This window comes from Quercus lobata, chromosome 5 (genome assembly GCF_001633185.2).
Source record: "Quercus lobata isolate SW786 chromosome 5, ValleyOak3.0 Primary Assembly, whole genome shotgun sequence".
NCBI classification, from domain to species: Eukaryota; Viridiplantae; Streptophyta; class Magnoliopsida; order Fagales; family Fagaceae; genus Quercus; species Quercus lobata.
This window is the reverse complement of record NC_044908.1, coordinates 52,983,136-53,054,672: the sequence shown is the minus strand read 5'-3', so window position 1 is coordinate 53,054,672 and position 71,537 is coordinate 52,983,136. Positions and strand designations below refer to the sequence as shown.

Sequence of the window (71,537 nt, the reverse complement as noted above, 5' to 3'; positions counted from 1 at the left end):
CACTGTTATCAAAATCATACACAGATCCAAACAAGAAGCATCTTTTTTTTTTTTTTTTTTTCCTGTCATATATATAGAAGAAGGCCAAAATGGCACAATAGTATTGTTTACCAAATCTACCACTATTTCTAAAATATGTAGGGATCTACCACTTTTTGGGTACTTGAGTTTGGAGAACTCGAGTTTTCCATGGTACTTGAGTTCCATAGAAAAATTTTGAAAATTTTTTATGGTACTCAAGTTCCATGAACTCGAGTTCCATCAAAAATTTTCCAACAAATTTGAATGCTATTTTTTCAAAGAACTCAAGTTCATGGAACTTGAGTATCCAAAAAATGGTAAATCCTTACATATTTCCGAAACAGTGGTAAATTAATATATATTTCGGTAAACAGTGATATTTGGCCATTTTGGCCGTAGATAAAGTATTCAAAACACAAGAAACTGGCTTATAGTCTTATTAGATAAGACTATAAGCCAGTTTTTGAAAAATTAGGATGGTAGAAAAAAAAAATTAGTTTCAGATGAAAACTCTAAAAAATCCTATACATTATTGTAACCAAAGAACAAAAAATTTAGAACATCCTTGTAAATATTACTCACAAAACAATCTCAAATCAAAACACATAAAAAATCTCAAATGCCTAAAATTTACTCATACCTTCTCTTTCTGTCTCTTTTGCTCTCCACCTCTCTCTCTCAGCTCCTGCTCTCTGCCTCTCTCTCTCAGCTCCTGCTTTCTGCCTCTCTCATTCTTTCTCTACACTGGTTCTACTTTTAAATCTTTTGTTGGTGGCTTATGCTTCCTTCGATCTGATCAGTGATCCGTCTCAACTCTGTGCTCTTTAGGTATAGACTATATGACTTTTCCTCTGCTCTGCACTCTAAAAATCCAGAATCCAAATGGTGCCGTGGTTTACTGGTTTTGTAGAGGGAGGCTTATAGTCTTATCTAATAAGACGTGGTTGTGGGTGGACTAGAGTCTTATGACTCTTATGTCTTTCTCAGAAAAAACAAAAATCTTCGGCTGGGGCCGTGGGCCTTAGAGTTTTGTCTATCACATATTCCTTTTTAGGTAATAGGATCGGTTTTGGCTGGGGTTTCCCTTTTCGGCTGGGTTGTAGGTGGAGTTGTACATCTGTCTGGGCTTTCAAATCTTTTATTTTTATTTTTTTTAATCATGCGTTTTTATATTTTTTGGCTGGTTGAGAAATTGAGATTGATAGATTCTTGTTATTGTTTAGTGAAGCTAGAGCTACAATAGTACTTTTCTATATACATCAGGTTCTATTGCTTTATATTTTGAAGTTATTTTTTATTTCAGTCATTATAAATATATTATAGATAGTGTTTATTTTATTTTTAAATATTGTTTTATTAGAAATTTTTACTAGAAAATATGTATCTGGGTATAAAAAATTTTAAAAAAGAAGAGAAGAAACATTAATTGAGTTTCAAAAGGGATCAATGAATAAATTTGTAATTAGTAATAAACAAAATACAACACCAAATTTAGATGAAAATATCACAAATGAACAAGAAATTCACCAAAAAGATTTAGAAGATAATGAAAAGGAGATGCTAGAAGAACTTGAATACAAAATTTTAATTAGTCAATTTGCATCTCAAAAGGTAAGAAAAATAGATTTTAAATAAAATATATTATAATTTAAAAATATTAAATAAATATTAATTTAATTAATACATAAATATAAAAAAAAGACCCAATTTTAATTCTTGCCTAAGGCCCAAAAATGTGTAGGAAATACTAGGATAATTTAGCCTTTGGACTTTGCAGTAACTTTAACTGGATACGTTTGATTTTCTGAAAAAAGTTTATAGGGACAAAATGTTAGGATCCTACCTATTTTGAATAAATTTATTTTATAATTTAGATTAAATATTATAAATCTAAAAATATATCTAGTAACATATTAATTTTAATTGTGAAATGAATTCTCTTAATTTTAAGTAAAATTAAAAGGATTCAGTTATTTGGACCAAGCATTGAGAATAAGAACAAAGATAATTAGGTAAATTAATTATAACAATTCTAATACTTCTCTTGAAGAACGTAATTGTTTCTGCCTTTATGTTAGTTACATTTATTACCTTTTAAGGAAATAATATTTTTTCATTATTTCTAATTTTATTGTTAAAGATAGGATAATTTGAACAATGAACATTTCCAATGGAAACACTAGTTAGAAGGTGGCAATTAAATCTTGACAATAAACTATAAACCATGTGTTAAATCTTACAATTCACTCGACGACAATTAGCTAAACTAGCCACCGTAGGGTATGTGGACTCGATCAAATGTTAGGTGTTGCTGGACACTTGCTATTTATGTTGTACCAAGAAAGAAAGAAAAAATGAGTCTAAAGTGCATAATGAAAAAGTGGAGTTTTCAAAAAGTGCATAATGAAAAAGTGCATTTTCAAAAAGCTGAGTGTTAGGTAAAAGTTGAAAAGTGCTTTTTGAAAAAGCTGAGTGTTTGGCTACCACTTATAAAAGTGGCAGTTTGAGGGATAAATTACCAAAAAGGACAATGTATATATAAGAGCATCTCCAACAGATTAGACAAATTTTTGTACTGTTTGGACAATCAACAGTGACATTTATCTTTTGCCTACCCACTTTTTTAATCTTTATTTTTTAATCAAATTTATTCTTTTTTAATATTTCTTTTTTCTTTTTCTATTCATTCTCAACAATTATATTTTTCAACAAAAAGTGTTACATCCACAATATTTTTTGCAATACTTTCACAAGAATCATAACAAAATCTTATATGGAAAGTTGTTACTAGTTCTAATTTGAACCCACCACTGAAATTATATTTTTACTAACCAATATTAGCTAATTATTTAAAATTTATTGTGAAAATATTGTGGTAGTATTTTTAAATTGTGATTTCTAATTCTTTGCCTTTTTTTCATCCATATGTTTCCTTTTTCTTTTTTTCTTTTTTTTTTTCTCTTGCATTTTGTCCACCACACACATATACCATTAGTACATCCTCTCCTTTTTCTTTTTCTTTACTTCCACTTTATTCCAGAAGCTCCTCACTCTTTTTTTTTTTTTTTTTTTTTTACTTCCACTTGATTCCAGAAGCTCTCCGCTCTCTCAATTTTTCTTCTCTCTCTCTTTTTTTTTTTTTTTCTACTTGATTCCATAAATTCTCTAGCTCTCTCTGTGATATTTGATTCCATAATCTTGCTTGCCTTTTGGTGTCATTGTCTTCAAAGTTCAAACACACACAGACACGCATGGAGAGAGGTGAAATCGTCTTTGCTCCACCACACCGCCACCACTGCTCCTCCTCCTCACTGCGGAGTGCATGCAACTAGGGGTCATATCGGCTTCTCTTTTTTTTTTTCTTGATCATTTATTGTTGTTCTAATTTTTTTTTCCTGTTCTTGATTTGCTGTTGTTGTTGTTTTGATTTTAGATTTGTTGTTTAAATTATATCAGTTTTATGAAAGCAAGAATTTTTTTGCTTTTATTGTCGTGGTTTGATTAATTTTAAGATTATGTTTTTGAGTTTGTATTTTGATTATGCTTGAGATGAGAGGCGTGAGAGTGAGCTTCATGCAAAGGGAGAGCAGAGAGATGAGATGAGAGGCATGAGAGTGAGCTTCAGGCGTGAGAATTGATGAATTTTTATCAGGGTATTTTTGTAATTGACCATCCAGCCCAACGGTATTGTTCAAATGCGGACCTCCTCAGCTCCATAAGGTTTGCGAGTTCTGAAAGCGTTTTTTGCCTTGGCCCAAAACGCATAAAATCCTTTAGCTTTTATAAATATGTGTGTTTCAGCTCGTAAAAGCTGAAACAAACGCACACAAAGAAAGAAAACTAGAGTATATGAAAGGAAAGGTGTACAAAAGCGTGAGGAATGAAACCTTATCCAGGCCCAGTTTAGTTAGAGACTTATTAAGCTGAAAAAGGTCAGTTGGCACACCTTTTTTTTTTTTTTTTTTTTTTTTTGTAAAAATAATAGCTTTATTTCAAACTTAGTGAGCCTACTGATTTACAATTTTACATTGTGCGTGTGTAATTAAATCAATAGCAATTTCTACTTCACACACTCACTTAAATATATAGTATATGTACTCACCACTTTTACACAAAAATTGACTTCAAATCATGATTTTAGTTCACAAAACTTGAGTACTAAAGTGAGTGTGTGCAATAAAATTTTTCCTTATTATTATTATTATTTTTGGTGTGAATTGAGGATTTTATTGAAAAGGAAAACAAAGATTCAAAGACAAGATAATGCTAGGATAGTGATACAAATGACCAAAACACTACAACAGAACTTAGAACATGACTAGGGATAGAGCTATAGCTAGGCTTGGGGCCCCTAGCCACTCCAAAATTTTAAAAAACTCTTTTATTTTATGTATAGTTATTAAAAAATTTAAATATTTAGTTACAAAAAAATAGAAGTTGGCCTCCCAAATATTGAAGTTAGTCCAATGATGCTCTTAAAAAAATAATAGAATTTGTCAATTGGTCTAATAGTTATATATAGAGACAAAGTAGTTTTTGCTTTCTTAAATTCCCTTTTTTTTTTTTATAATATCAAACTAGACAACTTTTTTAATCTCATAAGGTTTAAAAGATGATAAGTTCCCTCAAAAAAATTTTAGTAAGAATATACATATGTCATAGTTGATCGTTTTGTAAATAATATATTTATAAATTATGACCTAGCTACTCTAGTATCAAAATGATGATGTCAAAAATCGTCAGTGAGCTACACAGTCCTCACGTGCTCTAGACAGAACTTGCGAAATAAAGACAAGAAGACCTTGCAGAGAGTACTGGTGTGGTATCAGGCAAATATCTTCTGAAGGTTAAGTTAGAGAGAATTTCTACAACTCTAGAGTGCCAAAGCTAGAAGAATTACACGTACTTTGATTTGTGAGGGCTTTGGGGTTTTATAGTAGTATGGAGCTGACATTTGCTTCTTAGCGGAGAAGGTATTTCCTTGTAGAGAAGATTCTCATTAATGATTGTATTTTATGGGATTCTTTCCTTGTAGAGATTCCTCTGATTAGGGTACAAGACATTTCCATGTATAGGCATTCATGGAGGTCAAGCTAAGCCAAGTTGGACCCGTCGACTTCTTCACACCCGTCGACCTCTTCTCCCTCGTCAGCCACTTGCCTCATCTGAAAGTTCCCCGTCAGCTTATGGAGCCGCCCGTAGGGTACCATGGTGGGGTCGTCGGCCTTATGATGTTTGCTGCTTTTTAGTCCTCCCATCTACTCACAGGAAGTCAGACAGGTACGGAGGAACCATTGGGTTCCTTGTGTCACTTTAAATCCCTTGCAAGAACATCCTTATCAGTTGCCCCCTACTTCGGGTTTCCCTCAGCCTTGGCTAACGGGCCGCGAAGTATATGAGCATTTATGACCATTAATAGATTTTATTGGAGCCCATGCCATTAAATGGCATAGATATCTCTTGGTGAACACGTGAGGTGACATGTGGCGCTTGTTGGTTGGTCTCGTTTCCAATCATGAGTGTTGCTTCATATACCATGCCTCCTTTCTCTATAAATAGTTCTCTCCCCTTTCACTATTTCTTTTACTTTATGCTATTCTTCATCCTATAAGACCAGAGCATACACGTTGAACCGTCTCTTATAAGCATCTATCACCTGTACTTCCGTCACCTTTGCAGATCCCGTCACCTTTGAAGTGCCATTTGCTTATCTTGTAAGTCATCTTCTTCCTTTTTCTTTTCCTTTTATTTTCTAGCCAGTCGTCGCCTCTATAGAGACCCATCAAATAGGTTCTTATAATACCTTCGTCACTTATAGGTGAATAGATGTCAGGTGGTAGTGAAGTGATGAGTGAAGAATCGTCGTCAGTCCATGAGGGTGCAGGCTACGATGATGTCTATCCGTCAGGTCGTGGACCCAAGGAGGGCTTAACCTGGTCCCTAGAAAGGGAACCGTTTGCTCATTCTCCTGATGATGAAAAGGAGGAAGATTATGAAGCAGATGGGGGAGAGGACAGAGAGGAAGTAGAGGAAGAAGAGGAGAAGGAAGATGATGAGAAAGAGAGTGATGAAGGGGGTCATGAAGAAAGTGACGAGTCAATTGACTAGACAAATGGAATGGGCAGTAGGCTCTTTATTCTTCCAAAAATATGGACGGTGAATGACTTTTATCCAACCATGTCCCAAAGGGTCTTCAACACCCTTCGTGACCGTCATCAAATCCTTGACAACATCCACATTTGTCTGCCAGGTAAATTTGAGAGATGTTATTCGGATAAAACGGCGGATGTAGGGATGTATGACATGATGTTTACAGTGGGGTTGAAATTACCTTTGACGGAACTACACCGTCAACTTGCCAACTACCTAGGTTTATCCGTCAACCAGATTGCCCCAAATGCATAAAGGATTTTTATTGACGCTGAAGTGATATGGAGTCAATTGAGTGGAGGGAACCATTGACTTAAGCTTGACAAGTTCTTTTACTACTACAAGCCCCAACAAATATCCTTGTCAAAGGGTATCTATCACTTTCTGGCTTAGAAACCATCGCTTAGGCTTGTGTTTGACATGCTAGATTCTAGCAAGAACTGGAAAAATAGGTACTTTTTCGTCCAAGGGACGGAGTGGATATGCAGACCTGACGAATGGGCAAGTATTCCCAATGGGTTTGATAATACTTGGGGAATCATCAAGGAGTCTGGTGAGTCGTCAGCTTTTGTACCCTAGATAGCCTTGGCTCTGTGTCTAACACTTATTTTTCTTGCTTTTTAGCCTCCATCCTTCTCGATATAACTGAAGAGTAGGAAAATTTCCTTAGGAGGGTCTGGGCCATTCCCTTTGAAGAAAGGAAGTGGAAGGAGTTGGTGACATTTAACACCTTCCACGCCTTTTGTGGTGGTCGAGAGCCAACGCTTGTAGCTCAACGTTTGCGTGCTTCTTCCCATCATCATAAGTTTCTTAGCTTGTCACTTTATTAAATCTCTTTTTACATCTTGCCCATCTATTTTTAATTTGCCTCATCTTTTTCAGAAATGAAGGTAGGTAGGCAGAAGGCGTCGGTGAGGTAATCTACTATGGCCCCCTAGCAGCAACAGCAAAAGGAAGGGTCTTTAGTGTCAGCCTCCAAGGCTGCCGCTAAAGGGATGTTGAAACGTAAGAATGAAGGCAAAGAAGACCGTCTGCTGAAGAAAGGGATGGGCACACCCATAGGTGAAAAGCAACTAAAGCAGTTGTTGCCTTCCAAACCCAACCATGGGTTGGCAAAGGGCTGATAATGGGGAAGGGTCCCGTCGCTCAAGGAGCCGTCTGTCGTCTGCTTACGCATAAGGATCATGCCATTGAGATGGTTGACTCAGTCATCAAGGAGACGGATCTGGACCCTTATGCTAATCAAACGACTGAGGACTTAAGGGCGTCGGGTCTCTTTGATCTACTTAGGGTATGTTCTTTTTCTCAGACTATCTTACATTTTATTTGTGGCGTAAATGCACTTTTAGTCCTTATATTTTGACTTTTTTCCATTTTAGTCCCTACATTTTATTTTTTCCACTTTTAGTCCCTAAAACCAATTAACGCGTTTCATTTTGGTCCTTTCCATCAGTCAACCGACGGAAATAGCTAAGGTGGCAGCTGGAGGAATAAAATATTATTAAAAATGCCACATCACCCATAACACATCAGCATATAAATTTAAAAAATTAATTTATTAATTTTAACAAAATTTAAAACATAAAAATCAAATGCCTATGAACACAAGAACATAAACCCAAAAAATCAAACCCAAGAACACGAATTCAAAATTAAACCCATTGAAAGACCCATGCTGAAAGACCAATGCTGAAAGCCCATAAGTTTTTCTTGTTCTTCCCCAAAGATTCATAGCCAAAATCATAAAATCAAAGAAAAGCCAGAAATCTCAAACACTCAAAAACCCAGAAACCCAAAAACTCAAACAAAACCCAGTTTATTTCAAACAATCAACAACAAAATCAACCGACCTAGCCAACTCGGCTCATTGAATCAAACAAACACACAAACCCAGAAAAACCCAGCCAATTCGGCTCACAACAACAGCGAGCCCAACCAATCCATAACAGATCTAAACTCAAATCAGCTATCATAGATCCCACAACTCCAACAGATTCAACATTGTGAGACAAAGAGAGAGAGGTGCTGTTATCTTTAATGCTTGGCTTGTCTGAATCCAGAACCACTGACGACGAAGAAGAAGACGAACAACAAACCCCCGTAATCTGGATTTGATTTTTTTTTGTTTTTCTGGTTTCATTTTTTGGGTTTCGGTATTTGATTTTCGGGTTTGATTTTCTGGGTTTGGGTATTTGTTCTGGGTTTGATTTTTTCGGTAAGCAGATCTGGGTTTGATTTTTTCAGTATTTGATCTGGGTTTGATTTTCTGGGTTTGGGTATTTGTTCTGGCCGTCACTCTTCTCGATCTTGTCAAGTGCAATATGCAGGTTTGATTCTTCTAGATCCCTCGCTCTCTTCCGTTTTCAGCTTTCGTGTTAAAGCTTTTCTCCATGGGTCTTTGGCCATGGATCGGCCATGAGAGGAGAGAGAGCTCGGGTATGAGCCATGAGAGAAGAGAGAGTTTGAGATGGAAGAGAGAGTTTGAGATGAGAGAATAGTGTGTGGCTGTGTAGTTTGAGTTTGAGATGAGAGAATAGAGTTTAAGTTTGAGATGAAAGTGTGTGGCCGGTTTGAGTTTGGTGTGCTCAGGTTTGGATCTTATGTTAATTTTTTGGGTTTTAAAATTTTTGGGTTGGTGTTCTTTGTTTAAGAAATTTTCTGATCTTAATTCATGTATTTTTATGTTTTAAATTTTGTTTTTATGTTTTTAAATTTTGTTAAAATTAATAAATTAATTTTTTAAATTTATATGCTGATGTGTCATGGGTGATGTGGCATTTTTAATAATATTTTATTCCTCCGGCTGCCATCTCAGCTATTTCCGTCGGTTGACTGACGGAAAGGACCAAAATGGAACGCGTTAATTGGTTTTAGGGACTAAAAGTGGAAAAAAAAAATGTAGGGACTAAAATGGAAAAAAGCCAAAATATAGGGACTAAAAGTGCATTTACGCCTTTATTTGTCCATTCTTTTACTGACGGTTGTCTTGATCCTAGGCGTTGTTGCGCATGAAGGCCCTTCAGGATAGGTGCATGGCCAGCGAAGAGGTGATCCGACGGTTTCGCAAGCAACAAGAGATTGAAAATAAGGAGCAAGCTCAATACTCGGAGGCCGTTCGTACCCTTAACCAGGAGCTAATGGCTAAGACCAAAGTGCTTGTAGAAGAGACCCATCGGTTCGAGGAAGCAAAGAAGGCAAAGACCAATTTGGCTGGCAACAGAATTGGCCTATCTTCATGAACAGATGGAAAAGACGAAGGTCGACGCCATGGCGAAGTTCAGGGATTCCCAACCTTTTATTGATGCATGCAGCGTTTATTATGGTGTTAGTTTCGAGGACTACTTAAAGCAAGTCGGATTCATCTACCCAGACCTTAACCTATCCAAGGTCACTCTTGACGATCTTATGTCGATGACTCTAGGGGGTGGCGACACCGTCGACGAAGAGTCCGATGATTTCATTCATATAGAGGAGTAGGATCCGAAAGACGACAGTGTGGTTCTTGCTCAACCCGTTCTTGTTGGTCCCGTCTACTGAAGACCGTTCTACCTAGAACGTTGAGAAACCATCTGCCTTGGATGCTCCTCCTACTTACCTTTTTTTTTTTTTTCAATTTTTAATTTTTTATGTACCCTGTCTTATTTTCAGACAATAGCAAGTGCCCTTTTTTTTAGGGCGTCACTGTAAACACTTTTCCTTTTATGGGTTTTTATTTATTCTCTTTATTGTATCCATTGCTTTGTGTTTAGTTTCACTATTTGAATATGCTTTTGTCATGCGTTGGTTTCTAATTTATCCGTCTGCCCTGGCACCCCTTGGTACATGTGGCTACCCATCCACTTGGGGGCTAGACCTGGTAGAAATCTTGAGACCAAGCACTCGTCGATGTCCTTGGTCATCTACCTCCAGGACTTGGTGTAGATTTTATAGACTAGGGACCTTGTCAGACTCCACTGTCGTTTTCTTTACCTTATAAGTAATACTTAGGCTATTTCTTAAGATCAGATACCTGTCGATATTTTTGGCCATCTATTTTCCTTGTTGGTAAGGATATTTTGGTGACAGCATGGGCCGTCGTCCTGAGGAATTTTCACAACCCAATTATACATAATTTAAGCTATCTCTTGGGGATTTCTAGCATCCGTCCACTTCAAGGACTTATGCCTGTCCTCCTAGGGACTTGTGTACATGTTGAGGTATTCCTTGAAATGCGTTCGTCTACTTAGGGATGTGTCCTTTCACTCTAAGGACTTGTATATTTCTAGGCGTCCCTTGGGATGTGTCTGTCCACTTAAGGAAGTGACGGTCCACTTTTTGGACTTAATAAATTTCAAGGCATCCCCTTGGGAAGCATCCATCCGCTTAAGGACTTGGCAAATTTCAAGGCATCCCTTAGGATGCATCCGTCCACCTAAGGACTTGGCAAATTTCATGGCATCCTTGGGATGCGTCCGTCCACTTAAGGACATAGTAATTTGAAAGGCATCCCTTGGATGCACCCATCAATTAATGGACTTGTATAAATTTTTAAGCCATCCCTTGGGATGTATCCGTCCATTAATGGACTTTAATAAATGTTAATGCATCTGTCCACCTAAAGACTTTAATAAATTGTAGAGAGGTATATATGTGCATGATATGTCTGAATAACTACTCTTATTATGATAAATACCTGTAAAAGCCAAAAAAAAATTTGAAAAAATAAAAAGCTACTCTTTGGGCTAAAAAGTACTGTAGATAATAAAAACAACTAGAATGAAATAAATTGGAAATGAGGAGTGGTTTGCATGCTGTCGTCTAATGGTAGTATTTCTTTAGGTGCTCGATGTTCCTTAGATGGTGTAACTTTTGTCCATCGAGTGTCTCCAGATGATAGGTGTCTTTCCTCTGCCACAAAGTGATTCTGTAGGGTCCTTCCCAATTGGTTCCTAACTTCCCTTGGGAGGGACCTCTTATAGCACCCGTCACCTTCCTCAAGACAAGATCTCCAACTTGAAAGTCCCTGTGTTTGACTATAGAATTGTAGTGCTTGGCCATGAGGTCTTGGTATTGTGCTAACCTTTATTCGACTATTGCTCTGACCTCATCCACTCGGTCTAGCTATAGGTGCATGGTTTCGTCATTCCTACTCTCATCATGGTTCTCCACCCTGTAGCTTGTGAGTCCAACCTTAGTGGGGATAACAGTCTCACTCCCGTATGCTAGTCCAAAGGATGTTTCTCCTGTAGGTGTTCTGGCCCTCATCTTGTATGCCCACAATACACTTGGCAACTCATCCAGCCATATACCCTTTTCCCTCTCGAGCTGAGTCTTGATAATTTTGAGCAAAGATCAGTTCATAACCTCAACTTTTCCGTTGGCCTAAGGGTAGGCAGGTGAGGAGTAGTGATTCTTGATCCCCAATTGTGAGCAAAAATTCTTGAACGACTTATTGTCAAACTACTTTCCGTGACCAAGACTCTAGGGATCTCGTACCTGCAGATGATGTTTCTCCAGATGAAGTTTCGCATGTTTTTCTCCGTGATGGTGGCCAGGGCTTCAACTTCCACCCATTTGGTAAAGTAATCTATGCCAACCACTAGGAACTTTAGTTGCCTTATTACTATTGGGAAAGAGCACATGATGTCCAACTCCCATTGAACAAAAGGCCATGGGGCCATCATCGAAGTGAGATCTTCTGTTGGCTGTCTGATGATGTTGTTGAACCTTTGACACTTGTCGCAAGTTTTGACATATGCTTGAGCATCCTTATGCATGGTAGGACAATAGTATCCTGCCCAAATCAACTTGTGCACTAGCGATTATAACCCTGGATGGTTCTCACAGATTCCTTCATGAACTTCCCTTATGACATAATCCGCTTCTTTAGGGCCTACGCATCTTAGGTACGGTCGGGAGAAGCCTCTCTTGTACAAGACATCTTTTATTTCGACGAATCGTGTCACTTGGACCTTCAGTTTTCTTGCGGCCTCCTTATCATCAGGTAGCGAGGACACTATTGATGTGGTACAGTTTCTTTCTGAGCCTATTTGCTACATACTAATGCCATTTATCAAGGGAGAAAGCTGAACAAAAGAAAGTACCTTACTAGAGACAGGCATGTGTTCTGCTGATGTGATCTTGGCAAGTCAGCCTACATACTCATTCTCCTCCCTTGGTATTTGAACAAACTTAGCCTGAAGGTCATTGCCTACCACTTCCTTACTTACTCCAAGTACTTCTTCATCCTTTCTCCCTTGCATTTGTGGCCACCGTTCACCTGACTTATGACCACTTAAGAGTCGTAATACACAACCATACTTGTGGCCCTTGCTGCTTTGGCGAGATCCAGTCCTACCACTAAAGCCTTACACTCTACTTCATTGTTGGTTGTAGGGAAGTCAAGATGAAAGTGAAGTACTACCTGCTCCGCCAGCCTACCTGTTGGACGACCTGTCTGTGTGGATACCCCACTGAGGATGCTCTTCTGCCCCCTAGCTTTCCATATTGGTGAACTCCGCAATGAAGTCAGCAACTACCTGTCCCTTTATGGCACTACGTGGGCGATACTATACATCGAATTTACTTAAATCAATTACTCATAGTGTCATCCATCCAGCGACTTCAGGATTACTCATTGCTCTCCGTAGAGGTTTGTCTATTAGAACAACCACAGTATGGGCCTGAAAATATGGTTTGAGTTTGCAAGTTGCTGTCACTAAGGCAAAGGTTAACTTCTCTATCGCGGGGTACTTCTCTTCTGCGCCTTAGAGTGCTCGGCTAGTGTAGCACATGGGCTTCTGCACCTTGTCTTCTTCTCTAACTAAGGCTGCACTGACAGGCAGCTAGGGAGACAACCAGATAGAGAAATAACTCCTCCCCAGGTTTGGAAGGACTTAGCAACAACGAGGAAGAGAGGTATGCTTTTAGGTCCTCAAATGCTTGTTGACACTCGGCCGTCCACTCGAAGGACTTCTTCAACATGCGAAAGAAAGGCAGGCATTTGTCCGTTGCCCTTGACACGAACCTGTTCTACGCCGCTACCTTGCCATTGAGGCTTTGCACATCTTTTATGTTCCTAGGTAGTGCCATCTCCATTATAGCTCAGATCTTGTCTGGGTTGACTTCAATGCCTCTCTAAGATATCATGAACTCTAGGAATTTTCTAGTCGTTGCCCTAAATGTGCATTTTCTTGGATTGAGCTTTATGTTATAAGAGCGGAGGGTATCGAAGGTCTCCTTGAGGTGGTCCAAATGGTCATCTTCCCGTTGACTTTTCACTAGCATGTCGTCCACGTAGACTTGGACATTCCTTCCAATCTGATATGCAAACATTTTGTTCATTAGCCTCTCATACGTTGCGCCCTCGTTCTTAAGACCAAACGACATCATTTTTTAACAGAAAAGGCCTTAGCTGGTGATGAATGAAGTTTTCTCCTGATCAGCCTCGTCTAGCTTGATTTGGTTGTAACTAGAAAAAGTATCCATGAAACTCAACAACTGGTGTCTTGTTGTTGAGTATACTAGGACGTCGATTCGTGGGAGTGGGTAGCTATCTTTGGGGCACGCCTTGTTTAAGTCTGTGAAGTCTACACACATCCTCCACTTTCCATTTGCCTTCTTGACCATCACTACATTGGCTAGCCAGTCAGGATAGTATACCTCCTTGATGAATTCTACATCCTGCAATTTGCGAACTTCTTCCACTATAGCCCTGTCTCATTCTTGGGTAAACCCTCGCTTCTTCTGATGGATAGAGGGAAAAGAGGGTGACACATTTAACCTGTGAACCATGATTGAAGGGTCGATCCTGGGCATGTCTTTGTGGCTTCAGGCCAAGACGTCCTGATTCTCCCTTAGGAATGTTGTGAGTACTTGATAGACTAGCGAGCTGGCAAGGGTACCGATCCTGGTCGTTTATTCAGGTCAGGAGTTATCGAGAAGTATCTCCTCCAACAACTTAGTGGGCTCTGCAACCGTCTGTTACTCTTCTATGCATATAGTTTGCAAGTGGTTGTCCATTTCTAACATCGCTATGTAGCACTTGCGTGCTACCACTTGGTCTCCACCTACCTCTCCCATTCTATATTCGATGGGGAACTTGATCATCAAGTGGTAGGTTGAAGTCATGGCCTTCCATGAATTGAGGGTAGGTCGGCCTAGTATGGCATTCTAAGCGGATGAACAATCGACAACAAGGAACGTAACATCCTTAGTAATCTATTGAGGGTAATTACCAACGGTCACAAGCAATGTGACTACACTAAGGGGATATACTCTTATTCCTTTGAACCCAACGAGTAGTGCATTGGTCAATACAAGTCGTTCTCTTTCGATTCTTATCTGCTAGAACTTCAGGTAATAAAGAATATCAACAGAGTTTCCATTATCAACTAGAACTAGATGAGTATTGTATTCCCCTACCTGTATGCTAACAACGAGTGCATCGTCGTAGGGGTGGTGGAGACGTCAAGCATCTTCCTCTAAGAACCCAATTATGAGGTTGTCGACCCATACTATCTTTGGAATGAAACCCGTCAGTTGGATGTTCTAAACCATCCTAAGGTAAGTCTTACATGCCTTTTTGGATGAACCAGAAGCTGTAGTGCCCTCTACAATCACCCTTATATCCCCTAAAGGTGGCCTAGGGTGCTCGTTATCCCTTCTAGCAGCCTGCTCCTGCGATGGGTCTACCATTTCATTGCTGATGAATCATTGTAGTTTCCCTTGTCTGATAAGGGCTTCAATCTACTGCTTCAAGTCATAGCACTCAAATATGTCGTGACCGTGATCCCGATGAAAACAACAATACTTGTCTCTGGATCTCTTGTTAGGATCTCCCTTCAACTTGCCAGGCCAAGTCAAGGTCGTATCATCCTTGATCTACATCAATGCTTGATTAATTAGGATAGTCAACGGGGTGAAGTTGGTGAACCTTCTAGTGGGGGTTTGGAGCACCTATCCTCCCGTCGGTCTCTAGTTCTAGTCATCTTCCGTCTCCTATCAAGTCGTGCATCTTCTTGCCTTTCCCTCTTCTTGGGTTTCTCTTCTTAGGCTAGTAGCGCGTCCTCTGCGTTCATGTACTTAGTAGCTCAATAAAGCACATCTGCCATGGTTTTTAGGTTGTTCTTGTATTAGGAGAACAAAAACTTCCTCTTTCGCAGACCATTGGTGAATGCAGCAACAAGTATCTTGTCATCAGCTTCATTTATTGAAATGTGCTATGTAGGACCTCAGTGACTCGTTTTCTCGTTACTTGATACTCATCAAGCACGCAGTAGATTTCTTATACTTATGCCCCCCCTATGAAATGCAATGCAAACTGCGCACTTAGCTCTTTGAAGGTACCGATGGAGTTAGGTGTCAATCTGCTAAACCATATCCTAGCAAGACCTTTTAATGTGGTTGGGAAGGCTCGACATGTAATCTCGTTCGGGCTTCTATCTACGGCATACGAAACTTTACAAGAAGGGGGAACGAAGTGACGAGTGCTGTAAATGGCGAGTCCATCTAGTGGACCAGCTCATCAAGGTCATTTGACACCCGCCCCTTGAGGACGTTCATCATGAAGTCTATCATTTCCTCTATCATCTACATCTCTATGACCACATGTGGTGGCGCCGTATCTATGACAGATGGCTGGCTGGTATCTTGTCACTATTGTCTACTCAGGGCATTGTTGCCTTCTAGTCCTTCTCGGTCCCTCCTTTCAGCGCTGGTGCCCTCTTGCTCCTCTCCATGACTGTTGGGCCCAGCATCCCTTTGGCGTAGTTGTTCCTCCAGGTCGTGGTTTTGTTTAGTAAGGTGTTCCACAGTCGCGGCTAGGGTCTATACATGTCTTTCAAGGGCAGTAATGCGTGGTTCATCTCTATTATTGTTGTTGGTTGCCATCAAGCAAGTGAGTACCGTACAACTCTTTGTCTGGGAAGTGGTAACTATTTTTCTTTCCCACAGACGGCACCAACTGATGATGCCAAAAATTGTCAATGAGCTACACCGTCCTCACATACTCTAGAAAAAATTGCGAAACAAAGACAAAGAAGACCTTACAAAGAGTACCGGTGTGGTACCGGCCAAATACCCTCCGAAGGTTAAGTTTGAGAGAATTTCTATAACTTTAGAGTGCCAGAACTAGGAGAATTATGCATATCTTGATTTGTGAGGGCTTTGGAGGTTTTTATAGTAGTGTGGAGTTGATATTCATTTCTTGGCGAAGAAGGTATTTCCTTGTAGAGAAGATTCTCATAATGATCATATTTTACGAGATTCTTTCCTTGTAGATATTCCTCTGATTAGGGTACAAGACAGTTCCATGTATAGGCATTCATGGAGGTCAAGCTAAGCTAGGTTGGACCCGTCAGCTTCTTCTCCCTCATCGGCCACTTGCCTCATCCAAAAGTTCCCCATCGGCTTATGGAGGCACCTGTTGGGTACCGTGGTGGGGTTGTCGGCCTTAAGGTGTTTGCTACTTTTTGGTCCTTCCGTCTACTCATAGGAAGTCTGACGAGTACGAAGGAACCGTTGAGTTCCTTGTGTCACTTTAAATCCCTTACAAGAATATCCTTATCACAAAATATTAAAATTTATATATATATATATATGTGTGTGTGTGTGTGTGTGTGTGTTTAAGTAGGATGATTTATCTCAACTCTTAATTAATATATTAGTACCACAATTTAGCCCCACAATAACACCCACTACAAAAAAACCGGTCTAAAGCTGCGTTTGAAAAAAGCAGCTTAAGACCCCAAAAACGCAGCTATAGACAAGCTTTAAGCCACGTCTGAAAACGCGGCTATAGGTTTTTTTTTTTTTTTAAAAAAAAAAAAATTCTGGGTTTTTTTTTCCCCAGAAAATTCAAAATTGAAAATTCAAATATAAAAAATTCAAAACTAAACACAAATACAAAAAATTCAAAATCAAATACAAATCCAGAAAATTCAAAATCAAATACAACATACTCACAATACAAACACACCCAGAAAATTTTAAATTAAACACAATATACTCACAAGACAAACACATGCACCCAGAAAATTCAAAATCAAACACAACATACTCACAATACAAACACAACATACTCACAATACAAACACAACAAAAAAATTCAAAATCAAACAAAACGTGTTCCAAAATATAACACAAACCCATGAATCTCCTCTCATTCAACAAAACCAACCAAATCTAACACTAATTCTATTCAATAAAACAAAAACACAAGCTGAGAAACAAAAAAGAATACAAACCTGTGAAGAAGGAAGAAAGAAAAAGGAACAAAAAAAAAAAAAAAAAAAAAAGGTACCAGAGAAGGAAGAAAGGAAAAAGAAAAAAAAAAAAAAAAAAAGAAAAGACTTACCCAGATGTGAAGAAGGAAGAAAAAAAAAAAAAAAAAAAAAAAAAAAAAAAGAAAGAAGAACGAACCACCTGAAGAAAGAAAGGGAAAAGAAAGAAAAGAGAGTAAATGGGGGTAGGTGGGAAAGTGGGGGTGTAGGTGTGAAAGGTAGTGTACGTGGGAAGCTTCAGGAATTTTTTTTTTTTTTTTTAAGCGCTACCTATAGCCGCGTTTTTAAAAAGAAAAAACACAGCTACAGGTTCCCTTAAAAACGCGGCTATAGGTCGGTCCTTAAAAAATTTTTACGGGACCTATAGCCGCGTTTTTTAAAAACGCGGCTATAGGAAACCTGTAGCTGTGTTTTTTCTATATAAAAACGTGGCTAAAGGTGACCCGTAGCCGCGTTTTTAAATCACAAAAACACAGCTACAGGTTACCTATAGCTGTGTTTTTTGAAAAATGCGGCTGTGGGTAACCTTTAGCCGCTTTTTAAAACACAAAAACGCGGCTATAAGTCCACCTTAAAAAATTATTCGGATGGAGCTATAGCTGCGTTTTTTAAAACGCGGCTACAGCTTATCTTTAGCTGCGTTTTAAGTTAGCTATAGTGGCGTTTTTAGAAAACGCGGCTATAGCATGTGGCTTTAGCCGCGTTTCTATAGATCCCTTATAGCTGCGTTTTTGTAAACGCGGCTAAAAAGAACACGGCTATAGCTCGCGTTTTTTGTAGTGACCAAAAGGCAGGAGTTTGGTGAAGGAGTTCTTCCAAATGTACTACACCCAACATTTGACTTGATACAGACAACTAGCAGACTTCAATTTATTTGGTGAATCGCAGTGAGTCCCATTCGGCAATTAATGGGTGTAAAAAGTAAAAACTGTGTGGAATAATGTAACTCAGTGCTTCTTAAAGACAACAAACTCCTATGACGTATGTATGAGCACTAGTTTTTCGTGTTTTATTTTTTTATTTATTTTTTAATTTTTTTGCCTTAATTACGTGCACTCTATTCTTGACTATAATCCAAACAAACTTGTCGATATCATGTTATATAGACTTTTATCCTTTTTTCTATTTTGTAGGCCACTGGTTAACACCTAACACTCTTAGTGCCAACAGCAACATATTGATGAATTTTCTCCATGTATAGATTCAGCACACGTTGATTCTTAGGATTTCTTTTCTTTTTTTTTTTTTTTTTTTGGTAGATAAGTATTCAAAACACAAACAACCTGATAGATAAGATGGGCTTAAGACCCATCATGTCAAAATTTAACAAGGGAAATATATCTTTTTGGAGGAAGTGGATGTACGACCCCTGACCTAACCCCTAAAAATACTATAAAAAAAAAGACCTCCCTAGGAATAGACGAGGCATCTTAATGCAATTGCATTAGAAACTTTCTAATGTCGCATTGGGAAGACTACCACATCCAAAATGACCCAAACCTTAACCCATGAAGTTCCACAAGAACCTTTGCATTTTTTTTTTAATTTTTACCACTCACACGCACAGCCATTCAGGCTCCTTTAGAATCTGTTAGGATCATTTAGTGATGGAAAATTTCATGTCAAAGTTTCTAATGCAAATGCAACAAGTTTTATATGTATTTCAGTTATTTGGGTTTTCAAGAAGAAAAGATCTAGCTAAATGTTGAAGTGATGATTCTAAGGAGTTGGGTCAACCAAGCTCATTAAGATGGACTTCTAGAGGAGTTTGTCTGACAATTGGGTTGATCAAGCTTTTGTGGAAAGCATAGACTTGGACTTTTCCAAGGGCTTTTGTAGCCATTTAAACACCAAACCCTATGTGTGTGTGTATATATATAAACATCGTTTTAACTCTAATTGAAAGAAAAGGAAGACGGCCATAGAGATAAGAGAGATTAAATCTAAACATTCCTAGAGCCTTTCTACCCCCTTCTCATTGAATATCCTTGAAAGGTTTATTGTTCATACACCAAGATCAAAAAGAGTGTTGGATATTTTTCAAAACCACAGAGCTTTCATCCTATTAGTGTTGCTGTGGAGTACAAATCTTCAAAAGGTTCTTTGGTGTCAGTCTAAGGTTCTAGTCATGATCGTGGATGTGCCATTTGTAGAAAGTTCATATAGTAAAAGAGTTTAGAGGTTCTAAAGTTGTAGAAGGTTTCTGCAGTAAGCTTCTATTATGATTATAGAGTTTAAGGACAAAATTTTTGTACTAAATTTTAAACTTCTCTTTACTATAGTAGATTACTTGTTGGGAAAGTTTCTCTCTAATGATTTTTACTTTGGGAATAAAACAAGAAGAAACATTGGTATACATTGCTAGCAGAGGAACATATTGGGGTGGTGGGGCCGACATCATCAAATTGAAGATGCCAATGTACAAAACAAATTAAACATTTAAAACTACAAATAAATGAGCTCAAATTGGAAAAGACACTGTAAAATGAGAGAGAGAGAGAGAGAGAGAGAGAGAGAGAGAGAGAGAGAGAGAGAGAGAGAGAGAGAGAGAGAGAGAGAGAGAGAGAGAGATTTGTAATAGAAAAAGTGTAGCTCTAAACCGGTTTGGAATTATCTTCCTTTAATCTATTATGTGGTAATTGAAAAAACAATTCATGAATAATTTTAGTCACGTGACTATTTTAACGAGTTATATAATTTGTTTAAATAATATGCATATATAGATTTATAAATCATTATGTAATGGGTTGGAGTTAGATCTCCCACATTAATTTGAAGCTAATATTTGTCACACAAGATTTCATATTATGGGTTTTGTTTTTTGTATTGGATCATGGGTTTTGTTTTTTGTATATATTTTTTTTTATAATAAAAAATGATCACATCTGTGGGAACCAGAGATGAGACTGTTGGGCTTTAACTCACTTGGGCTCACAATTTATTTGTAGTGGGCTTCAAGATTTCCTACTCTGGGTCGTTCTCGGTAGAGAGACTTAAAGCAACACTCAATCTCTCTTTTTCCTTGACTGTTTTCTCTATATTTTTCTGAACCCCTTCCTCTTCCCAAACTTCTGCTATTTATAGCTAAGGTTAGTGGGGAGATTATGATTACAGCCACCGCTAGTGCTATTAAAGGTCCAATATTATCTTATTTAAGTGGGTGTTTAGGTGAGAGTGGGATGCAACAATTATGGCCTTGGAACTTGGTTCCAGCTTAGTCGATTGTGCTCGGTAATGCAGTTTTCCGAGCATTTCATGATTTTTCCGGACACAGTTCATATGCTTGTTTGAGAAAGCTTATGCTGAACACTTCTTAGGATTCAAGGCCCAAAACTTGTTTTTACACTAAGGCAGTTTCAAGAAGGGCTTAGGGCAATGGGGCTGTTCCGTTGGGCCTGGGCCCAGGGCCCATATGGGTCTTGGGATCTCAGTGCCGTACAACATCATATACAAATATACCACGTCATTTAAAAATATGTTAGATCATGCTCCGTTAGTCAAGTAGTATGGTAGAAATTGAGACTTGAAATGTGTTACATCATTGCTTTGTTAGTCACATAGATATTAGACATTGAGACTAACAACTTGACAATTAGTTGAAGGATCAATCACTCTAATTTTTAAAATTTTAAAGGACTAATAAAGTTCACTTGAAACTTGAGAAACTAAAAGCACTCACTTAATAAACTTTAGAGTCCAAAGTCTTGTAATTTGGCCTTTTATTTTTTTCCCAAAATTTTAAAATTACTAATTTTGTCATTGAAAATTATAGAAGTCTCTTTATTCATCGTCTCACCCACTTTTATTATTATTTACAAAATAGTGAATACATATTTTAGGGATGGAAATTGAACCTAAACTACATTACAAGGATAGAAAAGAACGTAGTGTAAATTCTATTTTTGTCCCTAAAATGTTGTCAAAGTTATATTCCAATGACGAAAAGAATATTTTTATTCATGTATATATTAAAGAATATTCCAAAGAATAAGCCACCTTCCATTTGCAAATTGTTCTTAGACGCTTCTCCATCAAATTTTGAGATATATTTTTAAATTCTTTTTATAGAAGAATTTTGAGATTTCTTCATTGTACTGTAACAAACATTTCGTTGAAGTGTTATTAAAGATCTAAATATTTTTATAGTAAGTGTAAGAGAAAGACTGAATATTCTGTATATTAATGTGTGTAAAATAATGTATAATAGAGAACCTTATATAAGCTAGGTATGTGTGCAGTACAAGCAAAAGGAGTAAACTACAAGTACAATATATTGGGCTAAGCCCAATGGGCTAAACTAGTCTAAGCTATTCACTAACATCCCCCCTCAAACTCGAGGTGGCAAGGAGGAAGCCAACTGGAGTTTGGATATAAGATCTCGAAGACGACCAGGCGGGTGAGTCTTGGTAAAGATATCAGTAGGCTAGTCAGCAGAGGAGATGGAGAACAACTTGAGATTTCCTTTCTTGAGATGTTGGCGAGTGATGTGGCAGTTGATCTCAATATGCTTGGTGCGTTTTTGGAAGACATCATTATAAGCAATATAGATAGCACTACGATTGTCACAATAAAGAGGAGTGGCAGTGCGCTGTGGAGCATCCATATTAGCCAAGAGCCAACGGAGCCAAACAAGCTCGCAAGTGGTGTCGGCAAGAGCATGATACTCAGCCTTAGTACTGGAACGGGAAACCACATCCTGCTTCTTGCTAGGCCACGAGACAAGAGAAGTACCTAACAGGAAATAGAAACCTGTGATAGAGCATTGATCAGTCGGATCACCTGTCCAGTCAGCATCTGAATAAGCATGAAGTTTAAGAGAAGATCGAGAGGAGTAATGCAGACCATGATAAAGTGTGCCTTTGACATATCGGAGAATCCAAAGAACAGCAACATAGTGGAGAGTACGAGGTGCATCCATGAACTTACTAACCATACCCACGGCATGTGAAATATCCAAACGAGTAACAGTGAGATAGATCAAACTACCAACCAACTGACGATAGCGAGTAGCATCCGATATAGGTTCACCGTCCAAGGGTGTGAGCTTTGCATTGTATTCTAAAGAAGTGAAAACAGTCTTGTTGTCGGTGATACCGGCTTTGAAGAGAAGATCAGAGGCATATTTAGCCTGGGAAAGATAGTATCCATTAGAGGATAAGGTAATCTCAAGCCCAAGAAAATAGCTGAGAGTGCCCAGATCTTTCATCACAAAATGCTAACTAAGGAAGTGCTAAAGAGAGCGGATACCTACAGAATCATCTCCAGTAATAATCATATTATTAACATAAAGAAGAATAAGAGTGATACCAGCAAAGGATCTTCAAATAAAGAGAGCAGTGTCATGAGGACTCAAAGTGAAACCCTGTTGAGCAACAACTGAGCTAAACTTTTCAAACCAAGCTTTAGGAGCCTACTTGAGGCCATAAAGAGCACGAGGAAGGCGGCAAACTTGACTGCCTGAGTGTGGATAGCCAGGGGGTGGTTGCATGTACACTTCTTCATGGAGGTCTCCATTGAGGAAAGCATTCTTCACATCCATTTGATAAAGAGGCCAATGGCGAACAATAGCCACAGCAATGAGACATCTGACAGATGTAAGGCAAGCAACAGGAGCAAATGTTTCCTCATAGTCAATACCATACTCCCGAGTAAAGCCCTTGGCAACTAGGCAAGCCTTGTATTGTTCAACAGATCCATCAGCCTTGGTCTTGATCTTGTAAACCCACCTACAACCTACTACAGACTGACCAGGAAGCAAATCAACCATATCCCAAATGTGATTCTTACGAAGGGTATCTAGTTCTTCGTTCATAGCTTGCTGCCAAAGAGGGTTAGTATGGGCCTCACGATAGGTGTGAGGTTCATAGAGGATGGCAAGAGCAAAAGAGTAGTGATAATCAGTGAGATAATGGGGAGGAATGCTTACCCGAGTGGAACGACGAAGTTCAGGACCAACAGGAGACTCAAGAGAGGGTGGTGCCACAGGATCCAAGACAGGTGGGTCATATGCCGGAGACAGTACCAAAGATAAGTCGTCTAGAGAGGCAATCGATGTTGAAGAATCCTCAACAAGTTCAGGATAAAGAGAGAGGAAAAGATCAATAAAAATGGGAGACTTTGAGGAAGAAGATGTAGAAACTGCTGAAGACTTGTGAAAGAATGATGTTCCCAAAACTCAACATGACGGGAGACATGAAGGCGATGAGAAATGGGATCATAGCAGCGAAACCCCTTTTGAGACACACTATAACAAAAGAAACAATAGAGACGAGTATGAGATTGGAGTTTTTTTCGATCATGAGGAGGAAGAAAGACAAAGTAAGCACAACCAAAAACCCGAAGAGAGAAGTAGTCAGGAGTTTGACCATAGAGAAGCTCAAATGGTGATTTGTTGTGTGTAGTTGGTGAAGGAATACGATTAATGGTGTACACAGAAATGAGTGCAGCCTCACCCCAAAAGCACTCAGGAAGAGAGGCAGAAATGAGAAGGGTGCGGACAACATCAAGAATGTGATGATGTTTTCGTTCTGCATGACCATTTTGTTGAGAGGTGTAAGGACAAGACTGCTGAGGAAGAGTACCATGACTGTCTGAAAAGGATAAGAAAGATTTATCATTATATTCTTGAGCATTATCTGATCGAAAGACTTTAACAGTGCGATTGAACTGTGTTTCAATCATTTTATAAAATGTTTGGTAAATAGACACAAGTTCAGACCTATGGTGAAGCAGATAAATCCAAGTATATCGAGAAAAATAATCCACAAATATGACAAAATATTTAGATCCCCCCTCAGTGGGAACAGGTGTAGGACCCTAAATATCAGAATGTATAAGATCAAAAGGGGTAGAAGAAAAGGAGTCACTTTTATTAAAGGGAAATTTTGTTTGTTTGCCAAAATGACAAGAAGTACAATCAAATTTTTGAAACTGAACTGAATCTAAATGACCTTGAGAGGCTAACAACTGAAGACAAGATAAGGATGGATGACCAAGATGAGCATGCCATAGATTAGGTAAGGAGGTGGCAGTGGTAGCAGCTGCAGAAACAACTTGTGAAGGAATCTTCAAGTCATGAACCTCAAACATACAACCAACCTTACGGCCTGTCCCAAGCACTTGACCCGTCCGAGGATCCTGCACATCCACACCATGATTAGTAAATAGAAGATCTACGCCTAATTCACAAAGTTGACCAACAGAAAGCAAATTGAGGGATAACTTTGGAATATGAAAAGTGTCACTAAGGGATAAACAAGGAGAAGAGATTGTTCCTTTATGACTAACAGGCATAGGAGTTCTATCAGCAGTGTAAATGGTGATTGGATGTTCTAAGGGTGCCTTATCAGAAAATTGGGATTCATCAGGGCTCATATGGTTACAACATGCAGTATCAAAAAATCAAGGTTGTTTACCTGAGGTGACAGAAAGGGCAGTGGAAGTGCGGCATAAAACTTGTTGAACAACTGCCTCAATATCAACTATAGTAAGTGAGGAAGCTAAAGATGGACCTATAGGAACCGATGGATCTGAAGGACATACAACAGCTGCTTGAGGAAGAGAAGTTTTATTCTGCTCTTGCACAAATTTCTATAGTTTGCAACAAACAGATGGCCTTCGGCACAGAAAAACTTGCAGTAAGTACCTTTGGAAGACTGAGAAGTGAGACGCCTGGAGTTTATTCGTGGAGGAGCAGTGAATGCAACAATGGGAGGCTGTGGAGAGGGTGCAGCCAATACATGATCAGATGATGACATGTGATAAGTAAGCCGACGATTCTCCTCAGAAATGAGCTCCTTTAATGCAGCATCAAGAAAAGGAGTAGGAGACTGGCCAAGCAGAGAAGCCCTAGTAGGCTCAAAATTCTCACGTAAACCCATCATGAAGTGCATAAATTTACGGCGATCCCGATATTTGACAAAGAACTCAATGTCCTTAGAACACACCAGTGGAGGATTTGCAGCAGAGAGTTATTCCCACATAGTAGAAGTCTGAGAATAAAAATCAGAAATGGACTGACTTGTCTCTTGGCGCATTTGATAAAGTTTTGATTCAATGTGAAACTCCAAGCTTAAATCATTAGTGCAATTATAGCGATCGGCCAAAAATTTCCAAGCAGCTTCAGCAGTTTCAAGACGAGGAAGAAGATTATGAATGGAGGGAATAGAGGTATTGATAAACCAAGACAAGATCTTATTCTGAATACTTTCCCATTCCTCTAGGCGTTCTTCATAATCATCTGTTGTAATAGCAGTCTCAGAAGACTCTTTAGCAGCTGTGACTTTGGACTTAGGGTTTGGTACTGGCCTAGGAATTGAACCAGTCATATATCTCCACAGTTTACAACCCTTGAGAAAGACAGTCATATTCTGAGACCATGCATAATAACTAGTAGGACCATTTAACATAATGGTGATAGGACGTATGATATCTCGTTCACTTTGTTGAGTCATAATAAAGAAAATGACCAAAAAGGTGAGATTTAGAGACCTCAAATGCAGAAATGGAGCCCAAAATCAGAATCTACGCGAAAAACTGAGCAAGACAGGTCCTGTTGAAATATTTTGACTTAGTCAAAGTCAACGGTCAACGGTCTGGTCAAGTCAACTATCAACGGATGACGTGTGCTGACATGGCAGTGTGACATCACCCTAGGGCTGATGTGGCAATACGTGAAATGGATAAGGCACATGTGAGCGCGTGGAGGCTGTGTGTCTTGGCGTGTGAGGCGCGTGAGGGATACAAGCCGCGCGTGGCAGCACGTGCTCGTGAGGCAGAAACTTTAGCCAGTGCGTGGGGGCGCGTGTGAGGTGCTTTCTGGCCGTTCTCGGTTGGGTTTTGCTCGGGATTGTCTGTTCTGTCACTCAATGCCTTTGCTTTGACAGTTGGATGAGCAGAACGATGAGATCCGAGAGTTGGGACTGTGGGCGTGACAGCGGTGACTCGCTTCTGACAGTGACTACTGGATGAAGGCAAGGGCAGTGGAAGAATGCCGAAGATGTCCACAGGAACCAGAAAGTCAGAGGAATGGCTCTGATATCATGTTAACAATATAAAGTGTAAGAGAAAGACTTAATAGTCTATATATTAATGTGTGTAAAATAATGTACAATAGAGAGCCTTATGTAGGCTAGGTATGTATGCAGTACAAGTAAAAGGAGTAAACTACAAGTATAGTATACTGGGCTAAGCCCAATGGGCTTAAACTAGTCTAAGCTATACACTAACACCACCTAATATGAATATACTTGCTATAACGATTTCACTCGAGTATTGAAAAATATCAAGTCTTGGAGGTGTTGTTATTGAGATAGGAAGTCATCCTTATTCCAAAATATTTATGAATAAAAAAATTTTCAGAAATTTTGAAAGAAAATAAGAAATAAAATGTTTAGTGGGAATATGAATTTAAAATTTCAATTTTTGAACTAACTTTAGGGGCAATGCGTAGGTGATGAACGGAATTAAATTTAAAAATTTGTCTAGTGTGGGAAATTTTTTTTTTTTAATGGGAATATATTTACTCCAATTTTAAAAGAAAATGGGTCAAATTTAGAATAAGTTGATCATTTCTGAATTTTTTTTTTTTTATCAAACTAAAAATAATAAAGTAAGATTTACGGACCCTCTCGCAAAAAAAAGATTTATGGACCCCATTTTATGAAATCTAGACATTCAAAAAATTGAAAGGAAAATTACGACGTACGCCAAAAAAAGAAAAAAAGAAAAAAAGAAAAATTATGGAGTGATGGATAAAACTTAAGGAATTGTTTACGTGCATTGACGAGTATAAATTTATTTTGGACTAGGCCCACTTAACGTGCTTATTTATGCCTTATAGGCCCATGGACCACTACAGTATCACTGCCACTGCCAATATGTAACAAAAAACTGTTTTGTGTGACTTTTAATTTTAACATGTGGAAAGAGGCTCTTTTTCTAGGGGAGTGTAATGGACCATATTGGCATATTTCCTCCAACATTTAGCTATTAAACATAGAACTAGTAGATTCTCAAAAAAAAAAAAAAAAAAAAAAAAAAAAAAAAAAAAAAAAGGTAGGAGAACGTACAGTGATATGCGGAAAAATTTGACCTTTTTTTTTTTGTTAAGTAAAAAATAAAAATTGTAGATAAGACTTATAAGTATTAGTTTTAAACCATTTTTAAAATGATATAATTATTTTCTAACAAAATATAGTTGATGCAATATTAGGTTTTTTAAATTAAGCTATTTATATTTGTTATTTGAAAGTGTTTTAAAATTTGTACGTTTTTTAATTTTTAATTTTTTTAAGAAAACATAATGCATTTTATATTCAATTATTATATAAGGTAATATATTTTGTAAACAATATAACGTGAGGTTGGATTTTGTTTCTGCTATCTAGCATTCCTTAGTCCTTACAAATGGTTCATTCTCTCTATATTTTCAATGGTCTAAAGAGAAAGCAAATATTAGTAAATTCATCACTTATATATATATATATATATATACATATATATATATATATATTAAAAAATAAGACTTTAATAACATGAGAAAAATGTAATTTTTTTAACAACCTACCAACATTACGCTAAGAAGATGACGTAATTGTCAATGAATGAACTGAAGTGGATAGAATTGGACCAAAATGGACCAAACTAGACCAAAATGAATCTAAGTGGACTGAATGGACCAAACTAGACCGTAGTAGACTGAAATGAGTAGAATGGAATAAAATCCTATGCTAATATGGTTTAACAGGAGCGTAAAAACAATAAATGTTATACTTTAGTTTTTAGATATTCTATAGATATATGGTATAGAAACCAAAACAATTTATAATACATATTCATATAGGTCACTCGAATTACAATTCAAACAAATTAGTAATTGGGATGTGAATGTGGCAATTTCAACAAGACATTGTAAGTAAGCCCCCTTCAGAATTAGCTATATCATATTCACCTATATTGATGGCATATTACATCTTTTATACTGAACAAAATGTAGCCAGCAATAACAAATTTGAATTGTAACCAAACAAAAAAAAAAAAAAAAAAAAAAAGGTGTTTATTTGACACTAATAATCCTCAAATGAATATTACACCAAAATATATCTTACAAATTCACACAGATTATTTCGTTCCTAAAGGAACCTAGAGTGCGGGCACTCCCTAGGCTGACCCTCGGGAAATCGCTTAAAATCGGTACAATAGTTGTAAATCATGTAATACTTTTGCACCCATCTGAGTCTTCTTCTCCCATTTGCATCGAGTCCTTGAGTTTGCCAATTAGCTCTATTAGTCATAGCATTGGTAGACAATGAAGAGCAAGAAGATGAGTCCCCAGACCACACACAGGCATTATTGGCATTGAAGTTTCGATAGTAGGCAGTGAAAGGAGCCTTGGACCAATCTGTTTTCACGAGCCCACCTCTCGTTGCCCATTGGTCTGCGTTCCAAAGGCTAGAGTAAAGCTTCATGGGCTGGCTCTTTGGAAAGGGAATCCCAATGGATTCTTGGTTTTCGAATACTCTTATGGGGATGTTATCCACTAATAAACTACAAAGAGAAATAAGTTAACAAGTTATAATTGATAAATGTCACCCAAAATTTCACTAAGAATCCCCAAAATGGTGGTGTAATATTCAAATATTAGGTAAAATATATTGGGCTAAGATAATTTTTTTTCACTAAAGTATAATTCATTTTCTATTTTGGTCCCTAAAGTGTAGAATTTTTTCCTACCCCCTAAACTTGGAAATTAGAATAAAGCTACAAACACAACATTGACATAACAAAACCTAGGTAACAAACTATTAATAGTATGTAAAAAAATGTTGCAATAGTGGACTCAAATAAGACACAGTAATGACTTGCCACCTAGACTTTTTAGTGAAATTGTTGTACTAACAGCACTACTCAAAATTAAAACGGGAAATTTTTGTCCCCCTAACTTTCATCTATTTCAATTAACTTTCAAGGACAAAAATAAAATCTAAATTACATTTGAAGAAAAAAAAATAGAACCTAAATTTTTTCGTTTTGTCCTTAAAATATAGTATAGTTTCTAGTTTTCATCCTCAAAATATTACAAAATTAAAAAAAAAAAAAAAAAATTTAACAAAGTGGATGAAATGACCTAATGAGTGACATTTTATATTTTAAGGAATGGAAATAAAAGCTTTTAAAATTGAGGGATGAAATGAAACATGTACTACATACATTTTAAGGACGAAAATAATATTTTTGTCAAATTCTATTTTTACGTTAGCTAAGACAAGATCTTTTTGTGACTATAATAATAATATTCATAGACATAAATTTGTGTATACGGAAATTTATACTTTACGTCTTATAATTCGATTATTGCAAGGCTACTTGATATAGTGGCGGTTTTAGGAATTTTATTTAGGATGGTTACTAAGAAATTTAAATTATCACAATATTTTTCTTAGCATCAGTTTTTAAGGAAAATTGAAATTGAAATTATTTTTATCAAGTAGGTTGAACAAGTTACAAATTTTATCCTTTTGTTTTATAATAGGTTTTTTGTTGAATAATTTTTTCATTTGTTGTTTTTTGGTCTTGTATTGTTTTTGTTTGGTTTATGTTTGTTGTTATTTGGGCTAATATTTATTGTTGTTATATTTAAGCTTTAAAAAAAAAAAAAGGATTAAGAATTATGTTTGGGAGTAGAATAAATTTTGGAGTAATGTTATGTTCACAACATTTTTACAATTAATTTTATGCAAAAAGTTGTTATTGGTGGATAAAAAAATAATATTAGTATTTGGCCCAAATTAGAATCAATAAAAACTTACCACATTAGATTTGTTATGAAATTATTGTAAAAATGTTGTAACATTACTCTTATTTTTGTTGAACTCAAATTTTTATAATTCTTAAATCAGGGTTTTCAAAATTTTTATTAGGGTAGTCACAATAAGCTAATTTAGCATATAATATTTTTTTGGCAAGTGTATGTATACATTTTTTTTGAAAGTCAGGGTGATTCTTTGACTGCCCTGGCTTGATGCAAGTAAAAAAATTCATATTTTGAGGTGTCAAAAATACCATGAAATTGAGATGGAATACTTGAGGTAAGCTATACGTTATCTTACATGATGCATCGTGGATTCCAAACAATGGAATAGGTGTGGAAATCTTTTGTTGGGTCAAACCAGAGGTAGAATTGTTGCTCTCTATCTCCTTTACCTTGCGTGAACACGTTTGTATGGAGAATATAGGGATCTACACTCAGGTTTCCCAAGAACTCAAAATCAATCTCGTCGTGGTTTGGTCCCTCTGAGGATAACTGTAACAAACAAAGAATATAATCATTGGATAATAAACTATAGTAATAGTACTATAAGGTTAATGCAAAATTCTATGTTTCTCTTATATGCTGAGGGAAAAGCCTTAATAGGTATATATGTTAAGTTTTGGTAACACTTTTTTTTACTGTATTGGAAGCATGTTATATATGTTAAAAATAGTACTAGAATTTACATAGTAAGCCGTGACAGTGCCAGCTGAGTCGCCGGAGACAAGCTTTAGCTGCATATCGATCCTTCCAAATAGATATGATCTTTTGGATTGGAAGCCGGAGCCACAAATCTGGTCAAGATTAAGAGTGAGGAGCTTTCCGTTATCGAGTATTGTAGCATGTTGTTCACCCCATGTTATGTTAAATTCTTCATAAAAGGTACCAGCATAAGCAACCATGATGGAACTCATAATGAACAAGAGCAAGAACATCACTGAAATTCTATGACAAGTGTATGTTGCCATCTTGAGAGAGAGAGAGAGGAAGGGGGTGAAGAATTACACGATCATGTAGGTAATTATAAAGAGAGAGTTTCAATTTGATAGTTGGATAATATTGATAAGAGGACTTTATATAGGTAATGGTCAAAGGATGAACTAGCTAGGAATTAGAAAGAGTTGTGGGATGCTTGAATTGTACATATAACAACTGCGTACAGAGGAATTATCTAGCTGGCAATTTGGTGACTTTAGCTAATGCATGGGGTTGGGGTATCAAGGAGAGAACATTTTAGTGACTTTTGAGACCGCATTGCATGGTTTTGTTTCATAAGGCGAGGACCAGCTAGCCTTTAGTTATGTTTTTTTTTTACTTGAGTTATATACTAAGCCATGCAATGTATAGGCAAATGTGCCTGTATATGTTATAGCCTTCCCCAATTGGATGCTTTTGGATAAAGGTGTTTTGATACATGATAATTAAACTAGTGACTTGCATACACTTTAATCAAAATATATGCCAAGGTTTCGTAGTGGTAATGTCATTCAGAGGTGTGACTCTTACTCAAGTTGACCATGTTCTTCATCTCATGAAATGTGGTAATAGTTCAATGGTCTTTCATAAACAATTGAGTAGTTACGATATTGAGTGTTCAATGAAGAGGGAAGTGACTATTTAAACCACTTTGGTAGTGTCGGTAACTCGGAAGCATGTACATTCTTGTCCACTTCTTTATAAATTTGCCACATTTGAATATAAGGTTTGACAAATATTTCCCACTTACTAGGAAAAAAATTAAAAAAATAAAAAGCAAATATTTCCCAAGTTAAAACGTAATGAATAATCAAGAGGCCACCAGAGATTTCCTCAATTTTATCCACCACTTTCTATGACCGTCACATAGCAGCATACGCAACGTTTTGCAAATTTAAAAGCTATGTTTAGTACAATTTTGAAAGGTATAGAATATTATATATGGCTCCATTTTATCTCTCCGTCTGAAATGTTGATTTTAATAATACCTCATATTATATAGTAATTATAGCTACCAAGTTATAGGCTTTGTCATGGAAACTTACTGACAGTGTATGTTGCAGAACAAAAATGAAAAGAAAATCATCCTCTAGTAGAAGAGGAAGAACCGATAAAGGATTAGCCAAACCAATCATGGCATGTTGCTAAAGCCAGCATAAGCTGTATCTCGTTTCGTATGAAGGGTTCTCTACAGCATAATTGCTATGTGTAGGCTGTGTTTTCTTAGAGGAGAAACTTTGATTTAAGATGTAGAACGAAGGAATTAAGATGACTTGAGCGTTAGGAAAAGGGGTTAGAATTACGAGAATACATGTGGGGGGCGGTGCTTTGCTTTGTAAGTTGCCAACTGTGTCATCCTTACATACTTTTAGACTTTGAAATCCAGTTATTTTAAGATCACAGTCTATTTTCACAACTATCCTATATAGAAGATTGTGATTAATTGTTTATCATTTTCATATGAAACCATAAATTTTATCTACCATTCATAATCTTTCACATCAAAATTGTGGCATAAAAAGTTATGGTTCTAGATTTTATCCTCGACACCAGAGAGGACTAAGCTAAATTTAGGAATGTTTGACAAATTTTCAAGTAATTCTTTGGACCATAGTTGGCTCCCCTAAAAAATTTCGGCATATGTATAAAATATGGATATTCTTAGAAAATGTGGATTTTTAGTGCTTACATTTTTTATTAAAAAAAATGGTGCGTACGTATGGTGTGTTTACAATATTAATGTGTAGTAATACTTTTCCACCGTATTTTCCTTTTAGTTAATTGATCTGTGCTAAAGGTTGACCATTAGGATCAAATCCTTGGCTAAATAGGAAAATTAATTACTAAGTCAGTATGGCCAGAAGACTTTGGATTGGCAGTTGAAAATTGAAATTACCATCCAAATCCATGCGTTGGGGGAGTTCCATTTTAAAAATATTTTTAGGCCCAACCAACAAAGTAAAAATCTCTTCTATTTTCAAAATGAGAGAGAATTCAAATCTCACATCCCTCAACTATCAATCAAAAATGAATATAAATCTGATGTGCCCTAACAAGTCCTAACGAAAAATTTTCAAAAAAATGGACAAGGTGAAATGACAAAACCAAACTAATGTTCCCACTTAACATGATCGCGTGGTGGTTATGAGCCAAATGATTCATATTGTTTTGAAATTTATTGTGTAGATACATAGTAGTATGGTTGTTTTTCTGTTTTTTGTTTTGTTTTTGTTTTTGTTTGTTATCAAAACAAATGAATAGTCTAGTTAAAACCAAAAATGACTTTATGGAGCACCTCCATGCAGTTGCTCAAAGCGTATAAGATACTCTTTCAAAAGATTCTAGTCGTTGCAACTTTACGTACCTTCATGCGTGTATAAAATACAATCGTAGGGTTCAAATTTTAGTTTAAAGGATAAGATTAAAAAAATAGTGTTACGAGAAAAATTAATTTAAAGATATTTCACTAAAATAAATAACAAAAAAATTATAATTAAAAATAAATATAATTATTATACAAAATATAAACTGTAATTGATATGTTAATAAGAACAATTTTATTCCTAAGCAATAATGTATAAGAACATTCAAAAAATCTACCTTTATACAAGTTCATTTAGGATTCAATTAAGGGCCATATAATCTTTATCTTCATGATTCTTTATAATCTCAAATAACTATATATATATATATATATAATTCAAAACTGATATAGATAAAAATCAAAATATAATTATAAATAATTCATAGAAAAATATTTTGAAATATCAATTGAGTACTTAACAGTAAATTGAGAATACAAATTGATGTTAAAAGTGAAAAATATATTATTGGAATCAAAATGCAACTCAAAAAGAGGGTCGTGTTTAATTAAAGAAGATTTTTTTTTTTTAAATTAAAAAAATTTAAAAAGAAGGCATATTCATTTTTGTTTTTTATTTTTTATTTTAGAGGTATGACTCTAGTAGTCTAGCCAAGAGTCTTGTTGCTTAGTGGCCTAACGTCTTCTCATTTATTAAGAAAATCAAGGTTTTTTCTTTTTTCTTTAACAAGTGGATTAGATCCTTTGAACTTGGGAAGGAGTGGCTTTTCCTTTCCTTGAGAACAAGGTTTTTTTCCAAACTAGTTTGTAGAGAAAGTCATCAATCTCTTCCAATATCTTTTTATTTGACAACTACAAGGAGTATAATTTAATTTCATTATTATTATTATTTCTATAATCTTAGTAGATCTAATAGGTCAACAAATTATACTTCGTTGCTTTATTGATTCTTGCTTGGAAATTTTTATAACATTATAAAACATACTCCTTATCAACTCAAAAATATACAGATCGATAAGCTTGTCCGTCTACAAGAAGTGATTATAATCAGAGCATCTTTAACCTGTTTATACAAAACCATAATATCACATGGACAAAATCATCCTAATATAGCGGAATAGTATTTATACATATACATCACTTCTGCTATATATATACACACACACACACACACACAAAATAGCAGGAAGACTATACAAAATTGGCTATATGTACAAAAACACTGCTTCTCCATGCTGAGGCTCTTGGGGCTGCACTAAAGAACTTCTTGCAAAACTGAGCAATCAATTTGCTCAGGTAAGGGAGGTATGTATAACATGAAGATTCAAAAAGTATACATGCATGGATGCATGATAAACAAAATAATTCCATGTGGATATGACTTGCTTATAAACAATTAATGCTAAAATGATTTCATGAGCTTTCTGAAAATATAAATATTATATTGGTGAACATAGTATCTGATAAACTACAAGGCACAATTTACTTCTTAAATCTGAATATATGGCATGATTCCATTATATATAAACATAAAATGTTCCCTAATATGTTTTAAATAAAAGCATACTCATTCTATTGCATAATATAGCAAAACTATATGGAACATGTAACTGTACTTTATCACTAAAATTTGACCTCTCATGACCTAATGGGTTGCTAGTCTTCAAAGATCTGAAGATCCTCTCGTGGCACTAATGGTTGCCAGTCTTCAAAGATCTGAAGATCCTTTCATGGCACTACTACTTGCCAGTCTTTAGAGACCCATCGATCCCCTCATGGCCTAGGTTGCCATGTCTTCAGGGAATACAACCCCTAGTGGCCTAAAATGTTTCCAGTCTTCAGGGAATAGAACCCCTCAAGGCCAAAAGTTGGCAATCTTCAGGGATCATTGTCCCCTCATGGCATTATGATGTCAGTCTTCAAGGCCATCACACTCAAAACATTTTTCTTTGTTTCTAAAATAAATCATGCCTTCATCTTTAAATCTCTCTCTTGCCTTACTAGGCTTAAAGTTCATAGCATATCCATAATTGGTTTCTAAACACTTTCATAACTGAAATCTTCAAAAGTCTATTTCTGAGCATAATATTCTTTTGTAAATGAGTATCAATTCTGAGTTTAGTAAAAGCATTGATAAAACATATATATACATACTATACTGAAAACATGGACTATTAATTTTCATGGAATATCCTTTAGCTCGATTAGCAGCTAAGTATCAAGAGTCTCAAGCAGTGTATGAACCTTCCCTATGCTCTCCTGCTCCTAGAAATAAATAATAAGAGCTAATTAACACTTAAATTAAAGGCCTTAGCTTTTGATTTAACTCCAAGTTAACTAGCTATTCTAAGCCCTTACTAAACTCCACACAATATGTTCTAAGCATCCCAATTGCATATAGAACATCCAAAGTGCACTACAATCAATTATACATCTACTTCCATAACAATTACATTTGCACATGACTATTAAGAAAAACAGAATTTTAAAACTTTACCAACTTAATTTAGATACTTTAAGCATACTCATATATTGACTCATGTATACAAAGCTCATTGGCAACTTTCATGTTCAACATAGGAAATTAAACTACCAATTTCATATATCCTAAAGGAAAACTCTCTCAAATTAGAAGGTGAATACAAGTGAATTCGGTAACTAAGGGCATATAGCCATAATGGTTCCTATTCTCATGTACAAATGCAATATAAATTATTCATATACCATGCCACGGCCTTATGTACAATCCTAACATTATCAACTCAAGCAATATGTGTCATGCAATACCAAGGAAAGAAACCTACCATTGTTATGATCAGTATGAAATCCACACAAGGTCCATCCTTACAAATCAAATTAATCTTTGCACATATAACTTAAACAAAGCACATCAATTCTAGCCCTAATTAAAGAAAATACATAACTGAAAATCTATTGTGAACCCTAAGAATTTTAAGGTTAGAAGCCAATAATCCTACCATTTTCTTGCTAAAACTTAAATTCTTGGAAGGGCTTGAGCTAAATCACCTTGCTTTGCAAATGTTTTGGCGAGTAATTAAGGAAAATAGAGGAATTTCCCCTTTGATATTGCTGGAACTGAAGTATGAGAGGTAGAAAGCTTGAGAGCTTGTGTTTCTAGTTCTTCCTTAAGAGGAATGAGAGCAAAATGAAGTGAAAATTCTGGTTTGTTTGACCGGCTAGGAGATTAGTGGGGTGGGGTTAGGTGGTTATTAATGGCATTGCCATAAGTCTCACATGCATGGCAAGAAGGGCAAGTGTCCTAACAAAATTGGTCCAAGTGTTGGTCTTTGGGTTTAAGAGGATAGCATGTGTCGAATTTCAATTGGTTGCATGTATAGGTGAAATTACCACTATATCCTCCTCTTGACTACCTATTTACAACCTTAACCATGTTATAATATATATATCAAGCGTCACACCTAATTACCATACCTATATTAAGGTTTTTTACTATGTTACCACGTACATATAAATATATATAATATAGGTATTACATTATAGTAACTTATATACCATACCATTAATTAAGCATTTTGTCTTGTAACTTGACTTTTAAACTAACTTAGGATTAAATAGTTACTAAGCATATATCACTCGTGTTAAATTAATTTAATATCCTAATTGGTGCGAGGCACCACATCCTCCCCTCCTTATAAAATTTTCGTCCTCAAAAATTAAGAACATACCTCCATCAAATAGATGTGAATACTTTTGTCTCATATTTTCTTTAGTTTCCCATGTAGCTTCCTCTATGGACTGACTCCTTCACAACACCTTAACCAATGGAATGGTTGCGTAGGATTTGTTCTTTCTGATCTAATATCTTGACCAAAACTTCTTTATATGATAAGTCCTCTTGAATCTGATGAGGAATATACTCCAAGACATGTGTAAGGTTTGGAACAAACTTCTTCAACCTAGAAACATGGAATACATCATGTACCTTAGATAATGATGGAGGTAATGCTAGTCGGTAAGCAATTGGCCCAATCCTTTCTAGGATCTCAACAGGTTCAATGAATCTAGGGTTCAACTTGTTCTTCTTCCCAAAACTCATTACACCTTTCATAGAAGAAACCTTAAGGAATACATGGTCTCCTACACTGAACTCCACTTCCCTACGATGACTATCTACATAGGTCTTTTGTCTACTTTAAGCAGTTTTCAACCGATCTCGTATCAACCGGATCTTATCAACTGTGATTTGTACAATCTCAGGACCTAATAGTTTTCTTCTCTAACCTCATCCCAACATATTGGTGATCTACACCTTCAACCATATAGTGATTTATAAGGAGCCATCTTAATAATGGCATGATAGCTATTGTTGTAGGCAAACTCAATAAGCGATAAATGATCATCCCATTTGCCTCCTAGATCCAAGATATAAGCCCTCAGCATATCTTCTAATGTTTGAATGGTATGTTCAGATTGCCCATTTTTTTGAGGGTGTGATAATGTACTAAAGCTCAATTTAGTCCCTATGGCCGCTTACAGGCTTTGCAAAAAGTGCGCAGTGAAGCGGGGATCTCTATCTGAAACAATAGACATAGGAGCTCCATGCAATCTCACAATCTCTTGTATGTACAATTGGGTCAGCTTACTGAGAGAATAATTCATCCTAATAGGAAGAAAGTGAGCTGACTTTGTCAATCTATCGACTATCACCCATATTGCATTATGGCTTCGAAGGGTCTTAGGCAATCCCACAACAAAATCCATGGTGATGTGTTCCCACTTCCATTCTAGAATAGGGAGAGGCTATAATTATCCTACAGGACTTTGATGCTTAGCCTTTACTTGCTAAAATACTAAGCACTGTGATACATACTTAGTAATGTCGGCCTTCATGCCACTCCACCAGAAATTAGTTTTCAAGTCCAAATATATCTTTGTACTACCAAGATGCACTGTATAAGGAGTATTATGAGCTTCCTCCATAATCTGCCTCTTTAACTCTCCAATTGCTAGTACACACAATCTAGTGCCATGCTTTAGAATACCCTTCTCATCAATATGGAAACTAGGAACTGTTCTATTCTTCACTCTATCCCACAACTTGCACAATTGCGGGTCTTCATACTGTAAAGCAATAATCTCATATAACAGTATAGTTCTCATTGAAAGATAGGCACAACTACCACCCAAACCTCTAATTCTAAACTCGATCCCCATTTTTTGTAAATCATTAAGGATATGCTTCTGAGTGGTTAGCATACAAGCCATCTTCCCAGAAGACTTTCTACTTAAGGCATCGACCACTACATTGGCTTTACTAGGATGGTACTCGATAGAGCAATCATAATCAGTAACCAACTCTAACCACCTTTGTTGTCTGAGGTTCAACTCTTTCTATGTAAACAGGTATTTGAGGCTCTTATGATCAATAAATCTTGCAAGATTCACCATATAGAAGGTGCCTCCATATTTTCAAAGCAAAGACTACGGTTGCTAACTCTAGATCATGGGTTGGGTAGTTTCTTTCATAAGGTTTCAACTGTCTCGAAACATAAGCTATAACCTTTCCATTATGCATCAAAACACACCCTAAGCCCTTATGAGAGGCATCACTATATATCACGAATCCCTCAGAGCTTATAGGTAATGTAAGCACTAGAGCTGTAACTAGTTTATCCTTCAACTCCTGGAAGCTACGCTCGTATTCATTTGCCCACTCAAGGGTAGCCCCTTTTTCTAGTTAATTTGGTCAATGGCAATGCAATCTTAGAGAAGCCCTCAATGAATCTTCAACAATAACCTGCCAAACCTAAGAAACTATGGATCTCAATAACATTCTTCAGTCTTTCCCAATTCACTACAGCTTCAACTTTATTTGGGTCCATTGAGATGCCATCCTTGGATATCACGTGCCCAAGGAAGGAAACTTGTGCAAGCCAAAGTTCACACTTCTTCAACTTGGCATACAATTTATGGTCTCTTAACGTTTGAAGCACAATCCTTAAATGCTTTTCATGCTCCATCTTGCTCTTAGAGTAAATCAAGATATCATCAATGAACACCACTACAAATTGATCAAGATAGGATTGAAACACCCTATTCATCAAGTTCATGAAAACTGCATGAGCATTCGTTAACCCAAACGGCATCACCAGGAACTCATAGTGATCATAACGAGTTCAAAATGTCGTCTTTGGCACATCATCCTTCTTGACTTTCAATTAATGGTACCCAGAACTTAAGTCAATCTTAGAGAATTTCACTGCTCCTTGCAACTAATCAAACAAATCATCAATATGGGGAAGAGGATACTTGTTTGGCACTGTCACTTTATTCAACCCCCTGTAATCAATGCATAGCCTTAAACTTCCGTCTTTTTTTTTTTTTTTTTTAAACAAAGAGAACTAGTGCACCCTAGGGGGATACACTAGGTCTAAAAAAAAACCCTTGTCTAGTAACTCTTGCAACTGCACCATCAATTCTTTTAATTTTGTTGGGGCCATCCTATAAGGAGCCTTGGAAACAGGGCTAGTACCAGGTAAAATATCAATAGAGAACTCAACCTCTCTATCTGGTGGTAACCCTGGCAATTCCTTAGGAAAAACATCTGGAAATTCTCTTACTACTAGGATGTCTTCTAACTTCTGCTCACTAACCTCAATATCAATCACGTAGGCAAGATAACCCATGGCATCTTGGGTGGGATATTTTTTCAGAGAGCAATATTGAGGACTAAATTCTTGCATCTCACCATGTCACTGCTTGACTCTTTGCTTAAATTAGCCGACTCATTCAATATTTTTTAGACGTAATATCACAAGTACAAAGTTTAGGTACAAAATTGGTTGTAACTTTAGACTACAACCTTACTCAATATCTTTTAATGGGAGGTGAATTTTGACAAATTTACCATAAGATTACATCTTCTTCTTATATCTTTCATGCTTGCAAAATTTCTAGAAAATTAAAGATCAATAGCTATGTCATTAATAAATTATTTAAATTGCAAGTTTTTATAATTTAAACTTATGCATAAAATATAAACTTATAGATTATATAATAAATAATATCCGATTGACATAAAATTTGATGTGTAAAGAGCATAATAAACATGCAATTCAATAATTAGATTTTCAAAATATGTAGTAATGTTTATTTTATTGAATAAAGTTATAGTTTTATGCTATAACTAGTGATAAGGATAAAAAAAGAGTGCTTACTCATATAAGGCATAAGCTGACAATTTTAGATAAAGCCACCGAGCACAAGCTGACGGTTACGGGTAAAACCATCAGCTTGCTTTGGTAGTTGCTAACAAACAAAGCTCTAATAGGGACAATGTGAAGAGTCCGCAAGGCGCACCTAAAGGCTAACGCCATCAATAAACTGACGACAGTAAGGCTGAAGGAAGTAGGATAAAGCTGACGACACTAATGCAGGTTTACTTGCTGTCCACAATTGCATATATAAGGAAATGTCTTGCCCTTCACGTTTGACGCTACTCAAAGGATTCCTATAAGGAAAGGATCCCGCCAAATACGCCCAAGAAGACTCCTATAAGGAAAAGACTTCTACGCCAAGGAAGAGATGTTAACCATCTACTACTATAAAAGCCCCAATACCCTCACTAGCCAAGGTACGCATAATTTACCCCTCTCTAGTACTCTAGAGTGATGAGAAGTTCTAACTTGACTTTCGGAGAGTATTTGGCCGAGACCACACCGGTGCTCTTTGCAAGGTCTTATCTTTTGTGTTGTGCAGGTGCTATTTTGAGTGTGCAAGTATTGTGTGGCTCACTGGTGACTTTTTCGGTATCATTAGCTGATACCGTCTGTGGGGACCGTCACTTTGTAGTGAATTTGTAAGTCATAGCAAACGCTTTCCGGACAAAAAGTTGCATGGTACTTACTCAATCAATGGCGACCACCAACAACGTTCAAGAAGACGAGCCGCGACCATCTACTCTCGAAAGACAAATGTAGACTCTAACTGTGGTCGTGGAACGCCTCACCAAGCAAAACCAGATTTTGGAAGAACAACTACACCGGAAGGCAGGACATGATGCTCAGGAAGAGGACCAAGAGGGTACCAATGCCAAACGATGAGGCCGAGAGGGACCGAAGGGTAGTAACGCTCTGAGTAGACCAGAGCGACAAAATGTAAGCCTCCCATCCCTCACGGATGTGACTCCGCCGCCTATTGCCGCAGAGATACAGGCGATAAAGAACAGATGGAAGTCATGATGAACGCCCTCAAGGGACGGGTGTCCAGCGATCTTGACGATCTCGTTAACCGAACTGACTCACCGTTCACCACCTCCGTCAATTCCTTCCCCCTACCACATAAGTTTCGCATGCCACAAATAGATAGTTACGACAGAGTCAAGGACACTCTAGATCACCTAGAGACCTTTAAGACCTTGATGCACCTTCAAGGAGTAGTAGATGAAATCATGTGTAGGGTCTTCCCTACAACGCTGAAGGGTGCAGCAAGAATTTGGTTCAGCCGGCTGACACCCGGCTCCATCAGCACTTTCAAGGAGCTAAGCGCTCAGTTTACCGCACACTTCATTGAGGGACATAGGTATAAAAAGTCTACAGCTTGCTTGATGAGTATCAGGCAGCGAGAGGACGAGACGCTAAGATCCTACATATCCCACTTCAATAAGGAAGCACTCTCGATCGACGAAACTGACGACAAGATACTTGTAGCGGCATTCACAAATGGGTTGCGAAAGGGAAAGTTTTTTTTCTCCCTATACAAGAACAACCCGAAGACCATGTCAGAAGTACTTTATAGGGCCACCAAGTACATGAATGCTGAAGACGTGCTGCTGGCTTAAGAGGAAAAGCCCAGGAAAAGGGAGAGGCAGGAAGACACGTAGCAAGACCAAGGGCGAAAGAAGGCAAGAACGGGATACCAAAGGGATGAAAGGCGCTCTAGGCCCCCGGGAGGAAGATTCACAACCTTCACCCTGTTAATTGCCCCAATAGACCAAGTCCTAATGCAAATCAAGGACGAGGAGGCCCTAACCTATCCTGGAAAGCTGAAGGGAAACCCTAACAAGCGATCAAGGGACAAATATTGCTGCTTCCACCGTGACCACGGTCATGACACAACCGATTGTTACGACCTAAAGCAGCAAATCGAGACCCTTATCAAGCAAGGAAAATTGCAAAAGTTCGTCAGAAAGGAGAGGACAGATCCACCTTCTCTAGAGCAGCCCTGCCAACGAGATAATGAGCGCCCTAAACCCCCCATAGGAGACATTAGGATGATCATAGGGGGAACGGCAACTACTGGGTCATCAAAAAAGGCCCGCAAGACTTACCTCAGGATGGTCCAGAGCGTCTAGCTGACGGGCACCGTGCCAAAGATAGCGCGAATAGAAGGCCCCGTCATTGGGTTCTCGGAAGAAGATGCGTGACGGCTTCACCACCAGCATGACGACGCGCTTGTCGTCGGCATTCAAGTAGGGGACTACAACATACACCGGATGCTGGTTGGCAATGGCAGCTTGGTGGATATCCTATACTACCCCGCATTCCAACAATTGGGGATTTTTTTCACAGAGAACGATTGATTTTGACAAACGCCCCTCTCATTGGCTTTAGAGGAACACAGGTGTTCCCCTTGGCCACGGTCACATTATCTGTCATGGTGGGTGACTACCCTCAGCAGATCACCAAGGACGTAACATTCCTAGTGGTTGATTGCTCGTCCGCCTACAATGCTATCATCGGATAACCCACCCTCAACTCGTGGAAGGCTGTAACCTTAACCTACCACCTAATGATTAAGTTTCCTACCGAGTATGGAGTGGGAGAGCTACGCGGAAATCAGGTGGCTTCACGTGAATGCTACGTAGCCATGATGGAGATGGATGACCACCTCCAAGCCATGAACATAGAAGAACACCACATGGCGACGAAACCCGTAGAGAAGCTTGAAGAAATACTTCTTGACGACTCCAAGCTCGACCGAACAACCAAAATTGGAACCCTCACTAATCCCACGCTCTGTCAAGCACTCACAACCTTTCTCAGAAGTAATCGAGATGTATTCGCTTGGAGCCACGAAGACATGTCAGGGATAGACCCTTCAGTCATGGTACATAGGCTGAATGTGTCGCCCTCCTTCCCACCCATTTGACAGAAGAAGAGGGTGTTCGCCCCGGAGTGAGATCAAGCCATAACGAAAGAGGTCCGCAAACTACAGGAGGCAAATTTTGCGGAAGAGGTCCGCAAACTACAGGAGGCAAATTTGATTAGGGAGGTTTACTACCCCGATTGGTTGGTAAACGTAGTGATGGTTAAGAAAGCTAGCTGGAAGTGGCGGATGTGCATGGACTTCACCGACCTTAACAAAGCATGCCCCAAAGACAGCTATCCCCTCCCGAGGGTTGACGTTCTAGTAGACTCTATGACTTGGCACCAGCTGTTAAGATTTATGGACGCTTTCTCGAGTTACAACCAAATCTGAATGCACGAAGCTGATCAGGAGAAAACTTCGTTCGTAACCAGCCAAGGCCTCTTCTGTTATAAAGTGATGTTATTTGGCCTGAAAAATGCGGGCGCGACATACCAGAGGCTTATGAACAAAATGTTTGCACAGCAAATTGGGAGAAATGTCCAAGTCTACGTTGACGACATGCTGGTAAAAAGCCGAAGGGAGGAAGATCACTTGGAGGACCTCAAGGAAACATTCGACACCCTTCATTCTTACAACATGAAGCTCAATCCAGGAAAGTGCGTCTTCGGAGTGACGGCGGGAAAATTCCTAGGATTCATTGTATCTCAAAGGAGCATCGAGGCCAACCCGGACAAGATCTGGGCCATAATGGAGATGGCACCCCCAAGAAATGTGAAGGAAGTACAAAGCCTCAATGGAAAAATAGCAGCACTAAATAGGTTTGTGTTGAGGGCAAGAGACAAGTGTTTGCCTTTCTTCCACACACTAAAGAGATCATTCAAGTGGATTGTCGAATGTCAGCAGGCATTCGAAGAGTTAAAAGCTATCTCTCTTCCCCGCCGCTGCTAAGTCCATCGCAGCCAAGAAAAGAACTTTTCCTCTATCTAGCTGTCTCCCCTGCAGCCGTCAGCGCTGCCTTGGTCAGAGAAGAAGAAAGAGTGTAAAAGCCCGTGTATTATGCCAGCTGGGTGCTTCGCGATGCCGAAGAAAGATACCCACCTATGGAGAAACTCGTCTTTGCATTAGTTACAGCAGCTTGCAAACGCAAGCCATACTTTCAAGCCCATACGGTGATTGTCCCAACCGACAAGACCCTACGGCGGGCGATGAGTAACCCTGAAGCTGCAGGTCGATTGGCGTTATGGGCCATAGAATTGAGCGAGTTTGACATCCAGTACCGCCCGCAGACTGCCATCAAAGGACAGATTGTCGCGAACTTCATAGCAGAATTCACCCACGACGAAGACAAGGGGCAGGGGAATCCCCTTAGTGGAGCATACATACAGACGGGTCGTCCAACAGGTAGGTCGGGAGGGCCGACGTCATACTATTGTCGCCCGAAGGAGACATGGTTGAATGTATGGTCCGCCTCGACTTCCCCACCACCAACAATGAAGCGGAATATGAAGCATTAGTAGCAAGCCTTTACCTCGCCAAAGCAGCAGAAGCCGCGAGCGTGGTCATTTACTGCGACTCTCAGGTCGTTACTAACCAAGTGAATGGAGACTGTGAGTGTAAGGGCGAAAAGATGAAGAGATACCTGGATCAAGTAAAGAGAAGAGTAGATGATCTAGAGGCCAAAATCATCCAAATCCCCAGAGAAGAAAATGAGCGAGCCGACCGTCTTGCCAAAGTCGCTCCAGCAGAACATATATCACTCCCGGTAATGTACTCTCTTTTGTTCAGCTTTCTCCACTAATAGATTCCGACGACATACAGGAGATAGGCTCTGAAAGTAACTGGACCACACCATTAGTTTCATACTTAAAGAACGGCATCTTGCCAAACGAGAAGGAGGCCGTGAGAAAGCTGAAGGTCCAGGCAGCAAGATTCGTCTTGATAAAAGATGTCTTGTACAAAAGAGGCTTCTCCCGTCCGTATCTGAGATGCTTAGGTACGGAAGAGGTAGACTACGTCATGAGGGAGATACACGAGGGAATTTGTGGAAACCACTCGGGGTCAAGGTCATTAGTACACAAGCTTGTGCGAGCAGGTTACTATTGGCCCACCATGCAGAAGGACGCCGAGGCTTATGTCAAAACCTACAACAAATGCCAAAAGTTCAGCAATATTGTTAGACAACCAACCAAAGAGTTGACCCCAATGATGGCCCCATGGTTGTTCGCTCAGTGGGGATTAGATATTATGGGGTCATTCCCTAAAGCAGTACGACAGCTGAAGTTCCTAGTAGTGGGTATTGACTACTTTACAAAGTGGGTGGAAGCTGAAGCCTTGGCCACCATCATGGAGAAGAACGTGAGGAGTTTCATCTGGAGATGCATCGTATGCAGGTTTGGCATCCCTAGAGTTTTAGTCTCGAATAACGGGAAGCAATTCGACAACGACTCCTTCCAGGACTTTTGCTTACAGTTAGGGATAAGAAACCACTACTCCTCCCCCGCCCACCCTCAAGCTAACGGGCAGGTCAAAGTCACGAATCGATCCTTGCTCAAAATTATCAAGATTTGGCTCGAGGAGGCAAAGGGTATATGACCTGAAGAATTGCCAAGCATACTATGGGCATACAGGACAAAAGCAAGGATGCCCACAGGAGAGACACTGTTCTGGCTAACATACGGGAGCGAAGCAGTCATCCCGGCCAAAGTTGGACTCACAAGCTACAGGGTACACAATCATGACAAAAGCAAGAACGACGAGGCCATGCGACTACAGCTTGACCTAGTGGACGAAGTCAGGGCAACGGCAGAACAAAGGCTTGCAAGGTACCAGGACCGCATGGCTAAGCATTACAACTCTCGGGTCCAACATAGAGACTTCCAAGTTGGAGATCTCGTTCTCAAGAGAGTCATGGGCACTGCTAGAGACCCTTCCCAAGGGAAGCTCGGCCCCAATTGGGAAGGACCTTACCAAATCACGTCATGGCAAAGGAAAGACACTTACCACCTAGAGACGTTAGACGGACAGAAGCTGCCGCATCTAGGGAACACCGAGCACTTGTGGAAGTATTACCAGTAGAGATGGCGGCATGAAGACTAACCCTTTTTTTTTATTTACAGTTCACCATAGCAAATTTTAGTTATACTCAGTTTTATCATTTAGTTTTTGCAACAATACCTTTTTTCCTTTTTAGCCCAAAGGGCAGGATTTGATTTTTGAATTACTTTTTTTTACGAATGCATGGCAATAAGAGGATTTTATTCAAAAATGGCTTAAATTTCTATTTACAAATCTACAGTCCACAAGAAGTGGACGACTAAGTTCACAAAAGTGGATGACTAAAGTGGACAACTAAGTCCACAAAAGTGGACGACTAGAGTGAACGACTGAGTCCACAAAAGTGGACAATTTGAAGTTCACAAAAGCCGACGGTCTCATCAAATGGATGAGACTATAAAATGAGGTCATTAAAATGGGTGAGATTATAAAAATGACAAGGTCATTAAGTCCATAACATGGACGGAGCTATAAAGCCGATGGTCTCATTAAAATGGGTGAGATTATAAAAATGACAAGGTCATTAAGTCCATGACATGGACGAAGCTATAAAGCCAATGGTCTCATTAAAATGGATGAGATTATAAAAAATGACAAGGTCATTAAGTCCATAACATGGACGAAGCTATAAAGCCGACGGTCTCATTAAAATGGGTGAGATTGCAAAAAATGACATGGTCATTAAGTCCATAACATGGACAGAGCTATAAAGCCGACGGTCTCATTAAAATAGGTGAGATTATAAAAATAACAAGGTCGTTAAGTCCATAACATGGACGAGGCTATAAAGCCGATGGGCTAACAAAAATGACAAGATCATTAACATGGATGAAGCTATAAAGCTGACGGTCCTATAAAAATAGCGTTCCTTAAAAGTCTATAAAGTGGACGAGGTCGTAAGGTTAGCAACACAATCAAATGCCTAGAGGTAAAGCTCATGAAACTGACGAGCTTATCAAACTCAAGGGATAAGATAGACGAGCTCAAAAAGAACATAAGTTGCACGAAGCCCTTGTTGATGGATTTTTATAATAAACAAGACCACCCTTAAAGTTAACGAGTTTTCCAGAACAGACGGGATTGTAGGCCGACGAATTCATCCAACACACAACACATCAACAATTAAAAAGTGGAAAACGACGGGAGTAACATGCCATATAACAAGATAAACTGTCTACAAATAAAAGCTCAAAAGCCAAAGAGGCACTTAAACATTGTTTGAAAAATAAATGAAATACACATAAAGCAAAATCAAGTAGCAGGAGCGTCAGTAATGTTCCCATCATCTTTCTGAGACTCAAGATTTTCAACATCTACAAACACCGTTGGAGGGTTGGAAGCAGGAGTATGAGGAGGATTGGCAGCAGGTTGTGCTAGAAAGACGACGCCGTCATCCTTGGGAGGAGGATTGGACTTAGGGGAGCCGTCACCTTCATCATCCATCGTAATCCCAGATAGGTCCAGCTCTGGGAAAACTGACGCGACTTGTTTAAGGCAATCATCAAACCCAGTGCCATAATAGTCAGCACAAAAGTCAATAAATGATTGCGACGCCTTAAATTCTTGGACAGCATCAGTCCCAGAAGTCTCCACCTTTTCACGCAAAGCCGTCACCTCTTGCTGCAGTGCCTCCTTTTGACAATCTGCCTCCTCCAACTTCCCCTTTGTCTCCTTCAGCTCATTATTTAGAGTGCGGACGACATCCTTATATTGCCCCTGCTCATTCATCAAGTTTGCATTATGCTTCCTAACTCGGCTGACGACCCCCTCCTTAGCGACACAACGATCCTGAAGAGCCTTAACACGCACCAAGGCCTGAAAAAGATACAGGCGTCAGTCAGATGAATCAAAAAGAGACGAAACCAACTTAACCTGAGGAAGCAAGCATACCCTAGCAAGCTCGAAAAGAGCCGACGCCCCTAAGTCCTCCGTCCTTAACAGATTGCAAGGCCCTATATCCGTCGGCTTTATGAAGGACCTCACTTTCTCGACGGCATAGTCCTTATGGGTCAGAAGGCAACGAAGGCCCTCGATGACGAGATCAGAGGAAGTCATTACCCCCTTGCTCGCACCATGGCTTGACTTAAAGGGCGACTTCCTCTTCGGAGACACATCCCCGGGAGTGACGGTAGCCTTTTTAGAAGGACGGTCGTCCTTCCCGTCAGGCTTCCTTTTCGAGACTTTAGAGACAGTCGTGGGGGCTGACGAGGGTCCCCCTTCTGTTTCCTTTGGCTTCTTCTCCTCCTTTTTGTGGGCCACGGTAGCCCTCACCCTTTATTTAGCAGATTCCATCTCTGCACAAAATAACTAATGCTAGTACAACAGACGAGATGAGTAAATTGACGGAGGCAATAAAGAGTCTACTCACATCGACGAGAAAATTTGTCCAACCTGCGAGCTTCAGCAGTCGGCTCTGGACCCCCGCAATACAAGTGAATAGTGTCAAGGGTAATTAAGTCCCTACACTTTCGTTACTCCAATAGGATTTCAAGAACGCGACAGATGAACGCCTCCTACTCGGCAGTTATAAGTGGACAGGTGCAGGCTAAAAAAAAGAGACAAAACGACGACATTAAAACACTAAATGGAGTAATAAAAGGCTAAAAGCTGACGGTAAAACAAAAGCTGTCAGTGTCAAAACCTGAGGCTTTAACTAGTGCCCAGGTATTATCAAAACCACGAGGCATGGTAACCCACTCTTCTGGGCGGCATACCTAATCATACCCCTCAAGGAAAAAGTATCTACTTTTCCAACTCTTGTTGGAATCTGGCATGTCAGATACAAGCCTTAAATTATTCTCCCTGACGGAAAAATGATAAGTTCCTTTGGATGAAACGATCTAACGGGGTTTGTAGCAATAGAAAAACTCATCTAAGGAAAGCTGACGGTTCCCACCGCTTAGACGACCCCACAAAACCTCCACTCCAATAAAAATCCTCCAAGCATTAGGGGCAATTTGGCTAACGGATAGCCCCATGAAGTCAACTAGCTGACGGTGCAAAGCCGTCAATGGTAGCCTTAATCCAGCAACAAGCACGGCATCATACATGCCGACGTCTGCGGTCCTCCCTGTATAGCACTTTTCCTTTTTCCTAGGGAGACGGATTGAGATGTGATCTGGGATTTGGAAGCGAGTACGTAATTCTTTGAAAACCCTGTCACTCATTTTAGGCAAAAATTTGTTGACGGCCCAATCCTCAGGAAGGATGAAGGGACGGTTTCCTCTTGGACTTACTGAAGCCTCTTCATAGGATTCCTCATCACCTTCATCCTCGTCCTCATCTCCGTCACTCTTTCCCTCCCCTTCATCCTCACCTACTACTTTCTCCTCAACTCCCTCAACGTCACCTTCTACATCATCGCCTGGAGACTGGGCTGACATTTCTCTTTTTGAAGACCCAGAAAAGCCATCGGACTCTTAACCTGAACCGAAAACTTCATCGTAGCCCGCTTTATCGCAGACTGATGACTATTCACTCGACGTGTCACTTGACATCTGACTACCTACAAGTGATAAATCCATTCTAATTACCTAAATTGACGTCCTCACTAAAAAATTGTTCAACTAGAGCAAAAATACGAAGAAAGAAAGAAAAAGAACTTACAACTGAAAGAGCCTTGGAGGAAGGGGCAGCCTTAAGAGTGATGGCGTTAGCAACAACTAACGAATCAACAAAGCTAACAGAAGCAAAGGTGATGAGCTCTCTCTTTCGAAATGTCAGCAAGGTTGAAATAGGAGGATGAGGGGAAGGATGTGCATTATATATAGGAGGAAAAATGCGCGGGAGATGAAGCAACACCCTCGTCCAGAAACGAAGCCAACGAGAGCGCACCACATGTCCGAAGCATTAAATGACTGGCGGCTCGAGGAATTGCCCACAAATGATTTTCCCGCTCTCCTGGACCAAAAGATAATTAGCCAATAAAAACTTAACTCCATAACCCATCAGTCTAAAACGACGAGGATATGGAGTAGGGGGCAACTTATAAGGATAAAAAAAGAGTGCTTACTCATATAAGGCATAAGCTGATAGTTTTAGATAAAGCCATCGGGCACAAGCTGACGGTTACGGGTAAAACTGTCAGCTTGCTTTAGTAGCTGCTAACAAACAAAGCTCTAATAGGGACAATGTGAAGAGTCCGCAATGCGCACCTAAAGGCTGACGCCATTAATAAACTGACAACAGTAAGGCTGAAGGAAGTAGGATAAAGCTAACGACCCTAATACATGTTTACTTGCTACCCACAATTGCATATATAAGGAAATGTCTTACCCTCCACGTTTGACGCTACTCAAAGGATTCCTATAAGGAAAGGATCCCGCCAAATACGTTCAAAAAGACTTCTACGCCAAGGAAGAGATGTTAACCCTCTACTACTATAAAAGCTCCAATACCCTCACTAACCAAGGTACGCATAATTTACCTCTCTCTACCACTCTAGAGTAGTGAGAAGTTCTAACTTGACCTTCGGAGGGTATTTGACTGGCACCACACCGGTGCTCTCTGCAAGGTCTTCTCTTTTGTGTTGTGCAGGTGCTATTTTGAGTGTGCAAGTATCGTGTGGCTCACTAGTGACTTTTTCGGCATCATCAACTAGTTTTATAACTCAACTTTGTTCCTTTCACAAATAGCAAAAACTATTAAACCATCAAGAAGAGGGAAGTCCTTGCAAGTTGTAACTCTAATGCCCCTTATTTGCTAGTCTTTCAAATAGGATCGTAGTTAACGAATATATTACAGAAATTTCTGCATTTTATTTTAGTTTCACCATTTTGCTACTCAACTACTGCATAATTTGGCGATACATTCAGCAGGTGTTGCCCTCCCCATTTTCTGTTCTCATGAAGTGAAGATATGACTTGCCATCTAGTTTTCGAGCAAAAAGGTCCTTGAAGTACTTCTCCATAGAAACTCTTCGAAAATTTGCTGGGTTGTCAGGGCCAATAAGGCTAGGAGCAGGACCCAGTTCCGAGTCTAGATTGGAACTGTGAAATGTAGCAATTGAGAGCCTCTCATTTGTAGAATTTACTGTTGCTCTATGCTCAATGCTTCGATATATGCCATTGCTCACAATCTGCAGGATAAACAAGAAAATATAATACCAACGTTAACTTCATTTCTGATGAAAAAAACTGATATTTTAGTGGATGAGTAAGGTCCCATTGGGAATAGAAATGTAAACTATAACATAAAACAAACAATATTCCCAACTTGACTCAATTCGGGACAATGTTTGAGTTAATTGATGAAAGTCATAAGTAAAGTTTCTTTAGTCATATCTTCCAAAATAGGAGTCTGGCGGTGCTCTTGCCGAGTACAACTGATTCCATGACCTAGAAGAAACCACACAATATGCAAGAATAGATAACAAAGTGATTCATATTGATGGGATAAACATCCTCCTAACCCACTTATAGCCTGTTTGGATGGAGGGGAGAAGGAGGGGGAGTAGAGTAGGGTTGGCTAAAAATAAACTAATTTTGGGCTAAATCTACTGTACTCTACTCTACTTTAACTCCCTCTCTCTCAATCCAAACGGACCATTAGTTTGATCCAAGACATTGCGTTGCAGATGTAGTTTTCTATAGCGTTGTTTTCCAATAAATGAGTGGAATGGTAGTGAATGCATGAAAACGGGCTATATTAATCTAACTTTACTCTGGAAAAGTTCCAAACTTCCTGAATATTCCAATTGACCCAAGTAATATCATAATACACATTCTTTGGCTTCTACAGCTGAAAAACAGCAAAAAAGAAGGCCATTTGTCAAATTCGTTTGCTTCAACAATGCTATTTTGATAACTCATATGTGGCCTAATCTTATAGGTTTCGTTTCAGGGATTAGTGAAGCAGTCTTGGACTAATGAAGTTAAGCTATACTATAACAACATCAAAATATACCAGTACCTCCATGCTATCACCAATATTGACTACAAAAGCATTTGGAAGAGGTTTAACAGGAACCCAATTTCCTTCCTTCCGGATCTGGAGGCCTTCAGTTTCATTGAGCTGAAAAACAACTGTTAGAGCATCAGCATCGGAATGAGGAGTCAACCCAATGGCCTTATCTGGTTCAGGGCATGGAGGATAGTAATTCATTCTCATTGTCTGAACTCCATCATTAAATAACTCTCTCATTTCCTCAGCCTCCATCTTCAAAGCTTTAGCCATATAACCTAAGATTGTCATGGCCAGCTTCTTCACTTCTATAGAGTACGTTTCCAAGGTCTCTCTGCATCACAAATTTGAAGCTGAATTAAAATTGTGTGTTATACCTAAAACCAGTGTTTCCAAAATCAAACCAAGAAGGTAGAAAGAGACCTGAACTTTGGTGGAAGCTTGTCAAATAAGTCAACCCTCCTTATATTATGCGGTCGCGTAGTTATAAAGAACATGTCTGACCAGTCTAGCTTCTGCTCGTCTGACACCACAAAGAGCTGCCCAAAGCCCTCTTGATGGTTTGGCTGCTGCCATAGCTTCTTCTTTTCTTCATATGGAAGCTTGAAAAAACTCTCATTCTGTGTCCGGATTTCTTCCAGCAATGAAGTACTAACTCCATGGTTTACAACCTACACTTAAACTAATTAGATTGCTAATGATTCAATATATGTCTGTGTGCTGGCCTTAGAATCCAATAATTCAGTTTAATACTACAAAAATGGAAGCACGGGGCAGGGAAGATCACCAAAATTGAAAAAATAAAAAAAATAAAACAAATAAATAAATAAATAAACCAAAAAAAGTTCGAAAAATATATGCTCAACAGTGCAAGAGACTGGCAGTAAAATTTGAAAACATGAACAACTATCAACAACTCAAGGACTGGCAAATACAAATAAAGGCGGGGACTAGTTGGTTAAGGAAAAGGATTCTCTCCATTTCATGGTTCTACTTAAATATTACAAATTTAAAAGTGTATCTAGATATTACAAATTTAAAAGTGTATCTAATATCACGTCATTTAAAATTTTAAATAGTTATACACGGTTAGATTCAAAAAATACAATCTTAGCTGTGAAATGAATTGTCTCGTCTCCATTTCACTGGAAATAATATCTAATGGTAGGAGTACAGTAAGAATCATCACATGTGCTCTATTGAATTACCATAAAACCTAACAAACTGAAAATGGATTTCATCCTGGGTTGTATGGATCCTATCTAATCCTTCCTGGTGCTTTATTCTCTCTCTCAAATTCCGATCATTTCTATTTACAACTATAAATATTGCAACTACCTTCTTTGATGTGAATAACTAACTTCACATAAAAGTAAAAACATTGCAGCCCACCCAATCTAAATTGCAGAGTTCATGTGTCTCGGCAAAGGAGGCATTTCAACGTTCAAAGCAACTTAGATTATTATACAGCAGTTTAATATGGCTTTTATGAGTATTCACACCATAATTTTTTTAGAAAATTTAAAATATAAAGATGTCATGTTACCTTCAAAGAAATAGTTTCTTCATTTGGCTAATGTATGAAAATCATATTTCAGTCATGAAAAATCGTTGGGACAAGGCTATAGTGCAAACAATACATATATACCTGGAAGAATCCCCAGTCTTTGCAAGCAGAGTGGAGTCTATCCAATTCAGAATTCATGTAATCTTCAACATCCAATCTCTCAACATCAATAACTGGCACCGATGGAAGTGATGGGTCATAAGAGCCAATCAAAGGGTCCTGATCATCTCGAACGTACCTAGCTGGGATGTTGATGATGGGCTTCTTGGTCAGCTCCTGGACACTAGGCACTATTATAGATTTTCCAGGAATTACTTCTGTTTTTGACTCCATGGATATGCTGTTCTAGAATTTTGGCCAATAGTTGAAAGTTAAAGTTCAGAAAAAGAGAGAACAAAAGAGAATTCAGCTCACCTCAAAATTTCTTCATTTCAAAAATATATAAAAGTTTGGAGCTGGTGTCATTTGCTGACTTGGTGGGACACATTATATTGTATTACTCCTACGTTTGATCAAGCTACAAATTGGACAAACGTGGTCTTACGAGAATTTTCTAGTATCTAATAGAAATTTGTTGATATATAGCACTAAAAAAAATAAATAAATAAAACTGTAAAGTTTTTTATTTATTTTTGGTAAATAAGGATAACATATATTAATACTAATAAAGCATAAAGTCCAGATATTTAGTTTATACAGTGAACCGGATATCTAGTAGTTTTGTCTGCAAGGTCTAAGACAAAATTGATCACTATTCTAGGAACAAACAAAATTTTAGTGATCACACCTTCTTGGTGCAGGTTGCTAAAGTCTGAAAGAAAGGTTCTGTCCATCCACCCTTTTTTTTTTTTTTTGCCTAAATGTCCATCCACCCTTTCAAGAATGACGTAGATGCAGATCAGAACCAAATATTTAGCAATACAGAACCAAATATTTATCATTGCTAAGAGCATTCTCATTAGCTTTCTCATAAAAAAATGTCATTTTAATACACCAAAAACTTACTTTATCATTTTAACACATTATTTTACAACATACCATTTATCAGATGTTCTATCCTTCAATTCTATACATTAAAATAATATTTATAGCATATTAAAATAATATATTAACTCCTCCCACCATTATCATCATCATCATCATCACCAACAACAACAACACCATCACCAACAACAACAACACCACCACCAACAACGGCACAACTGCCACAACAACCACTACCGCAACAACACCGACAGCCACCACCGGTACAAACCCACATCCACCAATGTTGCCAAAAAAAAAAAAAAAAAAAAAAAAAAAAACACAACCAGAACAACCAATATCGACGGCGGCACTGGTGAGACCCATCCACAGCCACAAATCTCACACCCACAACCCGATCTCACATCCACAACCCAAACTGAGACCATCCCAAATCTCACACCCACAACCCGATCAACCTACCACCTTCAACCAAAATCAGCCAACCACCAACAATCAAAACAACCAACCACCATTAGAAATACTGCCACAACCACCAAGAGAGAGAGAGAGAGAGAGAGAGAGAGAGATCTACAGATTATTGAGAGCAAACCAAAGTTTCACCCGATCTCGGCCTTGTTAATATGAATTGGGTCGGATCTCGGTCTTTGTGTGAAAGTTGCAAAGTGTGGTGGTGATGGTTGTTGTAGACGGAGAGAGGAAGAGAGTGAGAGATAAAAAAATGAAAGTAAGAAAGACATAGGGAGCAATGGAGAGATGAAGACCAGAGAGGAGAGAGAGATATGTATTGGGAGGAGAGAAAAAAGTAAATAAAATAAGCAAAAAAATTATAGCATTGATGTCTGTACCGTTTTGGCATTTGGCACACCTGATAAGAATGCTCTAATAACATAAAGCCTCTGATATCCCATATCCTTTGCTTTCATCAAAGCTAACAAAAGAGCTTCCCGGGCCTGCTTGATGGCGTGTTTTAATTGCACTGCTTGCTCCCCCCTGAACAAAATTGATGCATCCAAGCTGCTAGCTTTAATAGCAAATCCACTCCTTCTAGTTCTTTTGTTCTCGGTAGCTACCACCTTTATCAAAAGTTGCCAATTCTATCTACATTCCTTTGTTCTATTCCTGCTTCTTAGACAATGATTGTACCCCTTATACAGATTAAAAGCCCCATTGAACCTGCAAATAAGAGATTAAGATGCGAGAATTACTTCTACAGGATTAGGAGTTTTCCCATTGTGAAGAACCAACTTCCTGCGGGTCCAGATTGTCTATAGAATAGTGAAAATAGATTGAAGAGAACTTTGCTTTGTTTGAACTGGCATGTTGGTGGTAGTGATATGACTGAGAAGCCATTGTTTCACAGAAAGATGTTCAGCTCAGAAGTCCTGATGCCAAGTGATGAGCCATGCCAAACAGCCCTAGCAAAAGGGCATTGTAGAAACAGGTGAGACACTGTTTCTTCCCCTTCATCACACATTAGGCATCTACTAGCTGTTTGAATGCCTCTTCTAATTAGGTTTGTTAACACTGGTAGACTATCATGTAGTAACTTCCAGATAAAGGTAGTACTTTTCATAGGAAGTTTTACTTTCCACAAAGCTTTCCAAACAGATTGAGGAATATCTTCTGTGATGTGATCTGATCTTGTGTTTATATTCTAGATTTGTTGAATCAAGGAGTAAGCTTTGGCCACATTATATTCCCCTGAATTAGAGTACTTCCATGTTAAAGTGTCTGGAACTCTATCAGTTTTAGCTATAGGAATCTTGCTGATTTTTACACAAGTGTTGTGGTCATATAACTTCCCAAGCAAATCCCAATTCCATGTTTTTGTGTTAGGATGTATCAGATTAGCCACTGTACCTCTATGGGGATTGTGGTCTCTCCGGATATGATCTGGGATATGAAACCAATCAGGATGGTTGAGAGAGATTTGATGACCTGATCCAACTAACCATCCGCCTTTCCCCAGTTCTGCAAATTAAGGTTTTGCAATATTTTTTCAAGTCCATGAGTGGTTGGGTTTGGGTATGTATCCTTGCTGGTGAGTTTTAGGAAAGCATTTTGCTTTAAAGGTTCTAGCAAGGAGAGAGTCTGGGGAGTTTTGAATTCTCCAAAATTGTTTTGTCAACATAGCTTGATTAAAGATGCTAAATTTCATAAAAACAAGTCCACCATTGCTTCTTGCTTGGCAGATTTTATCTCACCCAATTAGATGAAGTTTCCTAGTACCCAAATCATGCCCCCACCAAAAAGCCCTTATAGTTGCATCTAATTTCCTATAAATAGTTTCTGGAACCTTAAAGCATTAGAAGGTGTAGAGAGGCATTGATTGCAAGACTGATTTTATGAGGGTGGTCCTACCTGCTTGAGACAAGATTTTTGCTTTCCAATCCTAAAGTTTAGCCTACATCTTATCCACTAAGTCTTGAAAGTCCATCAGTCTTCTACCTCCCAATTTGAAATCTGTTCCCAAATACTTGCTTGGCCTAAGGACAAGGTTAACTCTCGGACTTTCAGCCAAAGACTGTTGAATGTTAAGAGGTATATTAAGGGTACAGAACAGATCAGATTTTGCAAAATTAATGCACTAACCAGATAAGGAGCAATACCACATGATAATCTCTTTTAACTTTGATAAGGATTGGTTATCATTCTCAAAGAAAAAGATGGAGTCATTTGTAAATAAGAGGTGTGTAAAAGTAACACCCCTTCTTCCCACTGTGATACCCCTGATTTGCTTCTGCCTTTCAGCTTGAGTAAGAGCTATGGACAAAATGTTGGTACACAACAAGAATAAGTAAGGGGAAATAGGGCCTCCTAGTCTTAATCCTCTAGAGGGGTGAAAGAATTGTGTGGGACTCCCATTGAGTAAAATAGCATACTAGACCAAAGAAATGCATTCCATAATCCAATTAATCCAAGTGCTACTAAAATCCATTGAAGTTAACATAGCTCTAAGAAAGTTCCAGTTCACTCTATCATAAGCCTTGCACATGTCAAATTTTAGAGCCCCATACCCTTTTTTCCTGCCCTTTTTTTTTCCTCAGAGTGTCCATAATTTCATGAGCTAACAGGATATTATCAGAGATATTTCTACCTTGTATAAAGGCATTTTGGAAGGGTGAGATGAGAGAATTCATGAGAGGCTTTAGTCTATTAACCATAATCTTTGTAATGATTTTATAAGTGACATTACAAAAATTGATGGGTCTAAACTGAGTCACCTCCTCAGGAACACTCACCTTAGGAATGAGGATAATAAAGGTTTTATTGAGGGCTATAAGCAAGGAGCCTAAATGGAAAAAAGCTTGGGTTGAGTTAAATATATCTTGTTTCACCATTGCCCAATACTCTTATAAGAAGAAAGTTGGAATTGTTGGGCTTTATGGAGTCTAGTTGTGTTTGATCCGGTTGACGACTCGACCCGACTCGAATAATGTTGCGTGGTTTTTAATGGAAGATTTACTGAAGTTTAGTCCATGGAGTGGAGGCTTGGGTTGGGGGCAACGCCCTCGGGAAAAATTTTTGGCCCATTTTGTAGCCCATTGTGAATCCTGTGCGCAGGATGTAGAAAACATAATTTTATGATTAGGGTTTATTGTTGTCGTTCTTGAGAGACTGAAAACACTGTAGCCGCACTTTGTATTTTTTTCCTTGATAATAGTGAAATCCTTGCAACTCCGTGGACGTAGGCAAATTGCCGAACCACGTAAATATTGTTTTATGCGTATGATTGTTTTCTTTGGCGTGTGTTTTCTCTATTTTTTTGTTTCTCACAGATTAGGAATTCAGGTTAATTCCCTACAGGAATACCATCTAGATTAAGGGCTTTATGGGCTCCTAATTGGAATACGGCCATTTCTATTTGGACAATCCAATTGAAGGACTTGTTGTTGGCTCAATTTAGGAATAGGAAGGGTACTAAGATTTTCAAGAATGGAACCAAAGGAATAGGAGTTTGGTTCATAAAATCTATCCTTTAAGTGCTTTACTAGCAAATCTTCAATTTCCTCAATATTATTGGTATTACTCCCATCCTCTCTCTTAAGTAGTGTAATCTTGTTTCTTGCTCTCCTCTGATTCACAATAGTCTGGAAATTCTTAGTATTCCTATCACCTTGAATGATCCAATTGCTCCTAGCTTTTTGAGCCCACTTGATTTCTTCCCTATCCATCAAGCTTTCTATATCCTCCCTAAGTTTCTCATTCCTAACATCCATTAAAGTTTGAACAGAGTTTTGTAAAGTTGTATACCATACAATCCGCAAAGGATTTGATACCACATAAAAAATTGATGTGGCGCTGTCAGCAAAAGCTAAATTGTCTAAACTCTTTACTGCAAATAATTTACCTATGCCCATAATGAATTTAGAGTCTAGAATTTGGAAGGCTATCAAAGTGGGCACTCATGTCTTTATAAGAGGCCTGAGATGGGTTGGTTGGTTTTAAGGAGTGAACCCCATGTCAAATATTGTTTGGACTTTGGACTCATTGTCCAGATTGGCCATTATCAGGAACCTGCTTCCTAGTCTCATAGGCCCAAACCAGGTCATCTCTTGGTCCAGAATGTGTTTTTCCGTGGATCTATTTCTATTTTCTTTCTGCCTTGTTTGGGAGGGATGAAATGAATGGAATGGATTGAAAGAAATTTTCTGGAATATTTTGTTTATGTCCTTGTTTGGGAGTTTACTGGGAAGGAAAAAGAATAGGTAGGATAGTATACTACTCCACCAGAGAGGACTAGGCCGCATTTAGATGTATTGTCTTAATTATTTCCAAATAATTCTCAGACCATGATTGATAACATGTATGGTGTGTACTTACACTATTAATGCATAGTAATAATTTTTTTTTTTTTTTTCCTTTCAGTTAACTGATCAGGTTCAAATCCTTGGTTAAATAGAAGAAACAATTACTGGCCAATATGGCCAAAAGACTTTGGATTGGCAGTTGAAAATTGAAAATTGAAAATTCCATCCAAATCCATGTGTTGGGAAAATGCCATTTTGAATAATGGCATTGGCTTCAAAAAAAAAATAATGGCATCGATATCTTTTAGGCCCATCAAAAAATAAATAAATAAAAAATTTCTTGGTGTTTTCAAAATGAGACATGCTTGTGGGGTGTGGGACTAAGGGCTGAGGTTTAAATCTCCAAGAAGGAGCAGGAGCTTCACACACACACACACATATATATTTAAATCTCCAAGAAGGAGTAGGAGTTTCACACACACACACACACACATATATATATATATATATATTTAGATTAGGTCAAAGTAGAATTCTATCAATTTCCAAAAAAAAAAAAAAAAAAAAAAAAAAAAAGAAGGACATTTAAGTTCAAATCTCGCATTCCCTAGCTATCAAATCCTCAAAAATGAAAAAATAATTTGAAGTTCCTTGGACCCTAACAAGTCCTTAAGAAAAATTTTCAAAAAAATAGACAAGGTGAAATGATAGGCCAAATCGATGTGTTCCCATTTAACATGATCACATGACACAAGGTGATTATGAGCCCAAGGATTCATATTGTTGTGAAATTTATTGTGTATGTAGTATGATTTTTTTTTTTTTTTTCATTAAAAAAAAAAAAACAGTAAAAAACTAGTTAAAACCAAAAATTATTTTATGAAGCACCTCCCAGGAGATACTTGCTCAAAGTGCATAAGTCCACACATTTCTGGGCTCACATGTTGTGACTTGTGAGAGAGTGGTTTCATTGCCAACATTGGTCATTCCATGAGATACTCTTTTGAAAGATTCAAGTCATGTTTCATTCGAAAGATTCAAGTCTTTGCAACTTTATGTATTTCGTAGGTATATCAAATACAATGGTAGGGCTCCAATTTTAATACAGGGGATAAGAATAAAAAAAACAGTGTTATAAGAAAAATAAATTTAAAGATATTTTACTAAAATAAATAATTAGACATAAATTTAATTATTATACAAAATATAAACTGTAATATTTTTTTTTTTTTTTTTGAGAAAGTTTCAACTTATGGCATCTGTTCTTGATGATAACTTTTTATCATTAGACTAAGACACCAATCGGTTTTTGATGTAGGCGGGGATTGAATTACCTCATATTTCTTATTCAACTATTAGAGACTTTACCAGTTGAGCTAACTGAAACCTACAAAATATAAACTATAATTGATATGCTAGTAAGAATAATTTTCTTCTTAAGCAATGATCTATGCAATAACCTATGAGAATAATTTTCTTCTTAAGCAATAACCTTTATACAAATTCATTTAGGATTCAATTAAGGTCCACTGTCCACATAATCTTTACGTTAATGTATCTCCATAATCTCAAATAACTAGATATACATTTTAGGCGAAATTATACTATTGGTTCCTAAAGTTTACCTTGTGAACACAATTAGTCCCTCAAGTTTCAAGCGAACACCATTAGTCCCTCAAGTTTTAAAAATGAGTGGTACTAGTCCTTTGGTTAACTTCAGTTAGAAGTATTGCTTACGTGGTTAATGAAATACTGAATTGTCATTTTTTTTTTTTAATGATGTAGCTTTTTTAATAAAAAATTACAAAATTATTTACAACTGGTACATCTTTTACAGTTTATTACAAGTGATTTTACAAACTGATGAATGGCATATGAGTCATTATCATTATTATTTTTTTGTTTGCTAAAAAAATCTTACTCTCCAATATCTTCCTGTGACCCAAGCACTTCATCTTCCTTTCCTACCATTCTCCCAACCATTGTGGCTGCAACTGCCGTTCTTCCTCTACCATAGCGACTCCTCCAAATGGCCTTCGTTGCCACTGTAGTAGCCAACACAAGCTCTATCCTTTGCCATTCTCCATGAATGTCCATCGATTGCTTATCTCCTAAAGATCTTTATGTTTCTTTGTTTAGATTTGTTTCCAAAGGATTCATAAATAGCATGAAAAATGTTTAAATTTTTTTTCATTATAAATCTTCAAATGTTAAGTATTATATTCAAGTTTTATTTTCCTTAAAAAAAAAAATTGGTCCTTTTTCTTTCTCTGCCATGAACCAATGGTAGTCAGTATGGGAATCTTTTTTGCCTATTACTTTTGTTGTTCTCAAAATATTTGTTGGTTTCTTGCTCCTGACACTAGACTACTCTCGTTAACAAGAGAGGATTTGTGGCCAATCAATTTAGATTAGAAAGAGAGTTACGTAAAAGACTTCGTATCCTCAAAGGCAGTTCTCTTCAACTCATATCTAGATTTTTGTTAAGAGAGTTTCCAGTAAATTATTGTTGGCTTGGAGGTGGTCCGGCCACCTGATTAGAAAACTAGAAAACGGTGAAGCAAAGAAAGGGAAAATAGTGGAGGAGAGAGTGAGGGGCTGAAGGCTGAAGCCAATCCTATCCTTTCTTTTTTTTTTTTGGCATAAGAATAAATAAAATCCAATTAAAGATTACGTTGCAACTTTATAATTAAATAGCTGATATGGTGTATGACACTCAAGTTGCCACGTCAATTTGTAAGTGCCTACTGTAAAATTATAAATGCCACGTCACTTTTTGTTAGCCATATAAGCAATATTTTTAACAGAACTAGTATCACTCATTTTTAAAATTTTAAGGACCAATAGTGCTCACTTGAAATTTGAGCGATCAAATGTGCTCACAGGATAAATTTCAGGGACCAATAGTGTAGTTTTGCCTACATTCATTTTATTATTAATTGATATAAAAAATCAAAATATAATTATGAATGATTTAGATAAAATATTTTAAAAAATCAATTGAATACTTAACTGTAAATTGAGAATACAAATTGATGTTAAAAATGAAAAATATAATATTTGAATCAAAATGCAACTCAAAAGGGGTAGTGCTTAGTTATGATTTTTTTTTTTTTTTTTTTCGGGTTAAAAAAATGCTTTATTTTAGACGTATATCACTCTAGTGATCTAGCCACGTGCCTTATAGCTTTAATGGCAAGCGTCTTCTCTTTTATTAAGAGAATCGATGTTTAGGTAATTTATTTATTTATTTTCTCTCTCTCTTACAAGTAGATCAGCTTGGGAAGGAGTGACTTTTGGTTTGTGGGTGCCAAAGAGTGGGGCATTTCTTCTGGGAGCAACATTGAGGACTAAATTCTCTCATGTCACCACTCTACACTTTGCTTAAATTCGCTTACACATTCAACATTTGTTAGTACTTTTACAAATAGCAAAAAAACCTTCAAGAAGATAGATGTCCTTGCAAGTTGCAACTCTAATGTCCCTTATTTGGTGGTCTTTCAAACAGGATCATAACGGACGAATATAGTACACAAGTTTCTGCATTTTATTTTCATACTTATTAATGAAGCCACTGAATTTACTCTTTATGAATCATGAATTCATGATTGAAGATAAATTCTTGCAACTCACCATTTTGCTACTCAACAACTGCATAATTTGGCGGTGCATTCAATAGGTGTTGCCCTCCCCATTTTCTATTCTCATGAAGTCAAGATATGACTTGCCATCTAGTTTTCGAGCAAAAAATTCCTTACGGTACTTTTCCATAGAAATTCTTCGAAAATTTGCTGGGTTGTCAGGGTCAATAAGGCTAGGTGCAGGACCAAGTTCTGAGTTTATATTGGAACTATGAAATGTAGCAATGGAGAGCCTCTCTTTTGTAGAATTTACTGTTGCCCTATGCTCAATGCTTCGATATATGCCATTGCTCACAATCTGCAGGGTGAACAAGAAAATTTAATACCAATGTTAACTTTGTATTTGATGAAAAACCGTTGTTGTGGTGGATGAGTAAGGTCCTATTGGGAATAGCAATGTTAACTTTAACATAAAACAAACTATATTCCAAACTTGACTAATTCAGACAGTGTTTGAGTTAATTGATGAAAGTCCTAATTGAAAGTTTCTTTTTATCAAATCTTCCAAAACAGGAGTCTGGTGGTGCTCTTGCCGAGTACAACTGATTCCAGGACCTAGTAGAAATCACCCAATATGCAGGAATATATCACAAAGTGATTCATATTGATGGGATAAACATCCTATTAGCCCCCTTAGTTTGATCGAAGACATTGCATTGCATTCATAGTTTCTATCTATCTTCATAATAGTTACAAAGGAAGTTAATGATTGTGTTTACTATAGAGTAGTTGTTTTCTAATAAACGAGTGGAATGGTAATAAATGCATGAAAATTGGTTATATTAATCTAGCATTAGTCTGGAAAAGTTCCAAACATTCTGAGTATTTAAGTTGACCTAAAGTAATATGACAGGACACATTCTTTGGCTTTTACAGCTGAAGAACAGCAAAAAAGAAGGCCCTTTGTCAAATTCTTTTGCTTCTACAATGCTATTCTGATAACTTTGTTGCCTAATGAAGTTAAGCTATACTATTGATCAAAATATACTAGTACCTCCATGATATCACCAATATTGACTATAAAAGCATTTGGAAGAGGTTTAACAGGAATCCATCTCCCTTCCTTCCTGATCTGGAGGCCTTCAGTTTCATTGAGCTGAAAAACAACCGTTAGAGCATCAGCATCAGAATGAGGAGTAATCCCAATGGTCTTATCTGGTTCTGGGCAACAAGGATAGTAATTCATTCTCATTGTCTGAACTCCATCATTAAACAGCTCTCTCATTTCCTCAGCATCCATCTTCAGAGTTTTAGCCATATAACCTAAGATTGTCATGGCCAACTTCTTCACTTCTATAGAGTACGTTTCCAAGGCCCCTCTGCATCACAAATTTGAACTTGAATTGGAATTGTGTATGTGTTATACCTAAAACAAGTGTTTCTAAAACCAAACCAAGAAGGTAGAAAGAGACCTGAGCTTTGTTGGAAGCTTGTCAAATAGGTCACCCCTCCTTATATCATGTGGTTGGGTAGTTATAAAGAACATGTCTGACCAGTCTAGCTTCTGCTCATCTGACACCACAAAGAGCTGCCCAAAGCCCTCTTGATGGTTTGGCTGCTGCCATAGCTTCTTCTTTTCTTCATATGGAAGTTTGAAAAAACTCTCAATCTGTGTCCGGATTTCTTCCAGCAATGAAGTACTAACTCCATGGTTTACAACCTGCACTTACAATAGAAGAATTAGATTGCTAATGATTCTAAGTATGTGTGTGCTTGCCTTAGAATCCAATAATTAGGTTTAATACTATAAGAATGGAAGCATATATAGGGTGCAGGACATCATCAAATTTGGAAAAAAAAAAAATTAAACCAATAAAAGTTCAAAAAATATCTGCTCAGCAGCGCAAGAGGCTTGCAGTAAAAATTGAAAACAGGAAGAACAACAATCAACAACTCAAGGACCTGCAAATACAAATAAAGGTGGGGACTTGTTGGCAATGTAATAGGAAAAAGATTATCTTCATTTCATGGTTCTAGTTAAATATTACAAATTTAAAAGTGTATAGTCATTTAAAATTTTAAATGGTAATACAAAATGGATTCATCCTGGGTTGTATGGACCCTATCTACCTGGTGTTTTATTCTCTCTCTCAAATTTCGATCATTACTATTTACAACCATAAATATTTTATAACTATCTTATTTGACGTGAATAACTAATTTCACATAAAAGTAAAAGCATTGCAGCCCACCCAATCTAAATTGCAGAGTTCATGTGTCGTGGCATAGGAGGCATTTCAATGTTCTAAGCAACTTAAATTAGTATATTGCAGTTTAATAAGGCTTTTATGAATACCATATTTTGGAACATTAAAATAAATAGGTCTCATGACCATGTTACACATAAAAGAGTGACCCAACTCAATACAAAAACATTTCTTAGACAACATAGTACCATACATACCTGGAAGAATCCCCAGTCTTTGCAAGCAGAGTGAATTCTGTCCAATTCAGAATTCATGCAATCTTCAACATCCAATCTCTCAAGATCGATAACTGGCACCGATGGAAGTGATGAGTCATGAGAGACAATCAAAGGGTCCTCCTGATCATCTCGCACGTACCTAGCTGGGATGTTGATGATTGGCTCCTTGCTCAGCTGCTGGACACTAGGCACTATTATAGATTTTCCAAGGTTAACTTCTGTTGTTGACTCCATGGATATACTGAAGCAAGTTGAGGTAGAGAAGAAAAAAAAAAACAATCTTTGTCCTTTCGTTCTTTGCTCTTGGCCAATAGTTGAAAGTTAAGATCAGAGAAAGAGAGAACAAAGAATTCAGCTTACCTCAAAAAATTTTCACTTCAAAACTTGTAAAGTTTGGAGCTGCAGTTGCTGACTTCGTGGGACATGTTATATTATATTACTCTTACGTCGGATCAAGCTAAAAATTGGACAAACGTGATCTTACAAGCATTTTCTAATAGAAATTTGTTAATAAATAGCACCAAACCAGGGGCGGCGCCACCTTAAGGCTAGGGTGGTCCCAGGACTACCTTGACCTGGATTTTTTTTATATATAATAATTTAAAAAATTTTATCTGTTTACCCTTTAAAAAAATTTGGGAACACTTTCAGTTTTTTTTATGCCAATAAAATTAAATGTTATTCCATAATTTGTACTACATTTAGTGGATGAATGATTGCTTGGTTGTGTATATTGAAAGAGATGTAGCTTGTAGCATTGATAATAAGACTATCATGCAACGATTTTAAAAGATAATTGTAAACTTTATGTATTTACGTTGTTTTTGTTTTTTTTTTATTTTTCTTTATTTATTGTTGTTGTTAATATATGAATTTCTCTTTTTATTAGATTGTATAATTTATGTTTCTTAAGAAACAGCTTAAGAAAAATTTCTGAAGCCACCAGAACTAAAATTCTAGTAAAATACTACCTAAAATTTTGTAGAGTTGTATGTCATGCAATATCTGCAGAGGATTTGATTCCACTTAAAAATTGATGTGGCGCTGTCAGCCAAGCATTATGGGCTCAAACTCTTCACATCAAAGTGGGCACTCATATCTTTATAAGAGGACTGAGATGGGTTGGCTGGTTTCAAGGATGGGACCCTATGTCAAATATTGGTTGGACTCATTGTCATGATCAGGACACACCAGGGACCTGTTTCCTAGTCCCCTAGGCCCAAACATTGGAATCATTGTCATGATCATCAGGCCACATCATTCTCTTGGTCCAGAATGCCTTTTTCTGTGGGTCTATTTCTATTTTCTTTCAACCTGTTTGGGAGGTTGGGAGGGTGGAAATGAATGGAATAAATTCAAAGAAATTTTCTAGAATATTTTATTTATGTCCTTGTTTGAGAGTTTAATGGAATGGAAAAGAATAAAATTGGCAGGAGAGTGTATTATTCTATTCTATTCTCTTCTAACCATTCATAAAAACCAGAAATACTCATTATTTCAATGAAATAAGGTGAATATCAATTCTGTATTTCTTTCATTTCCCCTCATTCTTTTATAAACTCCTAGACATACTAGTAGGAAATACATCATAGTATACCCTCTCATTTTTTATTAGGAAACCATGGTTCAAATCCCTTTTCTTCCATTGTTTTAACCATCAAATTATAAATTAAATAACAAATGTACTAATCCTAACATTTAGGCTCAGATCTCTCTCTCAAAAGTGGATTTGAACCTCTTGAGCCTGGAAGTGATCTTTGGTTTGTGGGTAGCCATTAAGGGCATTTTTTTTCTGGTAGTAATATAGTTGGCTTTTTTTGTGGTGGGGTCCATTCCGTGATCAAACAGGAACCTAGAGAATTACAATATTACAGAAGTTGTTTTATGTTCTTGATTATTTATAAAGTCAGTGAAATTCACTCTTCATGATAGAAGATATGACATTGAGACCTAAATTCTTGTGTCTCACCATTTCAGTACCCACTACCCGACTCTTTGCTTAATTTCGATTATACATTCAACATTTATTAAATGTACTTTTACAAATTGCAAATAAACCTTCAAGAAGATGGAAGTCCTTGCAACTCTAATGTCCCTTATTTGCTGGTCTTTCAAGCAGGATCATAAAGAACAAGAATATTACAGAAGTTTCTGCATTTTATTTTCTTAATTATTGATGAAGCCACTGAATTTCACTCTTCATGATAGAAGATACTTATATTCTTGCAACTTACCATTCTGCTACTCATGTACTGCACAATTTTGCTAATAAATAATGCATTCAACTGGTGTTGCCCTCCCCATTTTCTATTCTCATGAAATCAAGGTACGACTTGCCACTTAGTTTTCGAGCAAAGAATTCCTTAAAGTACTTCTCCAAAGGAACTCGCCGGAAATTTGCTGGGTTGCCAGGACCAATAAGGCTAGGTGCAGGACCCAGTTCCGAGTCTAGATTGGAACTATAAAATGTAGCAATGGAGAGCCTCTCTTTTGTTGAATTTACTATTGCCCTATGCTCAATGCTCCGATATATGCCATTGCTCACAATCTGCAGAATAAACAAGAAAAGTTTATAACAACTTTTTTTTTTTTTTGATGTAGCATTGAAAGTTGTTGGGGATGACAAAGGTCCCACTGGGAATCCAGTGTTAATTTTAACATAAAACAAACAATTAATTCCCTAAATTGATTCAGTTCTGACAATGTTTGAGCTAATTGATAAAAGTCCTAAATAAAAGTTTCTTAAGTTAGATCTTGGAAAACAGGAGTCTGGTGCAGTTGCCAAGTATAACTGATTCCAGGACTTGGCAGTTGGAAGAAATCACCCAATATGTAGATTCATATTGTCGGAATAGATTCCTCTTGCCCGTGCAGTTTAATCCAAGATATTGCATTGCAGACATAGTTTCTATCTTCATAAAAGCTCTAGCAGCTAGGCCATGACTTAAAAAGGAAGTTAATGATTGTGTTTCCTGTAGATTTGTTTTTTCCAAATAAATTAATGGATACAAATGGTTGTAAATGCATGGAAATTGGTCACATTAGTCTAGAATTATTAGTCTGGAAGAGTTCCAACTTTCTTAATACTTAAATTGAATTAAAATAATCTTACAGGACACATTCTGTGGCTTCTACAGCTGAAGAACAGTGAAAAGAAAAGCCTTTTGTCAAATTCTTTTGCTTCTATAATGCAATTTTGATGACTCATTTGTGGCCTAATCTTATAAGTTTCAGGGATTAGTCAATTAGTCTTGGACAGTTGGACCCATATTTTGGAGATTGAAAATGAGGTTAAGCTAATACTATATCAAGATTATAAAATACTAGTACCTCCATGATATCACCAATATTGACTACAAAAGCATTTGGAAGAGGTTTAACAAGAACCCATCTCCCCTCTTTACGGATCTGAAGGCCTTCAGTTTCATTGACCTGACAGAGAATTGTTAGAGCATCAGCATCAGAATGAGGAGTGAACCCAATGGCCTTATCTGGTTCAGGGCATTGAGGATAGTAATTCATTCTCATTGACTGAACTCCATCACTAAACAGCTCTCTCATTTCCTCAACATCCATTTTCAAAGCCTTAGCCATGTGTCCTAAGATTGTCAAGGCCAGCTTCTCCACTTCTATAGAGTAAGTTTCCAAGGTCTCTCTATATCACAAAATGAAGATGAAGTGAAGTCATGTGCATGTGTAATACCTGAAACAAGTGTTTCCAAAACCAAATGGTGAACATAGAAAGAGACCTGAGCTTTGGCTGAAGCTTGTCAAATAGGTGACCCCTCCTTATATTATGTGGAAGGGTAGTTATATAGAACATGTCTGACCAGTCTAGCTTCTGCTCATCTGACACCACAAAGAGCTGCCCAAAGCCCTCTTGATTGTTTGGCTCCTGCCAAAGATTCTTCTTTTCTTCATATGGAAGTTTGAAAAAACTATCAATTTGTGTCCGGAATTCTTCCAGCAATGAAGTACTGACTCCATGGTTCACAACCTGCACTTATAATATAAAAGTGCTAACATATCGATATATATGTGTGTGTACACACCTTAGAATCCAATGATTCTATTCAATATTATAAAAATAGAAGCATAGGGTGCAGAATATTATATATATTTAAACCAATCAAAGATCAAAAATCATCTGCTAAGCAGTGCAAGAGTAGCAGTAAAAACTGAAAACAGGAAGAACAACTATCACCAAATCAAGGACTAGCAGATACAGATAAAGGCAGGGAACTTGTTGGCAATGTAATAGGAAAAAGGTCCTCTCCATTTCATGTTTCTGATTAAATTTACAAATCTAAAGGGGTATCTAGTGTCACATTATTTAAAATTTTAAATGACACGCCACTTTGGAAGATGTTAGATCCAAAGAACACAATCTTAGCCGTGAAATGGATTGTCTCAATTTCACTTGAAATAATATCTTATGGAGGGAGTATAGTGAGAATCATCCTACCTAGTGTTTTGTTCTCTCTCAAATACCGGTCATTTTGCTTACAACCATAAATATTGTAAACATCTTGCTTGATGTGAATAACTAACTTCACATAAAACATTGCAGCCCATCAAATTTATATTGCAGAGTTCATGTGTCTTGGCATAGGAGTTATGTTGTTCAAAGCAACTTATTAGATTGGTATAGACCATAGAACCCACTGGCATACTGCAGTTTAATAAGGCATTTATGATCACCAATACTAGTAACAATTTGGAAACTTTTAAAATGTAGAAGTGTCAAGTTACATATAAGAGAGTGACCCAACTCAAAAACCAGGAATGGAAACAACTATAGAGATAGTTCCTTGATTTGGCTAATAAATAATTATCAACTTTTAGCCATGTCAGTTTTGCTTGTGTGTGTGGAGAGAAAATATATATATAAGAAGCATTACAGACAGTCATAACAAATTTGGGACAAGGCCTGAGTCCAAATATATAGGCCATATACAATCCATACCTGAAAGAATCCCCAATCTTTACAAGCAGAGTGAAGGCTGTCCAATTCAGAATTCATGTAAGCTTCAACATCCAATCTCTCAAGATCGATAACCGGCACAGATGGAAGTGATGGGTCATAAGAGACAATCAAAGGGTCCTCCTGATCATCTCGCACGTACCTAGCTGGAATGTTGAAGATGGGTTCCTTGGTTAGCTCCTGGACGCTAGGTACTATGATAGATTTTCCAAAGTTAACTTCTGCTTGTGACTCCATGGTCAAGGATAAAAGCTGAAGCAACTTCTTCTAGGCTTAATTGAAAGTAGAAATGAGATAGAGAACAAAGAGAATTTCGGCTGTACCTTAAATTTTCTCCACGTCAGAACATATAAATTTTGGAGCTGATGTCATGTAACTAGCTGTCAATGGTCTCAACATGGATTCCTATTTATTATCAGGTCAAATTGAATATTTGAGAAAGATGTCTTTGGTTGTGTTTGGTTTTGACGAAAAATATTTTCTTAACCGTAAAATATTTAAATTTTTTCTAATGGTAAAATATTTTCAAGTGAAAATAATTTTTGTAAAATAAATTAATTTTAAGTGTTTGGTTGTATTTTTTAAAATACTCCAGAAAATATTTTTTTTGTGTTT

At 37.6% G+C, this 71,537-nt stretch overlaps 5 protein-coding genes across 7 annotated transcripts; all 5 read right to left on the bottom strand.

Moving 5' to 3' along the window:
- Positions 1–28,564: 28,564 nt before the first annotated feature.
- On the bottom strand, positions 28,565–31,211 carry LOC115992695 (xyloglucan endotransglucosylase/hydrolase 2-like). The gene is made up of 3 exons (XM_031116921.1): positions 30,930–31,211; positions 30,542–30,735; positions 28,565–28,979 (listed from the first exon to the last, which is right to left on the bottom strand). The coding sequence occupies exons 1-3, from the start codon at positions 31,209–31,211 to the stop codon at positions 28,565–28,567; spliced, it is 891 nt and encodes a 296-aa protein (XP_030972781.1).
- A 6,126-nt stretch (positions 31,212–37,337) lies between these two features.
- On the bottom strand, positions 37,338–40,209 carry LOC115990677. Its single transcript, XM_031114484.1, has 5 exons — positions 39,966–40,209; positions 39,321–39,638; positions 39,009–39,256; positions 38,394–38,914; positions 37,338–37,479 (listed from the first exon to the last, which is right to left on the bottom strand). The coding sequence occupies exons 1-5, from the start codon at positions 40,207–40,209 to the stop codon at positions 37,338–37,340; spliced, it is 1,473 nt and encodes a 490-aa protein (XP_030970344.1).
- Positions 40,210–51,342: 11,133 nt separating this feature from the next.
- Positions 51,343–54,676, bottom strand: LOC115993126 (protein SRG1-like). The gene is made up of 4 exons (XM_031117406.1): positions 54,216–54,676; positions 52,991–53,238; positions 52,577–52,901; positions 51,343–51,743 (listed from the first exon to the last, which is right to left on the bottom strand). The coding sequence occupies exons 1-4, from the start codon at positions 54,465–54,467 to the stop codon at positions 51,477–51,479; spliced, it is 1,092 nt and encodes a 363-aa protein (XP_030973266.1). The 5' UTR covers positions 54,468–54,676; the 3' UTR covers positions 51,343–51,476.
- Positions 54,677–63,199: 8,523 nt separating this feature from the next.
- LOC115993125 (protein SRG1-like) lies at positions 63,200–66,378 on the bottom strand. 3 transcript variants are annotated; one of them, XM_031117405.1, is made up of 5 exons: positions 66,299–66,378; positions 65,918–66,129; positions 64,926–65,173; positions 64,508–64,832; positions 63,200–63,811 (listed from the first exon to the last, which is right to left on the bottom strand). In XM_031117405.1, exons 2-5 carry the CDS (start codon positions 65,972–65,974, stop codon positions 63,545–63,547), a joined length of 897 nt encoding a protein of 298 aa, XP_030973265.1. In that variant the 5' UTR covers positions 65,975–66,129; positions 66,299–66,378; the 3' UTR covers positions 63,200–63,544. The 3 variants fall into 3 exon arrangements, with proteins under 3 accessions (XP_030973265.1, XP_030973264.1, XP_030973263.1); XM_031117404.1 differs by having other exon boundaries at positions 65,918–66,179; positions 66,299–66,370; XM_031117403.1 differs by having other exon boundaries at positions 65,918–66,377.
- Positions 66,379–67,876: 1,498 nt separating this feature from the next.
- Positions 67,877–71,309, bottom strand: LOC115993124 (protein SRG1-like). The gene is made up of 4 exons (XM_031117402.1): positions 70,905–71,309; positions 69,688–69,935; positions 69,269–69,593; positions 67,877–68,486 (listed from the first exon to the last, which is right to left on the bottom strand). Exons 1-4 carry the CDS (start codon positions 71,157–71,159, stop codon positions 68,220–68,222), a joined length of 1,095 nt encoding a protein of 364 aa, XP_030973262.1. The 5' UTR covers positions 71,160–71,309; the 3' UTR covers positions 67,877–68,219.
- Between the last annotated feature and the right edge of the window lie 228 nt (positions 71,310–71,537).

Bases quoted from the DNA above. Each gene is read 5' to 3' on its own strand.
- LOC115992695 (XM_031116921.1), bottom strand. From the start codon at position 31,211: ATGGCAACATACACTTGTCATAGAATTTCAGTGATGTTCTTGCTCTTG. The intron at 30,736-30,929 runs GTAAATTCTAGT...TGTTTGTTACAG, and splicing joins GCACTGTCACGGCTTACTAT to TTATCCTCAGAGGGACCAAA. The intron at 28,980-30,541 runs GTAAGATAACGT...TTCTCTTTGTAG, and splicing joins TGGAATCCACGATGCATCAT to TTTATTAGTGGATAACATCC.
- LOC115990677 (XM_031114484.1), bottom strand. From the start codon at position 40,209: ATGGGTTATCTTGCCTACGTGATTGATATTGAGGTTAGTGAGCAGAAG. The intron at 39,639-39,965 runs GTTTTTTTTTAG...ATGCTCATGCAG, and splicing joins GCAAGAGTTACTAGACAAGG to TTTTCATGAACTTGATGAAT. The intron at 39,257-39,320 runs GTTATTGTTGAA...CAAATTAACTAG, and splicing joins TAGTTTCTTAGGTTTGGCAG to AAAAAGGGGCTACCCTTGAG.
- LOC115993126 (XM_031117406.1), bottom strand. From the start codon at position 54,467: ATGGAGTCAAAAACAGAAGTAATTCCTGGAAAATCTATAATAGTGCCT. The intron at 53,239-54,215 runs GTATATATGTAT...GTTTAAGTGTAG, and splicing joins AAGACTGGGGATTCTTCCAG to GTTGTAAACCATGGAGTTAG. The intron at 51,744-52,576 runs GTACTGGTATAT...TTTATCCTGCAG, and splicing joins ATATTGGTGATAGCATGGAG to ATTGTGAGCAATGGCATATA.
- LOC115993125 (XM_031117403.1), bottom strand. From the start codon at position 66,172: ATGGAGTCAACAACAGAAGTTAACCTTGGAAAATCTATAATAGTGCCT. The intron at 64,833-64,925 runs GTCTCTTTCTAC...TTTGTGATGCAG, and splicing joins AAGCTTCCAACAAAGCTCAG to AGGGGCCTTGGAAACGTACT. The intron at 63,812-64,507 runs GTACTAGTATAT...TTCACCCTGCAG, and splicing joins ATATTGGTGATATCATGGAG to ATTGTGAGCAATGGCATATA.
- LOC115993124 (XM_031117402.1), bottom strand. From the start codon at position 71,159: ATGGAGTCACAAGCAGAAGTTAACTTTGGAAAATCTATCATAGTACCT. The intron at 69,936-70,904 runs GTATGGATTGTA...TTATAAGTGCAG, and splicing joins AAGATTGGGGATTCTTTCAG to GTTGTGAACCATGGAGTCAG. The intron at 68,487-69,268 runs GTACTAGTATTT...TTTATTCTGCAG, and splicing joins ATATTGGTGATATCATGGAG to ATTGTGAGCAATGGCATATA.